The sequence below is a fragment of the Haematobia irritans genome, chromosome 2 (genome assembly GCF_050003625.1).
Source record: "Haematobia irritans isolate KBUSLIRL chromosome 2, ASM5000362v1, whole genome shotgun sequence".
Classification (NCBI taxonomy): domain Eukaryota; kingdom Metazoa; phylum Arthropoda; class Insecta; order Diptera; family Muscidae; genus Haematobia; species Haematobia irritans.
This window is the reverse complement of record NC_134398.1, coordinates 48205701-48277789: the sequence shown is the minus strand read 5'-3', so window position 1 is coordinate 48277789 and position 72089 is coordinate 48205701. Positions and strand designations below refer to the sequence as shown.

Genomic DNA, 72089 nt, shown 5'->3' with positions numbered 1-72089 from the left:
TTTCCTCTTTTTTTTTTTGGTGGTGGAAATTGAAGTGTGAAAAGGATTTGCAAATATTTAGTTTTTCATACAATGAATGACATTTTGTTTTTTACAGATAATCATAGCAGTTTAACCATTGATATATTTGAGCATTGCATTTTTTCTACAAATTTAGTTATGTATGCGATTTTCATGAGAGTCCAAGGACGATTGCTATTGACGTTACAAAAATTCGGATCAAATTTAGATATAGATTCCATAGACAATTGAAACAAGTACGAGGGCAGTTCGGAAACTTATTAGCCTAGCACAATAAGCGCGGTATAAACAGAAAAAAGTTAACTGTTTTGGAAACTTCCATCTCTGTAATGAACACATTTTAAATTTTGTTTCGATCTGGCAACTACTTCATATAGAAACAGGTGTTTAAACAAGTATATAAAGCAGGAAATTCGGCCGGGCCGAATTTTAAATACCCACCACCATGAATCAAGTATAATAGTTTACTATGAAAACTCTTCGTCGTAGTGGGTTACTTGATAATATATAGAATAGTAGGGGGTTTGATGACAAATCTTCTCCCAAACGAGCCAGCTCCCGAAGACAAACTTTAAAGATTCTACCTATGAAGACCAGATAAGATTCTGGATTTATGAGAACCAATTTTGTTTGAGTTTTAGAGAAAATATCGTGTATATGTTGAAATTACGCCTTGATTTAAAATCTTAAATCTGTAGATTTTCCGCATTTATTGAAATACGATGAGTAAAATCTGGAACTTCTACTTTCAGTTTGAAGCATTTTTCATGATCAGTGCGCCTGCCATACCCTGAAAGAAGTGTTTTCTTTTTTGAGAAACGTAATTTTAGACAAGCAAAGTTTTCTTTTGACACAAATGTTAGAGACAATCGTTGAATAAACGAAACACTTTATAAGAAAAAGAAATTTCGTTTGTCTAAAATGTTATTATAGGTTACTAGTTTCGGATAAAAACTACGTATTCTAGAATCCCAAGAAATAAAGCCAGGAGATCGGGGTATATGGGGCTATACCAAAACATGGACCGATAGGCACCATTTGCTACTCACATATTTGTGATCTTAAAATACCTCCAGATTTTTAATTTCAAAGAAATCGGCCAAAAAATATAGTCTCTACAAGCCCAAGAAGTAAAAATCGAGAGCAGCCTATATGGGGGTTATACCAAAAAATGGACCGATATACCTCAATTTCGGCAGTTTTATAATACCTCTAAAAATACCTCTAGTTTTCGAATTTCAGGCAAATCATGTAATAAATACAGTTTATTGTAGCTCAAGAATTTCAGGCAAAGCGGATGGTAAATATAGTTTCTAGAAGCCCAAGAAGCAAAATGGAAGATCGGTATATATGGGGGCTATACCAAAAAATGGACCGATGGGCACCATTTTCGGCACACCTTTTTATGGTCCCAAAAGAACTCTAGATTTTCAATTTCAGGAAAATCGGATAGAAAATATAGTTTCTAGAAGCCCTAGAAGCAAAATCGGGAAATCAGTCTTTATGGGGGCTATATCAAAACATGGACCGATGAGCACCATTTTCGGCACACCTTTTTATGGTCTTCAAATACCTCCAAATTTCCAATTTCAGGCAAATCGGATGGTAAATATAGTTTCTAGAAGCCCTAAAAGCAAATTCGGAATATCGGTCTATATGGGGGCTATACCCAAACATGGACCGATGAGCACCATTTTCGGCACACCTTTTTATGGTCCTCAAATACGTCTATATTTCCAATTTCAGGCAAATTGGATAAAAACTACGGTTTTTATAGGCCCAAGACTCCAAATCGGGAGGTTGGTTTATATGGGGGCTATATCAAAACATGGACCGATGCGGACCACTTTCGACACACCTCTGTATGGTCCCAAAATACCTTTAGATTTTCAATTTCATACATATCGGATAGAAAATACTGTTTCTAGACGTGTAAGAAGCAAAATCAGGAGATCGGTCTATATGGGGGCTATACCAAAACATGGACCGATATGAACCATTTTCGACACACCTCTTTATAGTCCCACAATACCTCTAGATTTCCAATTTCAGGCAAATCGGATGGTAAATATAGTTTCTAGACGCCCAAGAAGCAAAATCGGGAGATCGGTCTATATGGGGGCTATAACAAAACATGGACCGATGTGGACCATTTTCGACACACCTCTTTATGGTCCCAAAATACCTCTAGATTTCAAATTTCAGGCAAATCTGATAAAAACTACGGGTTTTATAGGCCCAAGACCCCAAATCAGGAGGTCGGTTTATATGGGGACTATATCAAAACTTGGACCGATATAGCCCATCTTCGAACTTGACCTGCCTTCAAACAAAAAACTAATCTGTGCCAAATTTCGGGACGATAGCGCCATTATTGAAGGCTGTAGCGTGATTACAACAGACAGACAGACAGACAGACAGACAGACAGACAGACGGACAGACGGACATGCTTATATCGTCTTAGAATTTCTCCCTGATCAAGAATATATATACTTCATATAGTCGGAAATCGATATTTCGATGTGTTACAAACGGAATGACAAACTTATTATACCCCGTCACCATTTTATGGTGGTGGGTATAAAAAGACGCATCCGCAATTTTTTTATACCCTGCTCCACACTGTGGAACAGGGTATTATAAGTTAGTGCATATGTTTGCAACACCCAGAAGGAGACGAGATAGACACATGGTGTCTTTGGCAAAAATGCTCAGGGTGGGCTCCTGAGTCGATATAGCGATGTATGTCTGTCCGTCTGTCCGTCTGTCCGTGAACACATTTTGTAATCAAAGTCTAGGTCGCAGTTTTAGTCCAATCGACTTCAAATTTGGCACAAGTATGTGTATTGGCTCAGAATAGATCCCTATTGATTTTGGAAGAAATCGGTTCAGATTTAGATATAGCTCCCATATATATATTTCGCCCGATATGGACTTTTATGGCCCCAGAAGTCAGAGTTTTACCCTAATTTGCCTAAAATTTTGCACAAGAAGAACAATTAGCAGTATAGTCAAGTGTGCCAAATTTTATTGAAATCGGTTCAGATTTAGATATAGCTCCCATATATATCTTTCGCCCGATATGGACTAATACGGTCCCAGAAGCCTGAGTTTTACCCCAATTTGGTTGAAATTTTGCACAGGGAGTAGAATTAGCATTGTAGCTATGCGCGCCAAATTTGGTTGAAATCGGTTCAGATTTAGATATAGCTCCCATATATAGCTTTCGCCCGATTTACACTCATATGACCACAGAGGCCAATTTTTTGCTCCGATTTAGTTAAAATTTTGCACAGGAAGTAAAATTAGCATTGTTGCTATGCGTGCCAAATTTGGTTGAAATCGGTTCAGATTTAGATATAGCTCCCATATATAGCTTTCGCCCGATTTACACTCATATGACCACAGAAGCCAATTTTTAACTCTGATTTAGTTGAAATTTTGCACAGGGAGTAAAATTAGCATTGTTGCTATGCGTGCCAAATTTGGTTAAAATCGGTTCAGATTTAGATATAGCTCCCATATATATGTTTTTCTGATTTCGACAAAAATGGTCAAAATACCAACATTTTCCTTGTAAAATCGCCACTGCTTAGTCGAAAAGTTGTAAAAATGACTCTAATTTTCCTAAACTTCTAATACATATATATCGAGCGATAAATCATAAATAAACTTTTTCGAAGTTTCCTTAAAATTGCTTCAGATTTAAACGTTTCCCATATTTATACCCTGCTCCACACTGTGGAACAGGGTATTATAAGTTAGTGCATATGTTTGCAACACCCAGAAGGAGACGAGATAGACACATGGTGTCTTTGGCAAAAATGCTAAGGGTGGGCTCCTGGGTCGATATAGCGATGTCCGTCTGTCCGTCTGTCCGTCTGTCCGTCTGTCCGTGAACACATTTTTGTAATCAAAGTCTAGGTCGCAGTTTTAGTCCAATCGACTTCAAATTTGGCACAAGTATGTGTTTTGGCTCAGAATAGATCCCTATTGATTTTGGAAGAAATCGGTTCAGATTTAGATATAGCTCCCATATATATCTTTCGCCCGATATGGATTAATACGGTCCCAGAAGCCAGAGTTTTACCCCAATTTGGTTGAAATTTTGCACTAGGAGTACAATTATTAGTGTAGTCAAGTGTGCCTAATTTTATTGAAATCGGTTCAAGTTTAGATATATCTCCCATATATAGCTTTCGCCCGATTTACACTCATATGGCCACAGAGGACAATTGTTTGGTCCGATTTAGTTGAAATTTTGCACAGGGAGTAGAATTAGCATTGTTGCTATGCGTGCCAAATTTGGTTGAAATCGGTTCAGATTTAGATATAGCTCCCATATATAGCTTTCGCCCGATTTACACTCATATGGCCACAGAGGACAATTGTTTGGTCCGATTTAGTTGAAATTTTGCACAGGGAGTAGAATTAGCATTGTTGCTATGCGTGCCAAATTTGGTTGAAATCGGTTCAGATTTAGATATAGCTCCCATATATAGCTTTCGCCCGATTTACACTCATATGACGATAGAGGCCAAATTTTTACTCCGATTTAGTTGAAATTTTGCACAGGGAGTAGAATTAGCATTGTTGCTATGCGTGCCAAATTTGGTTGAAATCGGTTCAGATTTAGCTATAGCTCCCATATATAGCTTTCGCCCGATTTACACTCATATGACCACAGAGGCCAATTTTTAACTCCGATTTAGTTGAAATTTTGCACAGGGAGTAGAATTAGCAGTATAGCTATGCGTGCCAAATTTGGTTGAAATCGGTTCAGATATAGATATAGCTCCCATATATATGTTTTTCTGATTTCGACAAAAATGGTCAAAATACCAACATTTTCCTTGTAAAATTGCCACTGCTTAGTCGAAAAGTTGTAAAAATGACTCTAATTTTCCTAGACTTCTAATACATATATATCGAGTGATAAATCATAAATAAACTTTTTCGAAGTTTCCTTAAAATTGCTTCCGATTTAAACGTTTCCCATATTTTTTTACTAACATTGTGTTCCACCCTTGTGCCTTAGCCGACTTAAATTTTGAGTCTATAGATTTTGTAGAAGTCTATCAAATTCTTCCAGATCGAGTGATATTTAAATGTACGTACAGTCGAAGCTCGGTTTTACGAACGATTTATTGTCAGGCCCTTTCGTTATTTAGAAAAATTCGTTAAATCGAACGGGAATTTAAAATGTTAACTTTTATTGTAAATCGTAGTTTTTTTTTACAATATGATAAAAATTTCATAAGCATTTGCAATTTCAATTTCATAAGTTTTACAGAGGCACTTAAAAAATAAACTGTTGAATTTGATATATCTAGAATAGGTAAGGGCCTATATACACCCATGTCAATATTCGCCATGATGTATGCCCGGTTTCAAGCTGGGCCAAGCAAATTTAGAGTTCATAGTAACATCCTAACATGTCCTATATGTTACACCATTGTTCACAGATTCCTGTGCCGCATAGATTAAATTCCCGGTAGTTTTTTTTTTCAACGGTAGTTTATCCCTCTCAGTAATGATGCTGACATTCATGTGCATTTCATAGTTTCTCCTCTGTTGTAGGAAGAAGGTTCCTGTTCATTGTGCTAAATATAGAATCGCGTAGCTCTCATTAATACGAGAGAAGTTCACCACATTTAGGCCGGTACTATGTTCATTCTTGCGAAAAAATTTTATGGAAACCATTATTTCGCACATAGAAAGCGGCGTTTTTTTAGGTAGCTTGGAGCGCTATTTTACAGGGAGCGATATTGGATTAAGTTGGTGGTTGTTGCTTGTTTTTAAAAAATAACATTTTATTTTTCCTTGGGCAATTGATCTGCTATTCCTTTGATCCTTTGTATAGTTTCGGAACAAAAATATGGTCCGTGTTTGATTTATAAACCCGCACAAATAGTTTTTAATAAATAAATTATTTCTTAATTCACATTGCAAATGGCGCCGTGCTATAAACGTCAGTTTTTCAACACGAAAAAACAAAGTATCACAAATGGAAAAAATTTCGCAAATTTTTCGCATTTTTTGGTTTTGTATGGAGTTTCAACGCGAAAACCGAACAGAGTGCCGGCCTTTTGGTATCACAATAGTCTTAGACTCCTTAGACTATTTTGTCCAAATAGAGATCCAACGGAAACTTGGTGCATACTGCCACTAACGAACCTATCACAGGACTATTAATAGTGCTCAAGTGCTAATTTATCGATTTCTATACTTTCTTGATTTTAAAATCTTATTAGATCAACAGAATCCAAAAGTGATTCCTTTCTGATGCGATTGGAATTGGGCTAAAAAAAATGGACCCTAAGAGTTTGTCCCAGACAGGTTCATGAGAACCTGTTCTCCCAGGTCATGTCCTTTGAAATGAGTTCAATTTACCTCGGCAAGCCTGTGTTACGGTGTTCGTTCCCTTCTGGTTCTGGTCCATCAACACAGTAGTCCTGTACCGGTTCTGGGGTAGATCGATTTCCCGTAGCGGAGATGCCACTCTATCTATCCTACCTACCTACCTAGGTATACGGCCATTGAATATGTGTTTCCAAACACTTGATTCGATCTAAATATCATGGGAATGCCGCACTTTGTGGACGTTTCCGAAGGACTTAAACCATTCTCATAATCGTCAAATATTGCTGATTTTTTCTTGTTTATTTTCTTAAGATTAGAAGAATTTTCGTTAAATCGAACGTAAATTTTGTTCAACCGTTCGTTATTTAGAATACTCAATGTTAAGAATTTGGACGTTCGTTAAATTGGATTTTCGCTAAATGGGGTATTTGTTAAACAGAGCTTCGACTGTATTTGGGACAAACCTTTATATATAGCCCCCAACACATTTGGCGGATATGATATGGTATCGAAAATTTAGATCTACAAAGTGGTGCAGGGTATAATATAGTCGGCCCCGCCCGACTTTAGACTTTCCTTACTTGTTTTTTACTAACATTGTGTTCCACCCTTGTGCCTTAGCCGACTTAAATTTTGAGTCTATAGATTTTGTAGAAGTCTATCAAATTCTTCCAGATCGAGTGATATTTAAATGTACGTATTTGGGACAAACCTTTATATATAGCCCCCAACACATTTGGCGGATATGATATGGTATCGAAAATTTAGATCTACAAAGTGGTGCAGGGTATAATATAGTCGGCCCCGCCCGACTTTAGACTTTCCTTACTTGTTTTACAATGGAAAAATTAAAAATGCGTGCTGTCCAGCGTTGCCAATTTAGCTTTTTTCCCGCTAGATTTGGCTTTTTTTGAAGACGTTTAGCGGGAAAAAAATGCATTTAGCTTTTAGCTTTTTTTCTGGCTTTTTTTCATGACCCTTTTAGCTATTTTTGGCTTTTTTTATTTTCGACATGTTTCTATTGAAATATGGATAAATCGGCGTTTTTATCTAAGCCTTGCTGCAAGTATAAGGGTTTCCACATATTTCAAAGCTCAGTTGAAACATTAATAATGAGTCCAGTCATTATGCGGGCATTTTTGTAGCAAATACACCTTGTTGTAAAGTTTTTTCATTATATACATAAAAGTTATCGTAAACTTTGAATCTACTATTACCATACTAATTTGTTAGATAAACTGTCAGTAAATTATTGGGAATATTATCATTTGACTCGTTTATCCTTTTTATGTTATTATAATATTCTAAAGTTATTACGATATTACTAAATTAAAATAGTAGATGTGAATAGCTTTGTGCACTGAAAAAATATTGTCGTCTCCTTAAAATACGAACGCGAATTTTGGTTATAATAGCATTTGTGAATTTCTTTTATATAAACTGTTTTCCTTGTCCAAAAGACGATAAAGTCGTTTTGTCCTTATAATTAAGTGATTCAACTTAAAAATGGGTATGTTTTCATGAAAGAAGGAAGAATTAATGAAATAGTCTTTAAATGTGAGGAGGTTGTGCATCTTAACCACAAACCAAAATAGCGTTCAAAGATAGAAGAAGTTTTTCAACACTTTATTTTAAAAACGTATATATACAATAATTTCTACTTGAAGTCGAGTCTGAATTTGGAAATTTAAGTTGGCGTTAGCACGTTTTTAAAGCACTTTGATAGCTCATGAAGAAATGGAAAATGTTTTTACTCGGAAATGTAAACTATAGGTATTTTCTACAATTTAAATAAAAGTAATGTATTTCGAATTTTTCACAATTTCAAATCCAAACTAAAATTTTATTTAAAAAAAAAAATGACAAATCATTTTTTTACCAAATCCAAAGCATGCTTAGATCATTTAATATTTTAAAATAACAAGTAAATAAAATAAAGGTGTTGGGAAGGTAGCTCCCACAAAACGAAGGACTTCCAGTAAAAAATTTGTGATAGTAATCAAAATGTATCGAATACGCAAACAGAGCTAATATGCCTTAGATATTGTTACAGTCTCACAGAAGTGGAAATAAAATGAAAATAATATGCATTGTAAGTGAAATAAAGCCTTTAAGTTTGTTAAATTTCAATCAAAAATGTGACTTTTGATACAAAAAAATTTAGCTTTTTTTCTAGCTATTTTTTAGCATTTTTTAGCTTTTTTTAGCTATTTTTTTGGGCAAATCTAGCGGTTTTTGGAGAAACAATTCTGGCAACGCTGGTTAGGTTAGGTTAGGTTATGTGGCAGCCCGATGTATCAGGCTCACTTAGACTATTCAGTCCATTGTGATACCACAGTGGTGAACTTCTCTCTTATCACTGAGTGCTGCCCGATTCCATGTTAAACTCAATGACAAGGGACCTCCTTTTTATAGCCGAGTCCGAACGGCGTTCCACATTCTAGTGAAACCACTTAGAGAAGCTTTGAAACCCTCAGAAATGTCACCAGCATTACTGAGGTGGGATAATCCACCGCTGAAAAACTTTTTGGTGTTCGGTCGTAGCAGGAATCGAACCCACGACCTTGTGTATGCAAGGCGGGCATGCTAACCATTGCACCACGGTGGCTCCCAACGCTGCAACGCTGGTGCTGTCATTAAATATTTACATAAAAAAGGTTTATCGGGACAAGAAATTCATAATGATATGGTGAATGTGTTAGGTGGTCGTACAAGCATTGAAGATGAACCACGTAGTGGACATCCCAAAAAAACAGCAACAACAACATAAATTGTAGCCAAAGTGCATGATATGGTAGTAAATGATCGACGAATAAAAGTGCGTGAAATTGCTAATATCATGGGCATCTCGGGAGCCACCGTGGTGCAATGGTTAGCATGCCCGTCTTGCATACACAATGTCGTGGGTTCGATTCCTGCTTCGACCGAACACCAAAAAGTTTTTCAGCGGTGGATTATCCCACCTCAGTAATGCTGGTGACATTTCTGCAATGTGGAACGCCGTTCGGACTCGGCTATAAAAATGAGGTCCCTTGTCATTGAACTTAACATGGAATCGGGCAGCACTCAGTGATAAGAGAGAAGTTCACCAATGTGGTATCACAATGAACTGAATAGTCTAAGTGAGCTTGATACATCGGACTGCCACCTAATCTAACCATGGGCATCTCAAATGATCCAGTCCATTTAATTTAGCATGAAGAACTACAGATGAAAAAGCTTTCTGCAAGATGGGTGCCGCATTTGTTAACATTCCATCAAAAACGCATAAGAATGAACATTTCTCAAGCTTGTTTGGATCGTTTTAAGCGAAATAAAATGGATTTTAGGCGACGTTTCATAACTGTTGATGAGACATGGATCCACCAATATACTCCAGAGACAAAAAAAACAATCCAAACAATGGACTGAAGCTGGAGGAAGTGCCCCAAAGAAGGCAAAAACAATTCAAACTGCTGGTAAGGTTGCAACGTTTTTTTTTTTTTTGGGACTTCAAAGGTATTTTATTGATTGACTATCTACAAAAGGGTAAAACAATAAATTCAGAGTACTATTGCAACCTTTTGGATCAATTAAATGTACAAATTCGTGAAAAACGTCCTGGCTTAACAGGTTGGCTGATAAGTCCCTGGTCTGACATAGATGGAGTCGCTAGTATTAAATGCATATTATTTTTATATAGTACCAACCTTCAAATGATTCGTGTCAAAATTTGACGTCTGTAAGTCAATTAGTTTGTGAGATAGAGCGTCTTTTGTGAAGCAACTTTTGTTATTGTGAAAAAAAATTGAAAAAATCGGAAATTCGTGTTTTGATAAAATACTGTTTTCTGTAGGGAAAAAATACGGTGGAAGCAAAAACTTGGCTTGATAATGAGTTTCCGGACTCTGCCCCAGGGAAATCAACAATAATTGATTGCTATGCAAAATTCAAGCGTGGTGAAATGAGCACGGAGGACGGTGAACTCAGTGGACGCCCGAAACAGGTGGTTACCGACGAAAACATCAAAAAAATCCACAAAATGATTTTGAATGACCGTAAAATGAAATTGATCGAGATAGCAGAGGCCTTAAAGATATCAAAGGAACGTGTTGGTCATTCATCAATATTTGGATATGCGGAAGCTCTGTGAAAAATGGGTGCAGCGCGAACTCACATTTGACCAAAAACAACAACGTGTTGATGATTCTGAGCGGTGTTTGCAGCTGTTAACTCGTAATACAACCGAGTTTTTCCATCGATATATGACAATGGATAAAACATGGCTCCATCACTACACTCCTGAGTCCAATCGACAGTCGGCTGAGTGGACAGCGACCGGTGAACCGTCTCCGAAGCGTGGAAAGACTCAAAAGTTCGCTGGCAAAGTAATGGCCTCTGTTTTTTGGGATGCGCATGGAATAATTTTTATCGATTATCTTGAGAAGAGAAAAACCATCAACAGTGAATATTATATGGCGTTATTGGAGCGTTTGAAGGTCGAAATCACGGCAAAACGGCCCCATATGAAGAAGAAAAAAGTGTTGTTCCACCAAGACAACGCACCGTGCCACAAGTCATTGAGAACGATGGCAAAAATTCATGAATTGGGCTTCGAATTGCTTCCCCACCCACCGTATTCTCCAGATCTAGCCCCTCAGCGACTTTTTCTTGTTCTCAGACCTCAAAAGGATGCTCGCAGGGAAAAAGTTTGGCTGCAATGAACAGGTGTCGCCGAAACTGAGGCAAAACCGAAGAAGTACTACCAAAATGGTATCAAAAAATTGGAAGGTCGTTATAATCGTTGTAACGCTCTTGAAGGGAACTATGTTGAACAATAAAATGGAATTTGGACAAAAAAATGTGTTTTTCTTTGTTAGACCGGGGACTTATCAGCCAACCTATTACAACACAAAAAATAATTTTTCATCAAGACAACGCACCAGCGCACAAGAGTGTTTTAACAATGGCTAAAATCAACGAATTAAAGTACGAGTTACTTGACCACCCACCGTATTCTCCCGATTTAGCTCCCAGTGAATTTTACTTGTTCCCAAATCTAAAACAAGTAAGGAATGTCTAAAGTCGGGCGGGGCCGACTATATTATACCCTGCACCACTTTGTAGATCTAAATTTTCGATACCATATCACATCCGTCAAATGTGTTGGGGGCTATATATAAAGGTTTGTCCCAAATACATACATTTAAATATCACTCGATTTGGACAGAATTTGATAGACTTCTACAAAATCTATAGACTCAAAATTTAAGTCGTCTAATGCACTAGGGTGGGACACAATGTTAGTAAAAAATATGGGAAACATTTAAATCTGAAGCAATTTTAAGGAAACTTCGCAAAAGTTTATTTATGATTTATCGCTCGATATATATGTATTAGAAGTTTAGGAAAATTAGAGTCATTTTTACAACTTTTCGACTAAGCAGTGGCGATTTTACAAGGAAAATGTTGGTATTTTGACCATTTTTGTCGAAATCAGAAAAACATATATATGGGAGCTATATCTAAATCTGAAACGATTTCAACCAAATTTTGCACGCATAGCAACAATGCTAATTCTACTCTCTGTGCAAAATTTCAACTAAATCGGAGTTAAAAATTGGCCTCTGTGGTCATATGAGTGTAAATCGGGCGAAAGCTATATATGGGAGATATATCCAAATCTGAACCGATTTCAACCAAATTTGGCACGCATAGTTACAATGCTACTTCTACTTCCTATGCAAAATTTCAACTAAATCGGAGCAAAAAATTGGCCTCTGTGGGCAAATGAGTGTAAATCGGGCGAAAGCTATATATGGGACCTATATCTAAATCTGAACCGATTTCAACCAAATTTGGCACGCATAGTAACAATGCTAATTCTACTCCCTGTGCAAAATTTCAACTAAATCGGAGTTAAAAATTGGCCTCTGTGGTCATATGAGTGTAAATCGGGCGAAAGCTATATATGGAGATATATCTAAATCTGAACCGATTTCAACCAAATTTGGCACACATAGCTACAATGCTAATTCTACTCCCTGTGCAAAATTTCAACTAAATCGGAGTTAAAAATTGGCCTCTGTGGTTATATGAATGTAAATCGGGCGAAAGCTTTATATGGGAGATATATCCAAATCTGAACCGATTTCAAGCAAATTTGGCACGCATAGTTACAATGCTAATTCTACTCCCTGTGCAACATTTCAACTAAATCGGAGTTAAAAATTGGCCTCTGTGGGCGAATGAGTGTAAATCGGCCTAAAGCTATGTATGGGAGCTATATCTAAATCTGAACCGATTTGGCTGATATTTTGCAAGTTTTTCGAGGCCCATAAAATATTCGGATGTACGGAATTTGAGGAAGATCGGTTGATATACACGCCAATTATGACCAGATCGGTGAAAAATATATATGGCAGCTATATCTAAATCTGAACCGATTTTTTCCAAAATCAATAGGGATCGTCTTTGAGCCGAAACAGGACCCTATACCAAATTTTAGGACAATCGGACTAAAACTGCGAGCTGTACTTTGCACACAAAAATACATCAACAGACAGACAGACGGACAGACAGACAGACAGACGGACAGACAGACAGACATCGCTAAATCGACTCAGAATTTAATTCCAAGCCGATCCGTATACTAAAAGGTTGGTCTATGATTACTCCTTCTTGGCGTTACATACAAATGCACAAACTTATTATACCCTGTACCACAGTAGTGGTGAAGGGTATAAAAATTCCTAGCTGGCAAGCGTTTTACCTCAAATGAAGATGCAATTACAGTTGTAAACCACTATTTTGAAGACCTTGAGGAAAACTATTTTAATCAAGGGATAGAATTGTTAGAAAAGCGTTGAACTAAGTGTATTGAAGTTTCAGGAGATTATATTGAAAAATAAAATTATTTTTGAAAAACTAACTATTCTCTTTCATTGATAGACTAAGAAGTTTCCGAACCGCCCTCGTAAATACAGTAAAAATTTGGGCGGGACCGACTATATCCTACCCTAAACCACCGCTAGTAAATTAGTAAACCTAAGCATATGTGGGGTATCATTAATATATGTCATGTCATAGTGCAAAATCAAGTAAAGCTCCTAATATCAGGCATTAATGTTCAGATTGAGATAAAGCTCCCATAAACATGTACGCCTTATCTTAAATAAAGGAATATGGTATATTTCCCAAACCTCTTTCAATGATACCCCAGAAATGCTTATGTTTACTAATTCAGTAGGGGTAGTTTACGGTATGATATAGTCGGCCCACCCGACTTTCTACTTTACTCACATGTTTTTGGTTATATCAGCTTAGCTATAGTGGCAGCCCTTATTTCAAGGTCGTTTAGACTATTCAGTACATTGTGATACCACTCGATTCTATATTTAGCTCAAGGACACAGGACCCCCGTTTATAACCGAGCCCGAAGGACGATATGGGATAACCTAACGTTGAAAACTTTTTTTTTTTTTTTATTTTTTTGATTTTATTGTTCAAAAGCAAAAAATAAAATCGAAAATGACATAAACATGAAAAATTTTGCCAAAATATCCCAGGCGCAAAAGTCCAATTAATTGAGATCCGGAAATTTTTGATGGCGGTAAAAATGAAGAGAGGTACCCCCTTTTTAAGCCATTCTTAATTGACGCGTGCTAAGTCCTGTTGGAATGCCCATGTGCTACGGCCGAAAAGTTTGTCTGCCCAGGGCTTCAATTCTGTCTTTAGATCATTTTCCGATAATGTTCGACATTTATTTTGACCCAATGGTTGATGAATATGAACGGTGAGAGACCATCGGCCGTTACTGCTGCCCAAGCCATTACCACCTGCTGGGCTAGAGATCTAGTGGCCAATCGAAGATGTATATTTTCAGGTGAACTCTTTGGCAAGTAAACCCTCTTTGGCAAGTTCGCACTAAACACGAAATCTCGCTATTTAGAACCAAAATCTCTTTACAAATTTCAAGTGTTCGGACTGGCAAAATAAGTAGATTTCGTAGATTTGAGGATTTAACAGCTGTTTGGAAATATATCAATACAAACACAAACCCGTATGTGCACACGCACACACACATTCATCTACAAGGAAAATTGGGACAGGGTTGCAAAAAGCGCATTTTTAGTACTAAAACCACAGTTGTACAAGACAGTATAGGGGATTTCGAAAGAGATTTTGTTGAAATCCTCTACGAGCCAGTTGATATTTGCCTATTGCAAATCTACTGAGATCTAGGAGGATTTCGGCCAAAATCCTCGTTTACGAGGATTTCGTGTCTAGTGCGAAAGTAGTATAAAACCGATTTTGATGAAATTTAGTTCACCGTGGTGGGTTTGAAAACACGACACTGTGTATTCTAACCATTGCTAACCACGTCTGGGGACGTGATATATTCAGCTCTGGGTACTCGATATGTTTAGCTCACGATATTTTCCAAAACTTTTCGAAACGCTTCTGGTTTTATTACCTTCTTATTTTCGTTCACTTCCGTGTCCTATTTATGAAAAATGTTTTTTTTTTCACAAAAATTTTAAAAACCATTTTATACATATTTACTTAAAAAAAACTTTTGGGAGTTTTTGGAAAAACTCTGGAACTTAAAAAAAAAACTTTTGGGAGTTTTTGGAAAAACTCTGGAACAATTTATGATATTTTTGTTTTTTAATATTTCGGGGGAAGATTCACAAATCACCTGGTTGTGGGAAACACTGTGTACCAGTCGTCATTTAGTGCTTAACTCTCTGTCTCTCTTATACGATCCAAGTACTTTCTCTATTGGTTCCTATACTCAATGTTGCCAGGTTGGGGGGTTTTCCCCCAAATTTAGAGGTTTTTTTCACGTTTAGGCGGATTTTTATACCCTCCACCATAGGATGGGGTGTATATTAACTTTGTCATTCCCTTGTTAACACATCGAAATATTGCTCTAAGACCCCATAAAGTATATATGTTATATATTCTAGGTCGTGGTGAAATTCTGAATCGATATAAGCATGTACGTCCGTCCGTCTGTTGAAATCACGCTAACTTCCGAACGAAACAAGCTATCGACTTGAAACTTGGTACAAGTATTTGTTATCGCAATAGGTATTGCACATGGGCCATATCGGTCCACTTTTACGTATAGCCCCCATATAAACGGACCCCCAGATTTGGCTTGCGGAGCCTGTAAGGGAAGCATATTTCATCCGATTTGACTGTAATTTGGTACGTAGTGTACGTCTCTAACAACCATGCAAAAATTGGTCCATATCGGTCTATAATTATATATACCCCCATATAAACGGACCCCAGATTTGGCTTGCGGAGGCTGTAAGGGAAGCATATTTCATCCGATTTGGCTGTAATTTTGTACGTGGTGTACGTATATGGTATTTAACAACCATGAAAAAATTGGTCTACATCGGTTCATAATTATATATAGCCCCTATATAAACCGATCCCCAGATTTGACTTCCGAAGCCTCTTGGAAGAGCAAACTTCATCTGATTCGGCTGAAATTTGGTACGTGGTGTTAGTATATTGTCTCTAGCAACCATGCAGGAATTGGTCCATAGCGGTCCATAATTATATATAGCCCCCGTATAAACCGATTCCCAGATTTGGCTTGCGGATCCTCAAAGAGAAGCAAAATTCATTCGATCTGGTTGAAATTTGGTACGTGATGTTAGTATATGGTATTTAGCAACCATGCCAAAATTGAGCTAACATATAAAGCGATCCCCTAATTACCGCGCAAAAGTCCATATCGGTTTGTAATTATTTGTAGACTTTCCTATAATTATTCCTTGTTTGCCTAATAAAGGGTGATACGGTCAAAATTCAATATAAACTTGACGTATTTCTTTCAATTTTGCATTTAAAAAACCTGAACACCCCTCATTTTGAAGGTGTGTGTGTGTAGAATGTTGCTCCTATTTTGATTTTGGAATTCACTCTTCAGTTGTCAAAATGCCGTCCAAGCAAGAAGAGCAGCGTATCAAAATTTTGCTCGCGCATCGCGAAAATCCGAGCTACTCGCACGCAAAGCTGGCAAAATCGCTAAAAGTTGCCAAATCAACCGTTACAAATGTAATTAAAGTGTTTGGGGAACGTTTGTCGACAGCCAGGAAGTCTGGATCGGGGGGAAATCGAAGACCGGAAGCCCCTGAGACGACAAAGAGAGTTGCCGGTAGTTTCAAACGAAACCCTAACCTCTCTCTCCGAGATGCCGCAAATAAGCTGGGTGTATCGTCTACAACCGTGCATCGAGCCAAAAAACGAGCCGGACTATCGACTTACAAGAAGGTAGTGACTCCAAATCGCGATGATAAACAAAATACGACGGCCAAAGCGCGATCCCCGACGATGCTGACGAAGTTTGACTGCGTGGTAATGGACGACGAAACCTACGTCAAAGCCGACTACAAGCAGCTTCCGGGACAGGAGTTTTATACGGCAAAAGGAAGGGGAAACGTAGCAGATATTTTCAAGCACATAAAACTGTCAAAGTTCGCAAGGAAATATCTGGTTTGGCAAGCCATCTGTACCTGTGGCTTGAAAAGCAGCATTTTCATAGCTTCCGGGACTGTCAACCAAGAAATTTACGTGAAAGAGTGTTTGAATAAACGTCTGCTGCCTTTCCTGAAGAAACACGGTTGTTCCGTACTGTTTTGGTCGGATTTGGCATCTTGCCATTACGGTAAAAAGGCCATGGAGTGGTACGCCGCCAACAACGTGCAGGTGGTTCCCAAGGACAAGAACCCTTCCAACACGCCAGAGTTCCGCCCAATTGAGAAATACTGGGCTATTGTCAAGCGGAACCTAAAGAAGACCAAAAAAACTGCTAAGGACGAGCAGCAGTTCAAGGCAAACTGGCTTTCTGCGGCGAAGAAGGTGGACAAGGTGGCTGTACAAAATCTGATGGCAGGTGTCAAGCGTGAGGCCCGGCAATTCGGATTTGGAAAAGCGAAAGCCTAACTGAATATTTTTCCTGAATTTTATGCTAATTGAAATTGAAAAATAAATTTTAATTTGATTTTTTAAATAAACGATTTCACCGATTTACACGCGTTTTCCCTTGACCAAATTTTGACCGTATCACCCTTTAAAATCTGGGGATAGGTTTGTATGGGAGCATAATTGTTACAGACCATAGATTAATACCACGTACCAAATTTCAACTCAGCAACGCAAATCTGGGGATATGAGAGCTAGAGGTATGCACGTGAGTAATATTTTGCTCACGCTCACGTACATTCACGACGGAAAAATCTTACTCACGCACGATATTTTTTGGTAGGACTCACGCACACTCACGAAAAGAAAATTTGTACGAAAAGAAAATTTGTAATTTTATGACCTTAGGTACGTGTTTGAAAACATGAGCATGAATGAAATCGAGAGCGTTTTTAAACTCTTAACATCCCAGCCAGGTGTCACGAAAATTGTAAATGAATTCATCTCGTAAGCGTTTTATGTCCGTGGGCGGGATTTTTTCGTAAGCATATTTTTCCGAAATTCGTTACTCACGCTCACACACGACTTTTGGTTTGTTGATCACGCAAACTCACGCCGTTGCCATCAGCTTGACTCACGACTCACGCGTGAGTCCCGAAATAATTTCGTGTCACGTGCACACCTCTAATGGGAGCTATACCTAAACGTGGCCCAATATACCCATTTGGAATAACCTCCGACCTAAATCAATAACAACTACTTGTACCAAGCGTCAACTCGATAGCTTTTTCCGTTCGAAATACACAAAATTGAGTCATTATCTCCACTTCCTTCCAAAAAACAAACACATCTAGTTCCAAACGTCTGACGATCATTGTTGTTGTACCCCCTGGGAATTGATGTACGAAACAAATAAAGGAAGATAAAAAGACAAAACAAACTACAAGGATTAGACATTTAACCTTCTACATCCTTCGAGGAAGCGAGCTGGATGAGCCCAGAGTGAAGTAGGTGTTAGGTCTGTCCTCAATTCGCGCAGACATTTTGAACTGACGGGTTCACAGGGGGGAGGCAACTGAAATAGCTCCGACCTCGTTCCTCTATTCAGCCGTCTCTCGTCATCGCTGATAGGTGGTGGTCTTCCAGCGAGCATAACGCTATACTGGTGAGAAGGTATTGTTTTCTGAACCACTGCTGTGCCCGGCCTCCAATACCGCCCTTATTATCGATTGTCGATGTTTTCTAAAATCCAGCCGGAAGGGCTTGGTTCTTTCAGATGGTGCCCTCTTAGATATGGCTTCTTTTGGATGGTGTACCCCTTTGCACTCAATCAGATGCTTGTGGGTGAGAAGATTCAGTGTTGCCGAGAGCGTCAGGAACATATATTGCAATAGATTCATAGGCCTTTTGAATCGTCTTCAAATCATTCGTCCAAATGATACCAGCCAATGCCTTTAGGATCTTGTTTCTACTACCAACGTTTTTAGAAACGCTTTCCATATTCTTTCCAAAGAGGAACAAATTATCAAACACCGTCTTGAGACACCGCTTGTTTATGCTTTCTGGCAAAAATGATTCTCCTCTAAATTCCACGTGAGAATGTCTTCTAGCCATGTATGGTAGTTCGCAAACATCTCTTAAAATTATTAGAAAAAGGTTTCCCTAATATCTCTTAGTAGGATGGTAAGGTCCATTGTATCGAACGCTTTATACACAGATCACAATGCTTATGTAAGCTGTAGACAATAAAATGAAATGAATAAAATGATATGAGTCTGTCAGACGAGCGGCTTAGAAATGATAGAGGATGATGGCTGATTGGATTCTGTTTGATTTTGGGTTCGTCTATGCTTGGTAGTTTATTAGATATTCGGTTCGCTGATGTTTGGTAGTTGATGATCAGAGACTGTTACATTCATTGATAGGTAGATAATTGGTTGTTGCCGAGTAGATCGGTTCGTTTATGATCCCAAAATTGTGCATTCGTCGATGTTCGATAGACGAGAAATTCGCTTCGTGGATGATCAATAGTTGATGAGAACTTCGTTTCGACTTCGATTTACTAATGGGGAATTCGGTTCGTAGATAATGAAATTGGATGTGAACGCCGATTCGTCGATGTTCGACAGTTGTTGAGAAATTCGGTTCATAGATGAGGATGACGGCTGATCGGATTCTGTTTGGTTTTGGGTTCGTCTATGTTTGGTAGTTTATTAGATATTCGGTTCGCTGATGATTGGTAGTTGATGATCAGAGACTGTTAGATTCATTGATAGGCAGATAATTGGTCGTTGCCGAGTAGTTCGGTTCGTTTATGATCCAAAAATTGCTCATTCGTCGATGTTCGATAGACGATGAGAAATTCGCTTCGTAGATGATCGATAGTTGATGAGAACATCGGTTCAACTTCGATTTACTAATGGGGAATTCGGTTCGTAGATAATGAAATTGGATGTGAACGCCGGTTCGTCGATGTTCGATAGTTGTTGAGAAATTCGGTTCATATCTTTGGTAGTTTATTAGATATTCGGTTCGCTGATGATTGGTAGTTGATGATCAGAGACTGTTAGATTCATTGATAGGCAGATAATTGGTCGTTGCCGAGTAGTTCGGTTCGTTTATGATCCAAAAATTGCTCATTCGTCGATGTTCGATAGACGATGAGAAATTCGCTTCGTAGATGATCGATAGTTGATGAGAACATCGGTTCAACTTCGATTTACTAATGGGGAATTCGGTTCGTAGATAATGAAATTGGATGTGAACGCCGGTTCGTCGATGTTCGATAGTTGTTAAGAAATTCGGTTCGTAGATGATCGTTAGTTTATGAGAATGTCGGTGATTGGATACTGTTTTATTCGTTAATGCGTAGACGATTTGTCATTTTTGTGATCGGGATGTTGTGTATTCGTAGATTTGTAGTTGATCGGGAACTGCTGATGAGATCTTCAGCTTTCAGAGAGTTACTACAATTTATTGTTGTTATTGTCTCGTAGATGATTTTTAGGCGCTGTCTGGTCTTTTTCCCGGTATCAGTATTACTGCGGTAGTACTCTTTTGTAGATGAATTGGAACTGCTGATGAGATCTTCAGCTTTCAGAGAGTTACTAAAGGGTGATTTGTTAAGAGCTTGATAACTTTTTTTTTAAAAAAAAACGCATAAAATTTCATGACATTTACTTTTTGAAGATAATTTCATTTAAATGTTGACCGCGGCTGCGTCTTAGGTGGTCCATTCGGAAAGTCCAATTTTTGGCAACTTTTTCGAGCATTTCGGCCGGAATAGCCCGAATTTCTTCGGAAATGTTGTCTTCCAAAGCTGGAATAGTTGCTGGCTTATTTCTGTAGACTTTAGACTTGACGTAGCCCCACAAAAAATAGTCTAAAGGCGTCAAATCGCATGATCTTGGTGGCCAACTAACCGGTCCATTTCTTGAGATGAATTGTTCTCCGAAGTTTTCCCTCAAAATGGCCATAGAATCGCGAGCTGTGTGGCATGTAGCGCCATCTTGTTGAAACCACATGTCAACCAAGTTCAGTTCTTCCATTTTTGGCAACAAAAAGTTTGTTAGCATCGAACGATAGCGATCGCCATTCACCGTAACGTTGCGTCCAACAGCATCTTTGAAAAAATACGGTCCAATGATTCCACCAGCGTACAAACCACACCAAACAGTGCATTTTTCGGGATGCATGGGCAGTTCTTGAACGGCTTCTGGTTGCTCTTCACTCCAAATGCGGCAATTTTGCTTATTTACGTAGCCATTCAACCAGAAATGAGCCTCATCGCTGAACAAAATTTGTCGATAAAAAATCGGATTTTCTGCCAACTTTTCTAGGGCCCATTCACTGAAAATTCGACGTTGTGGCTCGTTAGTAAGTCTATTCATGATGAAATGTCAAAGCATACTGAACATCTTTCTCTTTGACACCATGTCTGAAATCCCACGTGATCTGTCAAATACTAATGCATGAAAATCCTAACCTCAAAAGAATCACCCTTTATATAAAAGAACATTTGTTACTACAAAGTGGGTTCTAAATCCTATTTTTCTTACGTTTCATAAGGCCGGCAGAGAACTGAACTGGGTTACGCCGACGCAAACCGTATGATATTTGAGAGAAGCGCCGACAAAAACTGCATGACGTTATATAAATTTCCTCGTGACTGCCACCTACTGTCGTAGTTTCATTTGACAGTTTCGTTCTCTTGTTTTCTTAATACTCTCTGCTTATGCCATGAAAACTTTAAAGTTGTTTGGAGAAAACTAAGCCCAAATGTTTAAAATATTGTTCCATCCGTTATCTAAATATTGGGTCATTAATATAATCTACTTCCGGTTATAGTCTAATAAATAATAGGTTTATGTTCTGACTAGAGCTATACTAGCGCCATCTCATAATATTCATACGAACTTTTCTGGTTTATGTATTCGATAATTTCTCATTGGAAGCTGTTCTCATTTTCCAGTCCCACACTTTAAAGATAAACAAATTCCTCAAAATTTTGAAAACATAAAATATTTTTGAAATACATACCACATAATCCACATTTTAACAAGGAAAATGCATAAGGTTCGTGTATTTGATAAGGGAGTTGCGAGAACTGTTCCCGCTTTCCAAGGTCCATACTTCCACACTGTTACGTGCCACAATTTGTGGAAAATTATAACCAAGTTTCCACAAGCAGTTTACCTACACATTCTACTGCATTCCGTTAGCCGTTGTTATCGACTAAATATAGTTTGCTATACATGGCAAATCTGCATTATTGGCATGCAACAGAAATTGTTGCTAGAATGCATAGTGATTTTTTTGATTTTTAAATTGTCAGTCGTCGTCGCTCGACTTCTTTCTGTGATGCGTTCAAATTGAAAATTTTGCTCCAAATTTCTATTATGCGTCCCTTGCGATATTTCGAAATTACACTTACTGGCTACCAATATGATTATATGTAGGGTCGGTATACACTTCCAACGAAATGTCCGCTAAATTTTCATTAGAGGTGCATACCGGGCTATACCACCAAAATAGGTGCTATTATCGAAAATTCACTTTTTCCTTTCAAGTGTATGATGGAAATTTTTGCTTACGGAAAATTGTTGCTAAAGTTTGTTTTCTCAGATTTCTTGCGTCAATGGTCAGGGAATTGTGGGTAGCAAACATAGTTTTTAGTAGTATTTATTTCATCCATAATAAATACTTGGCAAAATTATATACCCAAACGAAATTCGTGGTAGAGGTGTTTACCGGGCTCACCATTCAAAATTTATTATATTTTTTTTTTTTGCGCAATTCCATTAGCCATCATTTTCGGTTATGTTTTAATAAGAAACACTCGGCGAATTGCTGGCATCTTCAGCACTGCCGACAAACGAGATTGCTGCTATTGCCTTCAGAAGCAGAGTGGCATATGCTATATTCTTTTCTGCCCGTTGAAATGATAGCAGTTTTTCAGATTGCATTTTAAAATTGCGCATTCTGTACAGACAAAATGAAGGCACAGTACTTTTTGCAGAAAGAAAAATAGCAATAGATATTTTGCACTTTTTGTTAACAACGACAGTAAACAATCTTACAGTGTGGCCGATCGATACGAATTGTCGGCGATGACTAAATAATCGAAAACTGTGTTATCGATCACATTAAGAAGCGCATTATCGATTATGCATAACGTATAGTGTGACCACTAACTTATAATGTGGCCAACATCTGGGATATGTTCAAAACGAGCACTGTCTTCCGGATAATCTTATAATCTGGACAGCACATTAGCAGAAGTTATCGACATTTAGATGTTCAAAACTATCGACAGTTTACAAGTTTTCTTTTGAATTGGCAACACCATCTTATCAGTATTCGCACTAAAATCATATCACCAATATTTATTTATATTTTTCATTTATAGAGCCATTCTAGCGGAAATTTCCTCTAGAGGAAATTTCCTTTGGGTGCCAATAACACAGTTTCCAATATATTTTTTAAGGTAGTCAAATGTAAACAATCGATAATCACCAGTGCTGCCACTAGTGACAAATTGAGTGAAGTAGATTTTGGAAAAAAGTGGAGTAGATTGAATAAAATTGAAGTAGCATACATTTTTGAAAACAAACAATCGAATTCATTTTATTATACCCTCCACCATAGGATGAGGGGTATATTAACTTTGTCATTCCGTTTGTAACACATCGAAATATTGCTCTAAGACCCCATAAAGTATATATATTCTGGGTCGTGGTGAAATTCTGAGTCGATCTGAGCATGTCCGTACGTCTATTGAAAAACGTTAACTTCCGAACGAAAGAAGCTATCGACTTGAAACTTGGCACAAGTAGTTGTTATTGATGTAGGTCGGATGGTATTGCAAATGGGCCATATCGGTGCACTTTTACGTATAGCCCCCATATAAACGGACCTCCAAATTTGGCTTGCGGGTACTCTAAGAGAAGCAAATTTCATCCGATCCAGCTAAAATTTGGTACATGGCTTCAGCATATAATCTCTAACAACCATGCAAAAATTGGTCCACATCGGTCCATAATTATAAAGGGTGATTTGTTAAGAGCTTGATAACTTTTTTAAAAAAAAAACGCATAAAATTTGCAAAATATCATCGGTTCTTTATTTGAAACGTTAGATTGGTCCATGACATTTACTTTTTGAAGATAATTTCATTTAAATGTTGACCGCGGCTGCGTCTTAGGTGGTCCATTCGGAAAGTCCAATTTTGGGCAACTTTTTCGAGCATTTCGGCCGGAATAGCCCGAATTTCTTCGGAAATGTTGTCTTCCAAAGCTGGAATAGTTGCTGGCTTATTTCTGTAGACTTTAGACTTGACGTAGCCCCACAAAAAATAGTCTAAAGGCGTCAAATCGCATGATCTTGGTGGCCAACTTACCGGTCCATTTCTTGAGATGAATTGTTCTCCGAAGTTTTCCCTCAAAATGGCCATAGAATCGCGAGCTGTGTGGCATGTAGCGCCATCTTGTTGAAACCACATGTCAACCAAGTTCAGTTCTTCCATTTTTGGCAACAAAAAGTTTGTTAGCATCGAACGATAGCGATCGCCATTCACCGTAACGTTGCGTCCAACAGCATCTTTGAAAAAATACGGTCCAATGATTCCACCAGCGTACAAACCACACCAAACAGTGCATTTTTCGGGATGCATGGGCAGTTCTTGAACGGCTTCTGGTTGCTCTTCACTCCAAATGCGGCAATTTTGCTTATTTACGTAGCCATTCAACCAGAAATGAGCCTCATCGCTGAACAAAATTTGTCGATAAACACATTTCGAACCGAAAACTGATTTTGGTAATAAAATTCAATGATTTGCAAGCGTTGCTCGTTAGTAAGTCTATTCATGATGAAATGTCAAAGCATACTGAGCATCTTTCTCTTTGACACCATGTCTGAAATCCCACGTGATCTGTCAAATACTAATGCATGAAAATCCTAACCTCAAAAGAATCACCCTTTATATAGCCCCCACATTAACTGATCCGCTGATTTGGGTTGCGGAGCCTCTAAGAGAACCAAATTTCATCCGATCCGGCTGAAATTTGGTACATGGTGTAAGTATATGGTCTATAACAACTATGCAAAAATTGGTCCACATTGGTTAATAATTCAATGATTAAAACCGCTATGTTAGGTTAGGTTAGGTTAGGTTAGGTGGCAGCCCGATGTATCAGGCTCACTTAGACTATTCAGTCCATTGTGATACCACATTGGTGAACTTCTCTCTTATCACTGAGTGCTGCCCGATTCCATGTTAAGCTCAATGACAAGGGACATCCTTTTTATAGCCGAGTCCGAACGGCGTTCCACATTGCAGTGAAACCACTTAAAGAAGCTTTGAAACCCTCAGAAATGTCACCAGCATTACTGAGGTGGGATAATCCACCCCTGAAAAACTGTTTGGTGTTCGGTCGAAGCAGGAATCGAACCCACGACCTTGTGTATGCAAGGCGGGCATGCTAACCATTGCACCACGGTGGCTCCCGTTATGTTCATCGTAATTAAAGGAATAGGAAAAACAATTAGGTAATATGGGGAAAAATTTTAAAATTTGAAGCAGAACAAAAAGTGAAGCAGATTTTTGGAAGAAGGAGTGACGAAGTAAATTTTGTGAAAATGAAGCAAAATACTTCGATTGAAGTAGTAGCGGCAGCACTGATAATCACGCCTCACACCATTTTTGTTAGCAAATATATAATAGCAATGCATTTCTTATAGGTAGCGGAAATTTCTGCTAGAGGTGCTTTCATGATTCACTAATGCGCTTTACAGACTATCAGTTATTCCGGACGGAATGTCGGTGTTTGTAAAGAATCTTACAGTGTGACGGATCGATACGACTTGTCGGCGGTAAATGTGTTATCGATCCCATAAACATGCAGCAGTATCGATTATGCCTTCGGACTTAACTTATAATGTGCACAATATATGGGATATGTTCGACACAAGCACTGTCGTCCGGAATAACTGATAGTCTGTAAAGCGCATAAAGCTCAGAAAATGAAGCCGACCTATTTTGTCGGTAAATCTCTTCGGTCGGTTTCATTCTCTTCTAATTTTTTCTTCAGTTAAAGGCCGGTATGTACCTCTTGCTGGTATGCACCTCAAAATTTTAAAATTAACCAGCAACAAAAATATCTTCAATTTACTTTTTCTTAACTGACTGTTAAGTTCAAACGGAGGTACATGAAAAACCCCGTTAAACAAGTAAACGTTTTACTGTAAAACCTTTATCATTTTCAGTGAGCGAGCAAACACGGTACTATTTACCACCACTCAAGCTTGCATAATATCACCTAAATGATTTTATTTAGGTTATCAAATAGTCGACCGAGCATATGGGAAAAAAAACTTCTGCCTAAATAGATGGCGCTAAAGCGGCATTGGAAGTGAGATAAATGGCTAAATACGAACAAAGACATATAATTCATATAGATGATATCCTGGGATGCAGACTTGGCTTTAAATATACGAAATTCCTATAAAAATAAAATTTCAACGAAATTTTCTATAAAAATAAAATTTTGAAATTTTTCGTAAAAATAATACATCGACGAAATTTTGTTAATATAAAAAAATTAAATAAAATATCTTTGAAATGTTACATAAAACCTAATAAATAGTTGTGTTAAAATGTTATATAAAAAACGCGTTTAAAAGAAACTTTCTATAAAAATAAAATTTTGACGAAATTCCTATAAAAATTATATTTGGACGAAATTTTATATAAAAATTAAATTTGAAACTTTTCTGTAAAAATAAACTTTCGAAATTTTTTTAAAAATAATATTTCAACGAAAACTTTTAATATAACAAAATTAAATAAAACTTCAAATATCGTTGAATTTTTCTATAAGAATAAAATTTTGAGGAAATTTTTTATAAAACTAAGAGTTCATCAAAATTTTCTAAAAAAAATAAAATTTTAATGGAATTTTCTATAAAAAAAATTTCGAAAAAATTTCTATAAAAATGAAATATCGTCGAAATTTTTCATAAAAATAAAATTTCGTTGAAATTTTTCTATACAAATAAAATTTCGTTGAAATTTTCTACAAAAAATGTATTTCGACCAAATTATCTTTAAAATAAAATTTCTTTGAAATGTTACATAAAAATAATTTTTTTTTTCGATATTTTCTATAAAAATAAAATTTCGTCAAAATTGTTTATAAACAAAACGAAAATTTTTATAGAAAAAAATGTCAACGAATTTTAAAAAAAAAAATCGTCAAAAAATATTGTCAAATTTTCTATAAAACTAAAATTTCGACCAAATTTTCTATAAAAGTAAAATTTCGACAAAATTTCCTATACAAATAAAATTTCGAAATTGTTTAACTTTTAACTTAACTTTTTATAGTTAAATTAAAAATTAAATTAAATAATTTTATTAAAATTTCCTATACGAAATTCCTATAAAACTAAAATTTCAAAGTTTTCGATTTCGATTTAAAAATAAAATTTTGACTTTTTTTTTAATAAATTTTTTAATATAAAAAAATTAAATAAAATATCTTTGAAATGTTACATAAAACTTATTAAATAGTTTTGTTAAAATTTTCTATAAAAATAACGTAAAATAAATATAAAATTTCGTAATTTTTTATAAAAATAATATTTCGACGAAAACTTTTAATATAAAAAAATTAAATAAAATTTCATTGAAATGTTACATAAAAATAGTATGTCGTAAAATTTTTCAATAAGAATAAAATTTGGAGGAAATTTTGTATAAAAATAAAAGTTCGTAAAAATTTTCTATAAAACTAAAATTTCTTCCAAATTTTCTATAAAAATAAAAGTTCGTCAAACTGTTCTTTAAAAATAAAACTCTGGTCGAAACTTTCTATAAAAATAAATTTTTGACGGAATTTTCTACAAAAATGAAATGAAATAAATTTTAAATTTCGTCGAAATTTTCTATACAAATAAAATGTCGACAAAATTTTCTACAAAAATAGTATTTCGATAAAAATTTCTCTAAAATAAAATTTCTTTGAGATGTTACATAAAAATAAAATTTCTTCGAAATTTTCTATAAAGATAAGATTTCGTCAAAATTTTCTATAAAAAACTAAACTTTTTATAGAAAAAAATCTCCACGAAATTTTCTATAGAAATGAGATTAAGACGAAATTTTCTATATAATAAAATTTAAAAAATCCATATAATAAAATTCAGATGAAATTTTCTATAAAAATAAACATTAAAGAAAATTTCTTTAAAAACATAATTTTGTCTAAATTTTCTATAAAAATAAAATCTCGTCGAAATTTTCTATAAAAATAGAATTTCGACGAAATTTTATATAAAAATGTAACATCTAGAAAATGTTCTATACACAAAATATATCAAAATTTTCCATAGTAACAAAATTTCGCCGAAATTTTCTATAGAAACAAAATTTCGTGATGAAATGTTGCATACAAATTATATATCGTCGAATTTTTCAATAAAAATAAAATTTGGACGACAATTTCTATAAAAATAAAATTTCTAGAATTTTTTTAAAATAAAATTACTTCGAAATTTTCTATAAAAATCAAATTTGGTCGAAACTTTCCACAAAAATAAAATGTTGTCGAAATTTTCTATACAAATAAAATTTCGACAAAATTTTCTACAAAAATAGTATTTTGACCAAATTTTCGTTAAAATAAAATTTCTTTGAAATATTACATAACAATAAAAATTTTTTCGAAATATTCTATAAAAATTTCGTAAAAATTTTCTATAAACAAAACGAATCTTTTTATAGAAAAAAATGGCCACGAAATTTTCTATAGAAATGAATTTTTTTTTTTTTTAATCGTCAAAAAATATTGTCAAAATCTTCTATAAAAACATTTCAAAGAAATTTTCTATAAAAATATAATTTTGACAACATTTCTATAAAAATAAAATTTCAAATTTTCTATAAAAATAAAATTTCAAATTTTCTATAAAAATAAAATTTTGACCAAATTTTCTATAAAAATAAAATTTCGAAAAATTTTCCTATACAAATAAAATTTCGAAATTGTTTAATTTAACTTTTTTATAGTTAAATGAAATTAAATAATTTTATTAAAATTCCCTATATGAAATTCCTTTAAAAATAAAATTTCAAAGTTTTCTATAAAATCAAAATTTCGATTTAAAAATAAAATTTTGAAAATGTGTTTAAATAAATTTTTTAATATAAAAAATTAAATAAAATGTCTTTGAAATGATACATAAAACTTATTAAATAGTTTTGTTAAAATTATCTATAAAAATAACGTAAAATAAATATAAAATATCGTAATTTTTTATAAAAATAATATTTCGACGAAAGCTTTTTGTTAAAATGCAAGGGGAGAATCGGGACGAAAGCTGCAAAATGCTTGGTGGTTAGGAGTTGCTTTGACCGATGTCTTGAGGGGAAGTGGACTGTAGTTGGTGATGGTCGTAGACGGCGAAGAACTTCAATGAAAAGAAGAGAGGATCAATGCTGGAAACCCTTGCCGGCATAATATCTCACGCAAAGATATTATGGACAAATAAGTGGGAAGTAAAAGAGAGTGAGAGTTAGGTTTTATGTTTGGTTTATTGGGATGATTTGTGTGCCCACCAAAGTAAGTCTTTGAAGTAAGTGTCAGTTAAAAGTTCATGTACCATCCACGAAACATTTTATAAATAATTTAATAATTCTCAATAGAGAACAGTGTTTTTACAACTATAAAATTCATGATAATTATTCAATTCAGTATCGTACAAAATATCTACAGCAAATAGTTTTTAAGTCTAAACTATTGTGTTTAGACACTTTAAAAAAAAAAATATTAAATAAAATTTCATTGAAATTTTACATAAAAATAGTATATCGTCTAATTTTTCAATAAGAATGAAATTTGGAGGAAATTTTGTATAAAAATAAATGTTCGTAAAAATTTTCTATAAAAATAAAATTTCTTCGAAATTTTCTATAAAAATAAAAGTTCGTCAAAATGTTCTTGAAAATAAAAATTTTTGGTGGAAATTTTCTATAAAAATAAATTTTTGACGGAATTTTATATAAAATAAAATTTCGAGTAATTTTCCATAAAAATAAAGTTTCGAGAAATGTTCTATAAAAATGAAATTTCGTCGATATTTTCCATAAATATAAAATTTCGTCGAAATTTTCTATACAAATAAAATTTCGACAAAATTTACTACAAAAATAGTATTTCGACAAAATTTTCTCTAAAATAAAATTTCTTTGAAATATGTAACATTAAATAAAAAACATTAAATAAAAAAAAAAAATAAAATTTCTTCGAAATTTTCTATAAAAATAACATTTCGTCAAAATTTTCTATAAAAAACGAAACTTTTTATAGAAAAAAATCTCCACGAAATTTTCTATAAAAATAAAATTAAAAAAATCTATATAGTAAAATTCAGACGAAATTTTCTGTAAAAATAAACATTAAACGAAATTTTCTGTAAAAATAAGATTTTGTCGAAATTTTCTATAAAAATAAAGTTTCGTCGAAATTTTCTATAAAAATGAAACATCTAGAAAATTTTCTGTACACCAAATATAACAGAATTTTCCACAGAAACAAAATGTTGCCGAAATTTTCTATAGAAACAAAATTTCGCAGAAATTTTCTATAGAAATTATGTTTTATTGAAATTTTACATAAAAATAATATATCATCGAAATTCTCAATAAAAATAAAATTTTGTGAAAATTTCCTATAAAAATAAAATTTTGTAAAAATTTCCTATAAAAATAAAATTTCTTCGAAATTTTCTATAAAAATAAAATTTAGTCAAAATTTCCTATAAAAATAAAATTTGGTCGAAACTTTCTATAAAAATAAAATTTTGACGGAATTTTCTATAAAAAAAATTTCGAGAAATTTTCCATAAAAATAAAATTTCGTCGAAATTGTCTATACAAATAAAATTTCGACAAAATTTTTTCTAAAATACAATTTCTTTGAAATATTACTTAAAAATAAAATTTCTTCGAAATTTTAAATAAAAATAACATTTCGTCAAAATTTTCTATAAAAAAACGATACTTTTTATAGAAAAAAATCTCCAGGAAATTTTCTATAGAAATGAAATTACGATGAAATTTTCTATAAAAATAAAATTTAAAAAATCTATATAATAAAATGCAGACGAAATTTTCTATAAAAATAAACATGAAGCGAAATTTTCTGTAAAAATAAGATTTTGTCGAAATTTTCTATAAAAATAAAATTTTGTCGAAATTTTCTATACAAAATAGAATTTCGACGAAATTTTATATAAAAAGGAAACATCCAGAAAATTTTCTATACACAAAATATAAAAAAAAATCCATAGAACAAAATTTCGCCGAAATTTTCTATGGAAACAAAATTTCGTAGAAATTTTCTATAGAAATTGTATTTCTTCGACATTTTCTATAAAAATAAAATTTTGTGAAAATTTCCTATAAAAATAAAATTTCTTCGAAATTTTCTATAACAATAAAATTTCGTCAAAATTTCCTATAAAAATAAAATTTGGTCGAAACTTTCTATAAAAAATAAAATTTTGACGGAATTTTCTATAAAAAAAATTTCGAGAAATTTTCCATAAAAATAAAATTTCGTCGAAATTGTCTATACAAATAAAATTTCGACAAAATTTTTTCTAAAATAAAATTTCTTTGAAATATTACATAAAAATAAAATTTCTTCGAAATTTTTTATAAAAATAACATTTCGTCAAAATTTTCTATAAAAAAACGATACTTTTTATAGAAAAAAATCTCCAGGAAATTTTCTATAGAAATAAAATTACGACGAAATTTTCTATAAAAATAAAATTTAAAAAATCTATATAATAAAATGCAGACGAAATTTTCTATAAAAATAAACATTAAGCGAAATTTTCTGTAAAAATAAGATTTTGTCAAAATTTTCTATAAAAATAAAATTTTGTCGAAATTTTCTATAAAAAATAGAATTTCGACGAAATTTTATATAAAAAGGAAACATCCAGAAAATCTTCTATACACAAAATATAAAAAAAAAATTCCATAGAACAAAATTTCGCCGAAATTTTCTATGGAAACAAAATTTCGTAGAAATTTTCTGTAGAAATTTTATTTCTTCGACATTTTCTTTAAAAATAAAATTTTGTGAAAATTTCCTATAAAAATAAAATTTCTTCGAAATTGTCTATAAAAATAAAATTTCGTCAAAATTTCCTATAAAAATAAAATTTGGTCGAAACTTTCTATAAAAATAAAATTTTGACGGAATTTTCTATAAAAAAAAATTTCGAGAAATTTTCCATAAAAATAAAATTTCGTCGAAATTGTCTATACAAATAAAATTTCGACAAAATTTTTTCTAAAATAAAATTTCTTTGAAATATTACATAAAAATAAAATTTCTTCGAAATTTTTTATAAAAATAACATTTCGTCAAAATTTTCTATAAAAAACGATACTTTTTATAGAAAAAAATCTCCAGGAAATTTTCTATAGAAATGAAATTACGACGAAATTTTCTATAAAAATAAAATTTAAAAAATCTATATAATAAAATGCAGACGAAATTTTCTATAAACATAAACATTAAACGAAATGTTCTTTAAAAATAAGATTTTGTCGAAATTTTCTATAAAAATAAAATTTTGTCGAAATTTTCTATAAAAAATAGAATTTCGACGAAATTTTATATAAAAAGGAAACATCCAGAAAATTTTCTATACACAAAATATAAAAATAAAATTCCATAGAACAAAATTTCGCCGAAATTTTCTATGGAAACAAAATTTCGTAGAAATTTTCTATAGAAATTATATTTCTTCGACATTTTCTATAAAAATAAAATTTCGATGAAATTTCCTGTAAAATAAAAATTCGGTAAAATTTTCTACAAAACATAAAGTTTTTTACGAAATTTTCTATAAAAATAACCATTTTTTTTAATAATAATAAAATTTACTTGAGGAATATTCTAGTGTTAATTGAATGTTTTCAATGTCCTTACTGTGCGAAATTTCCATGACTACGGTTACCATAGGATGCCAAGTTCTTTATTCACAAAATAAGCTGTCACATTTATATGGAAGGTTATACAGTACAACAGCTATTGAAGGAAGAAATTTGAAGGAAAATAAATATTCAAAGTAAATGTTGAATGAATTTGGAGTTGGTTTGTTTTCATGGCGGAGGTTTATGTGATTGGACAAATACTAAAAGCTGTTGATTTTCAAGAACCCCATATATTCTGCAAGTGGAGCTTACAAAGTGGTGAGTGGTAATATGCCACAGACACAAATTGTAAAGAAAATAATTTCAAATATTTTTGCGTCTCAGGTACTGCTTGGCGTATTGTACAAGGAGAAGCTCAGGGTCAAACTTTTGTCTCGGGCAATCGCTTGGAATCCTCATCAGACTTTTGTCAACCCTTGGATATACACTTGTCTACAGCTTCTGTTCAAGGTTGGCCCAAACTTCATTTGGAAATTCATGCGGTCAATGTTTTAAATAAAAGTTGGCCTGTCGGTTATGGTCAGGTGCATTTGCCCAGCAAACCAGGTCTTCATCGCTTGGAAGTATTAACCTGGAAAATAGCTCCTCGCTCTTGGTACGATAGTTTAAGAGAAAAATTTGGTGGCGGAGGTTTGGCTTTGTGCAAAGAAGATTTGATTTTTACAGGCTTGGAAAGGTGAGATTCCTGAGGCTCTGGAATTCTTAATAATAAAGTTGTTTTTGTTTCAGATATAAACTCCATACACGTTCTTCCGGCAAAGTTATTATTGATATAAATTTAATTTTTCGAAATTTTGCCAAATTTGGTATAGAATTTAAGTAGAGTGTGATCTCAAGAACTTTCCAAGATGACTCTTAGACTTTGGCTATTGTGTTGTATCACCATTTATACTTTTAGATCAGTGGATTCAGTTAAAATTGGTGTATCCAAGCATGTGGTAACTTCTACAACCTCGATGCCAAGTATAACAAGTACTTCTAGCCAGGAGCAGGTGGATGAGGAGACCTTAGAATCAGTAACAGAGCCTTATTCAACAACTTTAGTTAGTTCAACAACTCCAGAAATTCCACATACATCGTCAACATTAAAACCAACAAAAAGGACAACCACCACAACATTACCACCTGATGAAGAATGGCCAGAATTTCCACCCCGAAAGAAACCAACTACCCCTAAATCAACTACCATCAGCACCAAGAAACCTATGACAACCAGTAAAACGAAATGGAAAACCTCAACTACCACCACAGAAATGCCACAAACTACAAATATCTCTATGTCATCAACGGAATTTCTAAATACTTCCAAAGCAATTAGGGGACACCCTAATAAATATTGTTTTTGCGATATAACCTCTTATGGTTGTGATATAAATTGCTGTTGCGATCCAGACTGTTCTAATGAAGCTCTAAATGTGTTCAAATGCCTTAAGGAAATTTCCAATGACTATGAACTTCATGAGGGACGATTTGAAGATTTTAAATTTCAACATGGTTTACCATCGTGTGAGGTGAATGATGGTTGGCTTTGTGTCTTTAGAACGAATATACCAGCTAAGGAGAAAAAGGTAAGTGTGTGATTCAAAAAAAAAAGTACAAAAATATTATTTTTCAGCTTCCTTGGATTTTAGTTTTCTATAGAAACAAAAATTTTAAAAATTGTCTACAGAAATAAAATGACGATATTTTCTATAAAAATCAAATTTTGACGAAATTTTCTATAGAAATAAAAAATTTTAAATTTTTCAGAAATAACATTTCCACAAATATTTCTATAGAAATAAAATTTTGAAGAAATTTTCTATAAAAATAAAATTTCGACGAAATTTTCTTTCATAATAAATTTTCGAGGATGTTTCGTAAAAAATTCCTTAAAATTTTATATAAAACAAATTTTAGCCTAAGTTTTGTACAAAATTAATTTCGAAAAATTTTTCTGCAAAAGTAAAATTTCGACGAAATTTTCTATAAAAATAAAATTCGACGAAATTTTCTATGAAAATAAAATTTTGACGAAATTTTCTTTGAAAATAAAATTTCGACGGAATTATCTACGAAAATAAAATTTCGACAAAATTATCGTCAAAATTTTCTTTAAATACATTTCGCTTAAGTTTTCTATAAAAATAAAATTTCGATGAAATTTCCCACAAAAAAAGAAAATTTCGATGAAATTTCCTATAAACAAAAATTTTGACGAAATTTTTTATAAAATGAAATTTTAACGAAATTTTCTATAGAAAAAATCGATACAATTTTCTATAAAAATAAAATTTCGAAGAAATTTTCTAAAAAATAAAAATTTTCTATAAATTCGATAAAATTTTCTATTAAAAATAAGTTCGATAAAATTTTCTATAAAAATAAAATTTCGCCGAAATTTTCTGTAAAAATGACATTTCGACGACATTTTCTATAAAAATAAGTTCGATAAAGTTTTCTATAAAAATAAAATTTCGACGAAATTTTCTATACAAATAAAATTTCGAAGGAGTTTCCTAAAAAAATCGTTAAAATTTTATATAAAAAAATTTTAGCCTAAGTTTTGTACAAAAATAAAATTTCTACGAAATTTTCTGTAAAAATAATTTTCTATGAAAATAAAATTTCGACGACATTTTCTATAAAAATAAAATTTCGACAAACTTATCTATAAAAATAAAATTTAAACAAAATTATCTATAACAATAAAATGTCGACGAAATTTTTCTTTAAAGTGAAATTTCAAGGGATTTTTCAAACAAAATCGTCAAAATTTTCTTTAAATCTGTTTCGCTTAAGTTTTCTATAAAAATAAAATAAAATTTCGAGGAGATTTCGTAAAAAATTTCTTAATATTTTATATAAAACAAATTTTAGCCTGAGTAAAATTTCGAAGAAATTTTCTATGAAAATAAAATTTCGACGAAATTTTCTATGAAAATAAAATTCGACGAAATTTTCTATGAAAATAAAATTTCGACCAAATTTTATTTTTATAGAAAATTTATCTATAAAAATTCGACGAAATTATCTATAAAAATAAAACTTCGACGAAATTTTTTATAAAATAAAATTTCGGCAAAATTATCTATAAAAATAAAACTTCGACGAAATTTTTTATAAAATAAAATTTCGACAAAATTATCCTCAAAATTTTCTTCAAATAAATTTCGCTTAAGTTTTTTAACGAAATTTTCTATAAAAAAAATTGATAAAACTTTCTATAAAAATAAAATTTCGACGAAATTTTCTATAAAAATAAAATTTCGACGAAATTTTCTATGAAAATAAAATTTCGACGAAATTTTCTGTAAAAATAATATTTCGACAAAATTATCTATAAAAATAAAAATTCGACGAATTTTTTTATAAAATAAAATTTCGACAAAATTATCGTCAAAATTTTCTTTAAATAAATTTCCCTTAAGTTTTCTTTAAAAATAAAATTTCGGTGAAATTTTATATAAAAAAAATTCGACGAAATTTTTTATAAAATGAAATTTTAACGAAATTTTCTATAACAAAAAAATCGATAAAATTTGCTATAAAAATAAAATTTCGAAGAAATTTTCTATAAAAATAACATTTTGACGAAATTTTCTATAAAAATAAAGATTTGGCGAAATTTTCTATAAAAATAAATTCGATAAAATTTTCTGTAAAAATAAAATTTCGACGGAATTTTCTATAAAAATAACATTTCGACGAAATTTTCTATACAAATAAAATTTCGACGAAATTTTCTACAAAAATAAAATTTCGACGAAATTTTCTATAAAAATAAAATTTCGACGAAATTTTCAATATAAATAAAATTTTGACGAGATTTTCTAAAAAAATAAAATTTTGACGAAATTTTCTATAAAAATAAAATTTTGACGAAATTTTCTATAAAAATAGAATTTTGACGAAATTTTCTATAAGAATTTTATTCCGAAATCTTCTATAAATATAAAATTTCGAAGAAATTTTTTATACAAATAATATTTCGACGAAATTTTTTTTGAGAAACAAAATTTTGAATACATTTTCTATCGAAATAAAATAAAATAAAACAAATAAAACAACTTTTTGTATAGAAATAAAAATTTAAAAAATAAAATTTCGACGAAATTTTTTATAAAACTTAAACTTTGGCGAAATTTTCTATTATAATAACATTTCGACGAACTTTTCTATAAAAAGGCGAAAAAGGTAAGTGTGTGATTAAAAAAAATATATATAAAAATATTATTTGTAAATATTATTTTTAGGTTATTGAATTGTAACCTAAATATTTGAAATTTTGACTAAATTTTCTATAGAAATAAAATCAAGACGATGTTTTCTATAAAAATAAAATTTGGACGAAATAAATAAAATTTCGACGAAATGTTATACAAAAATAAAATTTCAACGAAATGTTCTATAAAAATAAACATTCAACGAAATTTTCTATAAAAAAATAAAATTTCAAGGGACTTACAAAAATCGTGACAAAATTCTAAAACTAAAATTTCGGCGAATTTAAAACTGAAATTTCGACAGATTTGTCAAAATCATCTATAAAAAAATTGCATAAGTTTTCTATATGAATAAAATGTTGACGAAATTTTCTATAGAAATAAACTTTTGACGACATAAAAATAAAATTTCGATTATATTTTCTATAAAAATAAAATTTTGACGACATAAAAATAAAATTGCGACGATAAAAATTTTCTATAGATATAAAATTTCGACGAAATTTTCTATAAAAATAAAATTTTGGCGAAAGTTTCTATTTAACTAAATTTACGACTACATTTTCTTTAAAACTAAAAACCAAAATCGTCAAAATTTTTTATTAAAAAAAATTGCCTAAGTTTTCTACACAATAACGATTCCACGAAATTTTCCAAAAAAATAAAATGTCGATGAAATGTTCTATAAAAATAAAATCACGAAGAAATTTCCTATAAAAATAACATTTCGACGAAATTTTTTATAAAAATAAAAGTTTGACAAATTTTTTGTATATAAATAAAAAAATTTCAACGCAATGTTCTATAAAATAAAATTTCAACGAAATTTTCTATAAAAAAGATTCAAGGGACTTACAAAAAAATCGTGACAAAATTCTAAAGCTAAAATTTCGGCGAATTTAAAACTGAAATTTCGAGAGATTTTTCTACAAAAAAAATCGTCAAAATTATCTATAAAAAATCCGTAAGTTTACTATATGAATAAAACGTTGACGAAATTTTCTATAGAAATAAACTTTTGACGATATAAAAAAAATTTCGACTATATTTTCTATAAAAATAAATTTTCTAGAGAAATTTTCTATAGGAATAAAATTTTGACGAAATGTTCTTTAAAACTAAAATTTTGAGGGACTTACAAAAAAAATCATCAAAATTTTCTATAAAAATTTGGCCCAAGTTTTCTATAGAAATAAAATTTTGACGAAATTTTCTACAGAAATAAAATTCTGATGAAATTTTCTATAGAAATAAACTTTTGACGACATAAAAATAAAATTGCGACGACGTTTTCTATAAAAATAACATTTTTATAAAAATTTTCTATAGATATAAAATTTTGACGAAGTTTTCTATAAAAATAAAATTTTGGCGAAAGTTTTTATTTAACTAAATTTACGACTACATTTTCTTTCTAAAAACCAAAATCGTCAAAATTTTTTATAAAAAAATTTTGCCTAAGTTTTCTACACAATAGCGATTCCACGAAATTTTCCATAAAAATAAAATTTCGATGAAATGTTCTATAAAAATAAAATCACGACGAAATTTTCTATAAAAATAACATTTCGACGAAATTTTTTATAAAAATATAAGTTTGACAAATTTTTTGTATATAAATAAAATTTTGATAAAATTTTTTATATGAAAACAAGTATATACGGCCGTAAGTTCGGCCAGGCCGAAGCTTATGTACCCTCCATCATGGATTGCGTAGAAACTTCTTCTAAACACTGCCATCCACAATCGAATTACTTAAGTTGCGGTAACGCTTGCCGATGGCAAGGTATCTTAAAACCTCCTAACACCATCTTCTAAATTGTATGTAAGTCCATACGTGGTATATATTAAATGAAAAAAGATCGATCCAATACGTATATAATTCAGTTTGACAAAATAGACATGAAATTTTGACAAAATTTTCTACAGAAATAAAATTTTAACAAAATTTTCTATAGAAATAAAATTTTCACAAAATTTTCTATAGAAATAAAAATTTTGACAAAATTTTCTATAGAAATACACTTTTGACAAAATATTCTATAGAAATAAAATCTTGGTAGATTATTTTTGGCTCGAGTGGCAACCATGATTATGAACCGAATAAAATTTGAACAAAATTTTCTATAGAAATAAAATTTTGACAAAATTTTCTATAGAAATAAAATTTTGACAAAATTTTCTATAGAAATAAAATTTTGATGAACCGAATAAAATTTTTACAAAATTTTCTCTAGAAATAAAATTTTGACAAAATTGTCTATAGAAATAAAATTTTGACAAAATTTTCTATATAAATAAAATTTTGGTAGATTATTTTTGGCTCTAGTGGCAACCATGATTATGAACCGATATGGACCACTTTTTGTGTGATTGGACCAATTTTGGTATGGTTGTTAGCGACCATATACTAACACCACGTTCCTAATTTGAACCGGATCGGATGAATTTTGCTCCTCCAAGAGGCTCCGGAGATCAAATCTGGAGAACGTTTTATATGGGGGCTATATATAATTATGGACCGATATGGACCAATTCTGGCACGGTTGTTAAAGATCATATACTAACACCATGTTCAAAATTACAACCGGATTGGATGAAATTTGCTTCTCTTGGAGACTTCGCAAGCCAAATCTGGGGATCGGCTTATATGGGGGCTATATATAATTATGAACCGATGTGGACCAATTTTTGCATGGTTATTAGAGACCATATAACAATATCATGTACCAAATTTCAGGCGGATCGGATGAAATTTGCTTCTCTTTGAGGCTCCGCAACCCAAATCTGGGGATCGGTTTATATGGGCGCTATATATAATTATGGACCGATGTGGACCAATTTTTGCACGGTTGTTAGAGACCATATACCAATACCATTTACCAAATTTCAGCCGGATCGGATGCAATTTGCTTCTCTTTGAGGCTCCGCAAACCAAATCTGGGGATCGGTTTATATGGGCGCTATATACAATTATGGACCGATGTGGACCAATTTTTGCATGGTTCTTAGAGATCATATACCAACATCATGTACCAAATTTCAGCCGGATCGGATGAAATTTGCTTCTCTTTGAGGCTCCGCAAGCCAAATCTGAGGGTACCTTTATATGGGGGCTATACGTAAAAGTGGACCGATATGGCCCATTTTCAATACCATCCGACCTACATCGATAAGAACTATTTGTGCCAAGTTTCAAGTCGATAGCTTGTTTCGTTCGGAAGTTTCAACAGACGGACGGACGTGATTTCAACAGACGGACGGACGGACGGACATGCTTAGATCGACTCAGAATTTCACCACGACCCACAATATATATACTTTATGGGGTCTTAGAGCAATATTTCGATGTGTTACAAACGGAATGACAAAGTGAATATACCCCCATCCTATGATGGAGGGTATAAAAAGTTAAGTCAAGTCGATAGCTTGTTTCGTTCGGAAGTTAGCGTGATTTCAACAGACGGACGGACGGACGGACATGCTTAGATCGACTCAGAATTTCACCACGACCCACAATATATATACTTTATGGGGTCTTAGAGCAATATTTCCATCCTATGATGGAGGGTATAAAAAGTTAATATACCCCCATCCTATGATGGAGGGTATAAAAAAAATCACAAATTTTTCTATAAAAATAAAGCTTCAACGATATTTTCAATAAAAATAAAAAAATATTCTAAATCTTCTATAAAAATAAAATGTGCACGAAATTTTCTATAAAAACAGTTGGCAATTAACTTTCATAAAAAACAGACGTAAACTCTCTATACATTTTTGATTATTCGTTAAACAATTGTAATATCGCCGTTGAAGACTAACGATGATAGTCGAAATATTGGATATTAAATTTAATAATTAATAAGAAAACCAATTTTTATTAAGAAAACCTCAAGCCAAAATAATAAAAAATAAAAATAAAATTTCGAGAAAATTTTCTATAAATATTTGAAGAAATGTTTATAGAAATAAAATGTTGCCGAAATTTTTTATAGGAAAAACATTTTCCACAAAATTTTCTATAGAAATCAAATTTCGACGAAATTTCCTATGAAAATAAAATTTCAAAGAAATTTCCTATGAAATTAGAAATTCGACAAAATTTCTAATTTCGACGAAAACGCCTTGTTAAGGTATTTAAAACAACAGTTCTAACGGTCCATCGAAAATGGTATTTTTCATAAAAACCGACAAACGGTGGTACAAAATAAACCAGCCTACCAATGCCAATTATGTTCTTGGACGAGTTTTGAGTGTTCAGTGGTAATATTAGAAATTATTAGCACGCATATTATAATGTTTGAGTATGAACTAGGTTATCAGATACAGATTTCGAACCTGTCTGTAAGGAACATATTCTATTCGCCTCTAAATTTCCTACAAACAATTCCTTAAAATTGTCTAATATTGATAATTTTGTTTTTAATTAATATCATCTCATTTGTAGATTCACCCAAACTTTTTCGACAATTCACGCTATTACCAATGGCCAAATTTGTTAAAAGACGATATTGAAACAATTAATACCCGGGAACTGTATGTATATGGAAACCCTTTAAAATTGATAAATATGGAAACCAATGAAATGCGGAATTTTGGTAAGTTAACATCAAATATTTTTTTCTTAATCTATGAAAATTAATTAGTACGTTAACTAATGGCCAATGAGGTTGTATATACTTTTGGACTGATATGGAACGATTTTTGCATGGTTATTAGTGGACATATACTAATATCACGTACTAAATTTCATGCGGATCGGAAGCAATTGACTCCTCCCAGAGGCTCCGCAATTCAAATCTGGGGATCAGTTTATATGGAAATTGTATATAATTATGGACCGATATGGACCAATTTTTGCATGGTTGTTAAAGAACATATACTAACATCGCGTACCGAGTTTCAACCGGATCGAACGATTTTGTCAGTTTCTGCAGTAATTCGTTCATTTGTGAAAGGTTAATTAGAGCGAATACAGACCGTCACGTTTACTGCACCATTTTGGCTTGGAGTGTCCCATCGGAATTATTCTTCAGTTTACTTTTGTTAATTCGTTAATAATTCTATGAATATTCCTGAGGATTGAAACTTCTCTGCACATATCATCGAATTCACTGTCTTGCTGACCTGACTGAAGTATTTTGAGTTTGCGACGTTTGTCACTTTTTTATGATATGAAGCGTTTGTGACGTTTACAAAAGTTCTCTGGGTGTATAACATATTTTTAATTATCGTAATTTTTTTAATTATCTTACCTCAACTTCTCTTTTCTCAGATTTACCATCATCCCTAAAACCACCCTATTGTCAAACCAAGGAGCCCATAAAATATCTTAAATCACAAAGAAGGACATGCCTCATTGCCAAAAACAAACAAATAAAAGAAATGCAAAATTATCTAAAGGAATTAAAGGCATCCCATAAACTTCTTCAGAAACCTACAATTTCAAATGAGATCTTTCATTCCAAAGAGTTGAACAATTATCTGGTCAATATAACATTGCATTGGTGTAATACAACAACAGAAAAATGCCAAAAATTCATAAAGTCTAAAGAGCATTTAAATGGATCAATTTTCAATAAAATTCAAATAAACATTTTTCACAACTTCACTAATATCCAAGGGGCCGATATCGCTATATGGTATGACAAAAAAGAAAATAATGAAGAAACCAATGCAGAATTCTGGTTACAATATGACATCAATTTTTGGAATAAAACTTTGGAGGTCTTAAAGGACAACGTGACAAATACCTATAAGGAATATCATAAAATTAGTTCAGGCCCTTTGGGTTACATTATTGGTAGACCTATAATATTTTCCAAATATGTAAAGGTCAATAAGTCATTACCTTTAACTGAAAAGAATCGTCAATTGAATTATTTTAATGACGACGATGATGAGAATAATAATGAAGACTTAAATACTTTGCCTGTATTTAAGAAGCAACAAGGTTTATGTAAACATCCTCCTCCAAGGAATACCAACGGAGCTATGGCTATGGAAACTATTAACTATGGCATTAATTTAGCCAAACAATGTAAACTTAAAATGGAAAATGTCTCAATTAACCCCAAGGATCCCATGAAAACTAACTACACTGCTATCTGTTTGCAATTACAGGACGCGATACATCATCAATTTTTTGGCTTTCATTTCAAATCGGAAGACATTTCCTTATATTATGTCTCTCAATTGGGAAGACCACAAAATGACTCAAACAAATGGATAAACTTAAATGTCTACAATGGCGATTTTGATCCTGTATATGGTCAATATCTAGAAAATACTGGAAATTTCATATGCCGTAATATTCTACTAAGTCTATCGTATGAGTTCCGCATGCGTAACATGGATGTGTATACCAGGAATGGTGACTTAGGACAAAATCAAAATGTCCTCAAATATGCAAATCTTATAATGGGCGAAAGACATGATTTGGAATTTTCTTCTGATGAAGATATTGAAGTTCCTTTAACTTTAACCATACGATTTTATGACATTAATGAAAAGGCTGCATCAGCTTCTAGTTGTCTATGTAGTTCTATACTAATGATTATTATAAGTTTTATACTAGCAGTTCATATTTAATCTATAATAGAGTTTGTAGATTGAAAATATTTATCAGTCATGCTAAAGCTTGAATATTTTAGAAAATAAAAATTACCAAAAATGCCGTTGTGTCTCAGTTAGAATGGTCAAAACCTTTGGATAAAAACTGATGAATCTGTTTATCTTGTATGTTTTCGTGAAAATCCCATTTTCGGTGGAGGCCACGACCAGAAAAGTACACTCTGAAAGAATCAACTCAGGTCAGATAATGAATCCCCTAGTCTGATTTTTGGCAGCTCTGAAATAAACTTTTGGCAAAATTTCTATGGAAATAAAATTTTGAGAAAATTTTCTATAGAACTAAAATTTTGACAAAATTTTCTAAAGTAATAAAACTTTGACAAAATTTGACTAAATTTACTATAGCAATAAAATTTTGACAAATTTTCCTATAGAAATAAAATTTTGACAAAATGTCTTATAGAAATAACATTTTGGCAAAATTTTGTTATAGAAATAAATTTTTGCAACACTTTTCTATAGATATAAAATTTTGACTAAATTTTCTATAGAAATAAAATTTTGCAAAAATTTTTTATAGAAATAAAATTTTCTATAGAAATAATTTTTTTACAAAAATTTCTGTAGAAATAAAATTACGACAAAATTTTCTATAGAAACAAATTTTGAAATTTTCTATAGAAATAAAATGTTGACAAAAATTTTCTGTAGAAATAAAATTTTGACAAAATTTTGTAATAGAAATACAATTTTGCAAAACTTTTCTATAGATATAAAATTTTGACTAAATTTTCTATAGAAATAAAATTTTGCAAACATTTTCTATAGTAATAAAATTTTTGCAAAATTTCCTATAGAAATAAAATTTTGCAAAAATTTTCTATAGAATAAAATTTTGACAAAATTTTCTATAGAAATAAAATTTTGCAAAAATTTTCTATAGAAATAAAATTTTGTAAAAATTTTTTATTATTATTATTATTAGTTTATTTAAAATCATAATAAATTATGAAAATAAATACAACAAGTATATACAGCAGTAAGTTCGGCCGGGCCGAATCTTAAATACCCACCACCATGAACCAGATATTAGGGTTTCCTTTGAAATTTCAGGAGGGCTAGAGGACTTGAGGACACTTCCCGAAGATAAATTTAAAGATTTCACCTATGAGGACTATATCAGATTCTGAATTTATAAGAACCATTTTTGCTTGAGTTTTAGAGGAATCATTAACATCTCTTGTAAGTGTGCAAGAAAAATATAAAATAACGTCTTGATTTGAAATCTTAAATCTGTAGAAGTAAAATCTGGAAATTTTACACTGAGTTTCAAACAATTTTCATGATCAGTATTTACAATTTCTGGCAAATTAGATAAAAACTACGGTTTCTAGAAACCCAAGGAGTTTAATCGGGAGATCGTTCTGATGGGGGTATACTAAAATATGGACCGATACTCACCGCTTTCGGCACACCTCTTTATGACCCGAAAATACCTATAGATTTCCAATTTCAGGCAAATAGGATAAAAACTTCGGATTCTAGAAGCCCAAGAAGTAAAATCGGGAAATCGGTCTATATGGGGGCTATACAAAAATATGGACCGATACTCACCATTCTCGGCACACCTCTTTATGGTCCTAAAATACCTCTAGATTTCCAATTTCATACAAATTGGATAAAAACTACGGTTTCTATAAGCCCAAGACCCCAAATCGGGAGATCGCTCTATATGGGGGCTATACCAAAATATGGACGGATACTCACAATTTTTGGCACACGTATTTGTGGTCCTACAATACCTCTAGATTTCCAATTTCAGGTAAATTGAATAAAAACTGCGGTTTCTATAAGCCCAAGAAGTAAAATCGGGAGATCGGTCTATATGGGGGCTATACCAAAACATGGACCGACACTCACCATTTTTGGCACACCTCTTTATGGTCATAAAATACCTCTAGATTTTCAATTTCGCGCAAATTGGATGAAAACTACGGTTTCTATAAGCGAAAGACCCCAAATCGGGAGGTCGGTTTATATGGGGGCTATACCAAACCATGGACCGACACTCACCATTTTTGGCACACCTCTTCAAGGTCCCAAAATACCTCTAGATTTTCAATTTCGCGCAAATTGGATGAAAAGTACGGTTTCTATAAGCGAAAGACCCCAAATCGGGAGGTCGGTTTATATGGGGGCTATACCAAAACATGGCCCGATACAGCCCATCTTCGAACTTGACCTGCGCGCAGACAAAAGACGATTCTGTGCCAAATTTCAGGACGATAGCTCCATTATTGAATGCTGTAGCGTGATTACAACAGACAGCCAGACAGACAGACAGACGGACAGACGGACATGCTTATATCGTCTTAGAATTTCTCCCTGATCAAGAATATATATACTTTATATAGTCGGAAATCGATATTTCGATGCGTTACAAACGGAATGACAAACTTATTATACCCCGTCACCATTCTATGGTGGTGGGTATAAAAAAACGAAAGTACTAACAACTAAGGTTTTCGACCTATAAAAATTTTTTATAGATATGAAATTTTGACAAAATTTTCTAAAGAAATAAAATTTTGTCTAAATTTTCTATAGAATAAAATTTTGACTAAATTTTCTATAGAAATAAAATTTTGCAAAAATTTTCTAAAGAAATAAAATTTTGCAAAAATTTTCTATAAAAATCAAATTTTGCAACAATTTTGTATAGAAATAACTTTTTTACAAAAAATTTTGTGGAAATAAAATTTTGCAAAAATTTTCTATAGAAATAAAATTTTGTAAAAATTTTTTATAGATATGAAATTTTGACTAAATTTTCTATAGAAATAAAAATTTTCAAAAATTTTCTATAGAATAAAATTTTGACTAAATTTTCTATAGAAATAAAATTTTGCAAAAATTTTCTATAGAAATAAAATTTTGCAAAAATTTTCTATAGAAATTAAATTTTGCAACAATTTTCTATAGAAATAATTTTTTTACAAAAATTTCTTAGAAATAAAATTATGACAAAATTTTCTATAGAAACAAAATTTTGAAATTTTCTATAGAAATAAAATGTTGACAAAAATTTTCTGTAGAAATAATTTTGACAACATTTTTTAATAGAAATAAAATTTTGCAAAACTTTTCTATAGATATAAAATTTTGACTAAATTTTCTATAGAAGTAAAATTATGCAAAAATTTTCTATAGAAATAAAATTTTGACAAAATTTTCTATAGAAATAAAATTTTCACTAAATTTTCTATAGAAATAAAATTTTCCAAAAATTTTCTATAGAAACAAAATTTTGACAAAATTTTCTATAGAAATAAAATTTTACTATAGAAATAAAATTTTGCAAAAATTTTCTATAGCAATAAAATTTTGTAAAAATTTTCTGTGGATATGAAATTTTGACTAAATTTTCTAAAGAAATAAAATTTTGCAAAAATTTTCTATAGAAATTGAATTTAGCAAAAATTGTTTATAGAAATAAAATTTTGCTAAAATTTTTTATAGATATAAAATTTTGACAAAATTTTCTATAGAAATAAAATTTTGCTAAAATGTGCTATAGAAATAAAATTTTGACAAAATTTTCTATAGAAACAAAATGTTGATAAAATTTGCTATAGAAATAAAATTTTCACAAAAATTTTCTGTAGAAATTAAATTTTGACAAAATTTTGTAATAGAAATAGAATTTTGCAAAAATTTTCTATAGAAATAAAATTTTGCTGTAGAAAAATTTTCTATTGAAATTAAATTTTGACAAAATTTTGTTTAGAAATAGAATTTTGCAAAAATTTTCTATAGAAATAAAATTTTGCAAAAATTTTCTATAGAAATAAAATTTTGACTATAGAAATGAAATTTTGCAAAAATTTTCTATAGAAATAAAATTTTGCTAAAATTTTCTATAGAAATAAAATTTTGCAAAAATTTTCTATAGAAATAAAATTTTGATAAAATTTTCTATAGAAATAAAATTTTGACAAAATTTTCTATAGAAATAAAATTTTGACAAAATTTTCTATAGAAATAAAATTTTGACAAAATTTTCTTAAAAAAATAAAATTTTGAAAAAAATTTCTACAGAAATAAAATTTTAGCAAAATTTTCTATAGAAATAAAATTTTGACCCAATTTCCTATTGAAATAAAATTTTGGCAAAATTTTCTATAGAAATAAAATTTTGACTCAATTTTCTATTGAAATATAATTTTGACAAAATTTTCTATTGAAATAAAATTTTGACAAAATTTTCTATTGAAATAAAATTTTGACAAAATTTTCTACAGAAATAAAATGTGAACAAAATTTTGTATATAAATAAAATTTTGACAAAATTTTCTAAAGAAATAAAATTTTGAAAAAATTTTCTACAGAAATAAAATTTTAGCAAAATTTTCTATAGAAATAAAATTTTGACCAATTTTCTATTGAAATAAAATTTTGGCAAAATTTTCCATAAAATAAAATTTTTACCCAATTTTCTATTGAAATAAAATTTTGACAAATTTTTCGATTGAAATAAAATTTTGACAAAGTTTTCGATAGAGATACAATTTTAATAAAATTTTCTATAGAAATAAAATTTTAACAAAATTTTTTATATACATAAAATTTTGACAAAGTTTTCTAAAAAAAATTAAATTTGAAAAAAATTTCTACAGAAATAAAAAAAATAAAAAAAATTTTCTATGGAAATAAAAGTTTGCAAAAATTTTTTATAGAAAAAAAGTTTTACAATTTTCTATAGAAATAAAATGTTGCAAAAATGTTTAGAGAACTAAAATTTCTATAGAAAAATTTTGCAAAAATGTTCTATAGAAATAAAATTTTGAAAAAAATTTCTATAGACATAAAATTTTGCAAAATAAGATTATTTGTTTGGTAGATTTTTAGTGACATTTTCTCTAATTTATGGTAGATTATTTCTTGCTCGAGTGGTAACTGCTCTAAATCCAAAGGGAAAATAGGCTCGGCAGCAAATTCTTTAAAAAATTTATTCTTAAAAAATCCTTCCCAGATTTGAGAGAATAGATTGAGGGCGATGGTCATTGATATTAAGGCCTGACTGTCCAATGTGTTATGAACTGATATTCTATAAAATAAGTTAATGGAATGAATCTATGGGAGCCATTGATGATGTGTATGAAAATACAATGTTCATGTTCTATCCTGTACATTTTGATAAACCATTATTATAACATAAAATATAATAAAAAACTTCATTTAATTGAGAATAATGCTCTCATCTATTGTAAATATATGGGAACATCAATAAAAGTTTATTTTTATTTTTAAATATATTAAATATGATTTTTGTTTTAAATATTACACTTGTCACGCTTGATTGGCTTTATAAAATATAGGAACATCAAACTAAGCATTAGGAACATTATCGTTATGTTTAATTAAAAGTTTTTTTTTACTGTTGTATAGCACTTTAACTTGGTTGAGAAGTTAACAACAGCAGAGTTTAGGCTTAAATCTTAATAGGAACTTCCGATACTTTGTTGTTGTTTTCTTTAGATATAAATAATATGTATATAAATGTATATCTATTATATACTAATAAATAGGAACTTGAATTGTTGTGATTTGTTTATAAATAATATAATCACGGCTGAAAATAAATTTAAAAAAAGAAATTGTCATTAAAACATAGAATATATAAAAATATTCATTTTACAACATACCTTTAACTGGTGCAAACTGCTTATATAATGTCTTCTTTCCATATAGAAACAGTCCAATTCATTTTCTATGTGAGGCTCCGATATACACCAACATATACGAAAATTATCCAAAATGATCAACATTTCAGAATCCAAATCGATATGCCATTGATTTTCATTTGCTTTCAATAGATCATTGAAATTCTTGGAATGATTGGCTATCATGTCAAAGTCTTGGGCTTTAACATCTTGCAAATGATAGGGTGAGAACAAAATACGTTCACAACCATCCTTAATGTTAATGACGGTCTCTTTTGTCCCATGACAATATCCCTGTTTATCCTTAAACGAATATTCCATAATGTATTGTGATAAAAAATCATAAGAGACTTTGTGTAGCTGTTGCAATTGTGAGGCGGCATAGAAGCCATCGACTAAACATAATTTTATTTTGATATTTTCTTTGTGATATGGCACAGTGAGCATTTGTAAACCTTTATCCATGGACTCAAAGGTACAATTGGTATAGGGTGTATTATGGGTGGCACAAAAATGGGATCGTTTTTCACTTATCAAATTATCCCAGACATGATTGAAGAGTTTCGATATTAGTGTTCTTTTCAATACAGAATCTGTATCCGATCTCGGTAGGGCTGTTATAATTAAAACTCCAACTTTTTGAAGTCTTTTTAGGGCGGTGGGTATTATATTGCTACTATCCATTAAGATATCGTAACATGGCAATGGTTGAAAATCATCACCAGATTTTGTATTTTGTCCATTCCATAGAATTTGATTATGAATTGGTGTCGTCAGTTTCTTTTTCGATTGTGTTTTTTCATATATATCATTTAGATCATATGTAGAGGTATGACCATCATCCCCTGTAAAAAAATAAATAAATATATTAATAAAACGTATTGGTAACAAAAATCGTGGAAAATGTAATTAAACTACAAAAAAAGAAAACAATTATATACAGCAGTAAGTTCGGCCGGGCCGAATCTTAAGTACCCACCACCATGAATCAAATATACTAGTTTACTTTGAAAACTCTTCGTCGTAGCGGGTTTTCTGATAATATATAGAATTTTAGGGGGTTTGATGACAAGTTTTCTCCCAAGCAGATCAGTTCAACCAGATTCTACCTCCCAGCAAAAAAAGCGTCGCCAAAAAGGTAATGAAAATGTTCTTTTTGGATCCGGAAGTGGTGCAAAATTGACGCAGAAGCAATGAATTTAACATGGGCTTGTCATAGAACGGAAGTTCTCCATTTCAACAGCCGTTGCACTGAATTTGCATCACTTCTTTAGGTGTGATCCGAATTCAATGTTTTGTATGTAAATTAAAAAATTCTGTGATATTTTGTCAAATAAATAATTTTTATATTTTTTTATAATTTGTAATGGATTCTAACGCTTGTCTGAAATGTTTGATTTCAAATATTTTCAAAAATTCACAATTTTCTCATATTGGATGTAGCATTTTTTTCGACAAAATTTTAATAATTTGTACCATTTTATAAATTCTTACTCTGTTTTTAACCTATTTGCAACAAAAATGTAATATTATACATTAAAAATATGAAAAAAAAACTTGTTATAAAAAATTGAATAAAAAGAACTTCCTGTGTAGTTAGAATAAAGAACATCATTGGGAGTACATCTTCTGGAAGTGCTTTTAAAGTTGTGCCTTTGGAAGAACTTCCAAATTTTTTTGCTGGGCTATGAAGACTAGATCAGATTCTGGATTTATGAGAACCAATTTTGTTTGAGTTTTAGAGAAATCATAAACATATCGTGTATCGCCTTCAATTGAAATCTTAAATCTGTAGATTTTTTCCGCCATTATTTAAATGAATTCGATGAGTAAAATCTGGAAATTTTACTTTCAGTTTCAAGCAATTTTCATGATCAGTGCGCCTGTATACCCTGAAAGAAGTGTTTTCTTTTCTGAGGAACGAAATTTTAGACAAGCATAGTTTTCTTTTGACACAAATTTTAGAGACAATCGTTGAATCGCTTATTAAAAATTCGGATTAGTTGGCTCTACACGAAAATACTTTATACGAAAGGGAAATTTCGTTTGTCTAAAATTTCATTCCGGAGGAAAATATTTTTTCTTTAGGTGTACCCTCAAGAAATCTATATCGATGCCTTACCAAACGGACCAGTAAAAATAAATGCGGTACAGCTTTTTGAGGGTCTAAAATTCCAGTATATTTACATTTTTGTGTAAATCGGATAAAAACTACGGTTTCTAGAAGCCCAAGGAGTTAAATCTGGAGATCGGTCTATGTGGAAGCTAAAACTAAAACTTGGGTCGACATACACCATAATCGGCTGACCTATTTGTAATCAGCCGGATTACAGAAGTCCTAGAAATAAATTCGGGAGTGAGGTCTATATGGGAGCTATACCAAAACATGGACCAATACTAACCACCTCTTAATGCTCCTCAAATACCTCTAGAATTCCACTTTCAGGCGAATTGGGTGAAAACTACGAATTCTAGAAGCCTAAGAAGTAAAATAGGGAGATCAGTGCATATAGGGGCTATACCAAAACAGATACGGCCCATTTTCGACACACCTCTTTATGGTCCAAAAATACCTCTAGATTTCTACACACCACTTTATTTTCGACACACCACTTTATGGTCCTCAAATACCTCTAGATTGTCAATTTCAGGCAAATCGGATAGAAAATACAGTTTCTAGACGCCCAAGAAGCAAACTCGGGAGATCGGTCTATATGAGGGCTAGGCCAAAACATGGACCGATGGGCACCATTTGCGACACACCTATTTGTGATCTTAAAATACCTCTAGATTTTCAATTTCGAGCAAATCGGCTAGAAAATATAGTCTGTAGACGCCCATGAAGTAAAATCCAGAGATCGGTCTATATGGGGGTTATACCAAAAAATGCACCGATACACCTTAATTTCGGCACACCTATTTGTGGTCCCAAAAATACCTCTAGATTTTCAATTTCAGGCAAATCGGGTAATAAATACAGTTTATAGAAGCCCAAGAATAAAAATCGGGAGATCGGTCTATATGGCGACTATACCAAAAACATGGTCCGATACGAACCATTTTCGACACACCTATTTGTGATATTAAACTACCTCTAGATTTTCAATTTCAGGCAAATCGGATAGAAAATACAGTTTCTAGACGCCCACGAAGCAAAATGGAGAGATCGCTCTGTATGGGGGCTATACCAAAACAATGACCGATACGGACCATTTTGGACACACCCAAAATACCTCTAGATTTTCAATTTCAGGCAAATCGGATAGTAAATACAGTTTCTAGAAGCCAAAGAAGCAAAATCGGGAGATCGGTCTATATGGGGGCTATACCAAAACATGGATCGATGGGCACCATTTTCGGCACACATTTTTTATGGTCCTCAAGACCTCTAGATTTTCAATTTCAGGCAAATTGGATAAAAACTATGGTTTTAATAAGCCCAAGTCCCCAAATCGGGAAGTCGGTTTATATGGGGACTATATCAAAACTTGGACCGATATAGCCCATCTTCGAATTTGACCTGCCTGCAAACAAAAAACGAAACGGTGCCAAGTTTCAGGACGATAGTGTCATTTTTGAAGGCTGTAGCGTGATTAAAACAGACAGACATACAGACGGACATGCTTATATCATCTTAGAATTTCTCTCTGATCAAGAATATATATTTTATATAGTCGGAAATCGATATTTCGATGTGTTACCCACGGAATGACAAACTTATTATACCCCCATCACCATTCTATGGTGATGGGTATAAAACTACAAATAAGGAAAGTCTCTAAAGTCAGGCGGGATTCACTATATTATACCTTGCACCATTCTTTCGATCTAAATTTTCTATGCCATCTCAAATCACATATACACATATATTTAAATACGAACTGATTTGGACAAACACTTCTACAAAGTCCTCAGACGTAAAATTTAAATCTACAAAATCCTCAGACGTAAAATTTAAATCGGTTAATGTCCTGCCGAGGTTAGGTTAGGTTAAGTTATGTGAGGTTAAAGTGGCATATCGATTAAGCTTCAGGCTCACTTAGACTATTCAGTCCATTGTGATACCACATTCACTAAAAGTACCTATTACATATGGGCACATCTAGTTTTAACCGCTGAACCTTCTCGATTATTTTCTTCTGTTGAACCAACCAGATTGTTCCAAAAACATTAGCAGACTGCTTAAGCTAACGTTTTCCTATGTCCTACGAAGGAACACAACTTTAGTAAATATGGAGAATAATAATATGGATATTTTTATATCCTAAACCACATAGTGATCTGCGTATTATAACTTTGTCCGTCTGTCCATGTATTTGTAGTTCGCAGGATTCCGCTCGCAATTATTAATAAGCGATTTTGATGAAATTTGGCGTATAGCGTTTTTTTTTTTTTTTTGGCACAGGGACGAATGACAAAAATTTGGCAAAAGTCGCATCAAATTTAGATTTAGCCCTCATATATATGTATCGCCCGATTTCGAAAAATGAGGTCAGATTGCGCTCATTTACTAACCGATCGGCGACAAATTTCCCAAAAAGTTATCTAATTTACCACCCTTGAAGTGTTCCAAATTTCATCGAAATCGGTTCAGATTTAGATATAGCTCCCATATATATGTATCGCCCGATTTTCACAAATTTTGCCATAAGTCCCTTATTTTTCAACTGATCTTGCTCAAGGTTGGCCAAATCTAATGTTCTATAGTATTTACTATATATGCAAAAAATCTTCGAAATCGCTTTAGATTTAACTATACCTCCCATATATATGTATCGCCCGATTTTTCCACATTTGGCCATAAAACCCTTATTTATTAACCGATCTTACTCAAAGTTGGTTTACTCTAATCTTCCATAATACTGACTAATCAGTACTAATCAGTTCGGATTTAAATATAGCTCCATATATATGCATTGCCCGATTTTCGAAAATTTGGTCATAATAGCCTTATTTATTAACCGATCTTACTCACAAAGTTAGCACAAAGTAACCTTTTCTGGTATCAAACAAACCTGCTCCCATATATATGTAGCGCCAGATTTTCAAAATTTTGCCTAACAATTTTAATTGTGACCATAGTGGCCTCATTTATTAACCGATCTTTGTGATAAAACTCCCATAAAAATGTACCTTTAATTTTCTTAAATATGGAAATACGCTTTATCTCCTAACCCTATTTAAATGACACTCAACATATGCTTATATGCCTTTTTATAGCCGATTATGAACGACATTCCACATTGCGTTGAAACGACTTAGAGAAGCTTTGAAACACTCGGAAATGTCGCAAGCACTCGGAAATGGTGTATGCAAGGTGGGCATGCTAACCATTGCACGATGATGGCTATATGAGCTATATTTAAATCTTAACCGATTTAAACAAAGTATAGCACTCATTGATACTCTACTCTGTGAGGAAATTTTCAAGTAAATAGCAATGAAACTTTGAATCGGGCGAAAGATATATATGGAAGCTACATCTAATCTGAATCGTTTCTGACAAAATTTTGCATGCATAGTTAGTATCTCTGGAAATTTGGACGAAAATCGTAGTAAAAATTTGGCCTGTGTTGTCAAATTTTGAGGACGATACGACTTAAAATGAGCGCTGTACTTTACACACAAAAATACATGAGCAGACTGACGGACACCGCTATATCGACTCAGAATTTAATTCAAAGACGATCGGTATACTTAACGGTGGGTCTCATAAAGGTCCTTCTTGACATTACATACAGATGGACAAACTTATTGTACACTGTACCTCAGTAATGGTGAAGGATAAAAAAAAATTTCACAATAATTTCCCATTTAACTTCATCGCCGCGGAATCATCACGGTATTGCAGTTAGCTGAAAATAGCACTAAAAAGAATAATCAAAACCTCCTACAAATGTTGCCTATATAATCTAATTTTCTCCACAAAAAAAGTTAACCATTCCAAATAGGCCTATAGATATCTCCAGTGACAAAACTTTATCGTGCCTTACATTAAGCATTAGTATCTAGTTGTCCTACTTACACACAATTTCCAATTTCGTCGTCTCTTCCGATACATTGGCCATTATCGGTTGTACATCTCTTGGCAGTTCGAATACATTCAATTTTGGGACATCAGTTTTCACATCGTAACATTTCGAGCAATGACATAAAGAACGTAACCATAAACTATTCAATTCATAATTACGGCCCAATTTATAATCATTTATTTCGATATAGCCATCGTCCAGGAATAGTGTAAAATCATTTGTATCCTCTCCAACACACGAAACGGAAGTGGTAGCACAAACACTAGGTGTCGACTCAATTGTATTGATGCTAGCATAAGAACAAGTTTGGCTAACTGGTGGCTCATCGAGACTTTTTGTTGATACGGTGGGCAATGGTGTTGTTGTAGTTGATACTATTGAAGAGTCTTTCATAGGTGGTCCTTTAACAATTTGCTGATTGAAACCCGACGCATGAGGTTTCAGTAATTCTATTTGTCTTTTATTGCTGTTTTCCTGTAGCCATATGATTTCTTCAGCTGTTAGTACAGCGGCTTTCTCAACATCACCCTGACGACATTTGTCTAAATCATCCAATGTCTGGAGATTTAAACTTGGGACAGCTGCTACATTTAAGGTCTTTGATTGAGGATTGACATAGTCCTCGACACGAAAGTGTCGACAGCATATCCAAAGAAGATTGAGACGATCATGGGGTAAGCTACTCAAGCGAGGGCTAGCAATGGCATCTAACCATTGTTGTAATCTATCGTGACGACGAGGAAATTTGTGGACCAAATTAAAACGTAATCCAGAACATTGTGGCAACGCACATTTGCGAAAGGGTCTGTGCCTGTTAAGAAAGAATAACAAAATTTGAGAATAATAAACCGGCTTGGTATTACGGGAGACGACCCATTAAAAACCATTTTAGGGGGTTGCAGTTTCATGAAATTTGGTACATGGATACAGGATTAGTCGAGAATTTGTGAGACACTTTTCCTTGGTAACAAGCAAGACGTTATAGTTTATTAGATTGTTTATATTCCATAAATGGACTGTATTGGATTTCGCATTATTGCAATAAACTTTTAAAGGTATTCCATCCGTATACCAAATTTCTCCGCAACCGAGACTGTATCATCATCAAACCTTACATCTTCTTTCCTCCGGTTTATGTTTTGCATTAATTTTCACTTTCACGAAAACCATAAAAACTTATATCGACGAGTTGTAGGGAAAAACTCGTAGAAAATAAAAAAAGCAAAACCCATAAGTGCAGAAAATCAATTTTCGGGTTGTTTGCTAATTTTGTTTGTTTTTATTTTTGACAGGTTTCGCAATTTTGTTGTTGCCGTGTTTATCTTTTTTTTATAGAATGACGTAGTGTTGCCAAGTAACCTACTGGAAATAGTTTGGCATTTTCTCTGTTATTGCAATCTAAACTGCACCGTACAAGCGTAGTGCGCAGCGTAACGAAAAAATGTTACACTATGTTCACACACGCATACACATGGCTGAATAAGGAGGTTGAATCACGATAACAAAAACAACAAATTTCAATATGTTGTTTACAATTTTAAGAAGTCAAAATCAGCTGATAAAAGAATCGTATGGCATTGGTAAAAGTGGCAATTATTTATTCTTTCAATTGTCCTGAAAAAATAATAAAATCCAGAGAAAAATAAAGGTTCAAATTTAATTGCGTCACCTATGAGTGATTGTGAAGTGGATAATTCATCCGAGGAACGCCGATATGAGACAAATAAGACTATAATACCCACCAAAGTTAAGAATGGAAGTCAGTCAAATGGATCTTCGCCATCTATTAACAAAAACAGTTTACGATGCAGTTTAAAAACTGATGTGCGTGGTATTTTGGGACTGGAATATGTTATCAAGATACTCAAGTCATTTTTGAACAATTCTCCAGCTATGAATGCGCGAGTTTGTTTGAGATGCATTTGCTATGCAGTGTCATTTGGAGAGCTGCAATCACCATAAACATATGATTTTGACATCTTAAAATTTTGTCGAAATAAAAAAAATTGTAATCATATGGGCCCATGATTTAACCTTCTTGTTCAGCCATGCGCATACACATCCAGATTTCTCCAAATCAGTGTTGCCAGGTTAGGGGGTTTCCCCCCAAATTTAGGGGGTTTTTCACGTTTAGGGGGATTTTTAGGGGTAAAATTTATTTGGAGTGATTTTTGGGGGGTAAAAAATTATTTCAAACCTTATAAAGTGGAGCAATTCTCAAGCAAATTCGGAACAATTCTAGCATGAGTTATGAGAAAAAAGATGCGGAAAGTCAACAAGAAGATCCTAAATACAAACAAGTATACACCCTGCCAGCATTTCAAAGTTCCATTTCAACCTCATCGTTACCACAGACTCGTAAATGTCACTTCAACCATCATGAAAAGGTACATCAAAAAGTACATGCAAGTAATTTGCCATCCCTACTGTTAAAAAAGCCATTTTTTTTGTGAAACGCCAAGCGCAACCAGCTTGTTATATTTTAATTAAATAAAAACGAAAATAAAGTTCTGAAAACATAGATTATACGCTTAAAATTGTGAAAGGTATATTGGTGAACAATTTGGTGATTTTCCAAATGGAATAAAGTGATTGTTTTTCAGATATTTTACAGACACGCTGCCTCCATGGAATAAAAACACTGGTTGATAGACGCAGCAACATGTAACTCTCTACTTGTAACTCAACATCATCATTAATACCAAAAATTTTGTTAAATGTAATGTGATAGTGGTATAAATGTTATATTTTTAAGAATTTGTAAATGTTTAATCAAATTAATAAATATCTAAACAAACGTGTTTTACTCGACCACAATGATTCTTTTACAACTATCTTAAAATGCACTTTTTCTGATTGTTTGGAGGGTCCCTTATTGGCGTCGTTCTAAATTGATCTATAAAGGCTCCTAATAATTGCACTCATGCGAAACATTTTTGTAGTAACTTGGCGTGGTACAACTTCTCAATAGTGACGGCGCTTTTCCGACGAGTTTTTGATGTCGTATATGATTGTTTTCGACGTAGTGCACAAAAAAAAAATTTTTCTGATTCAATCACCAAATTAATTGATCCAATTAATTTTTTAATTGAAATGTCTTCAATCACGAAAATGATAGTATCAATCACAGTTTTAATTGGGCATAGAAAAAATTCTTGATTAAAAAATTAATTGATTTTTTCAGCAAATTTCAATTAATTTTTTAATTGATTCAATTAAAAATTTAATTGATGTTGATTGCAAAACTCAATTAATTTATTAATTAAAAAAGGTAACTACCCTGCCAACATTTTTTGAATTTGGGGACTCTTTTGAGAATCCCCACTACGTCGAAAACAATCATATACGACATCAAAAACACGTCGGAAAAGCGACGTCACTATTAAGAAGTTGTACCACCCCAAGTTACTACAAAAATGTTTCGCATGAGTGCAATTATTAGGTGCCTTTATAGATCAATTTAGAACGACGCCAATAAGGGACCCTCCAAACAATCAGAAAAAGTGCATTTTAAGATAGTTGTAAAAGAATCATTGTGGTCGAGTAAAACACGTTTGTTTAGATATTTATTAATTTGATTAAACATTTACAAATTCTTAAAAATATAACATTTATACCACTATCACATTACATTTAACATAATTTTTGGCATTAATGATGATGTTGAGTTACAAGTAGCGAGTTACATGTTGCTGCGTCTATCAACCAGTGTTTTTATTCCATGGAGGCAGCGTGTCTGTAAAATATCTGAAAAACAATCACTTTATTCCATTTGGAAAATCACCAAATTGTTCACCAATATACCTTTCACAATTTTAAGCGTATAATCTATGTTTTCAGAACTTTATTTTCGTTTTTATTTAATTAAAATATAACAAGCTGGTTGCGCTTGGCGTTTCACAAAAAAAATGGCTTTTTTACAGTAGGGATGGCAAATTACTTGCATGTACTTTTTGATGTACCTTTTCATGATGATTGAAGTGACATTTACGAGTCTGTGGTAACGATGAGGTTGAAATGGAACTTTGAAATGCTGGCAGGGTATTTTTAATTACTTTCTGAATTGGCTTAGAGTTTTTATTTGGATTAACAAATGATTGTTTGAAATACAATTTTAATTAGTCTTCCGAATTAGATTAAAAAGTTAATTGTATCAATTAATTTTTTAATTACAAATTTTAAAATTTTCAATCATTGACTTAATTAACTTAATGTTTCTATCATGATTAAAATGTTAATTGTATCAATTAATTTATTAATTGAAAAAATTTTCAACTTCAATTAACTTTTTAATTGGAAATATTTTGGTGATATTTTTTTCTGTGTGGGGATTCTCAAAAGAGTCCCCAAATTCAAAAAATGTTGGCAGGGCAATAGCATTATTTTCGTTATCTTTTTTAAACTCTTCTGTTGAAAGGGCATTTTTAATATTTGACAAAATTAAAAACAATCGTATTTTAACTTAGCAGCTGAAAGCTTTTTAAGAGTAAGCCCGTTTTTTAAATTGATATACATATTGTATTATTACATCCAAGGCCGTAGCCAGGATTTTAATTCGGGGGGGGGGTTCAACTTTGAAAAAAATATTCATATAATCTCATGTGTAGAAAATTTTATTTATGCATAGGTATATATACAATATTTTTATAATATTAAATTGAGCCGACGGGCTTTTAGGGCAGCAAATAAATCAATGACTTCTTCAGTCGGCACATTTATTCGGCGATGAACCGACATTAATGCCAATCCTTTGAGTCTGCTCTCGCTAGTCGAATTTCTAAGATACGTCTTTAATCTCTTCTTTGTTGAAAATTAACGTTCGGATGAGCACGTAGTAAATGCAGGGATGGAAAATTCAGTACTATAGAACTTTTTTCAAACCTTTTTCACCCCGGTCAGTACCGTAGTACCCCCGCGAATGATTTAGTACCTTTTGTGTAGACATTTTTGAGTCGATATCAGATTTATGGTACAATAGCTTTGACAAAATATTTTAATATTTTGAGAAAGTCTTTATCAACCTTATTTGCTAATAGTCTTTTACAACTATGGCAAAACAGACATGTTCATGTGGGAAGAAAATCTCGATTTTGTAAAAGACATAGTCAAAAACAGGATTTTATTGAACTTCAAGAAAGTTTTAGTCGAAACAAGTACATACGGCCGTAAGTTCGGCCAAGCCGAAGCTTATGTACCCTCCACCATGGATTGCGTAGAAACTTTTACTGAAGACTGTCATCCACAATCGAATTACTTGGGTTGCGGTAACACTTGCCGATGGCAAAGTATCTTAAAACTTCCTAACACCGTCTTCTAAATTCCAAGGTAGTCCATACGTAGTATATATTAAACTAAAAAAGGCCGATTAAATACGTATATAATTAAGTTTAAAGTTTCTATAGAAATAAAATTTTGACAAAATAAAATTTTGACATTTTCTATAGAAGTAAAATTGGAAAAAATTTTCGATAGAAATAAAATTTGGAAAAAATTTTCTATAGAAATAAAATTTTGACAAAATTTTCTATAGAAAAAAATTTTTACAAAATTTTCTACAAAAATAAAATTTTGACAAAATTTTCTATAGAAATAACATTTTGACAAAATTTTCTATAGAAATAAAATTTTGACAAATTTTCTATAGAAATAAAATTTTTACAAAATTTTCTATAGAAAGAACATTTTGACAATGTTTTCCATAAAAATAAAATTTTGGTAGATTATTTTTGTATCGAGTGGCAAACCATGAATATGAACCGATATGGACCAATTTTTGTGTGATTGGGGATCGGCTATATATAACTATAGACCGATACGGACCAATTTTGGCATGGATATTAGCGGCCTTATACTAACACCACGTTATGGACCGATATGGACCAATTCTTGCGTGTTTGTTAGAGACGACATTCTAACACCATGTTCCAAATTTCAACCGGATCGGATGAATTTTGCTCCTCCAAGACGCTCCGTAGGACAAATCTGGGAATCGATTTATATGAGGCTATATATAATTATGGACCGATATGGACCAATTTTTGCATGGTCATAAGAGAACATATACCAACACCATGTACCAAATTTCAGCCGGATCGGATGAAATTTTTGTTTCTTAGAGGCTCCGCAAGCCAAATCAGGGGATCGGTTTATATGGGGGCTATATATAATTAAGGACCGATGTGGACCAATTTTTGCATGGTCATTAGAGAACATATACCAATACCATGTACCAAATTTCAGCCGGATCAGCTTCTTTTAGAGCAATCGCAAGCCAAATTTGGGGGTCCGTTTATATGGGGGCTATACGTAAAAGTGGACCGATATGGCCCATTTGCAATACCGTCCGACCTACATTAATAACAACTACTTGTGCCAAGTTTCAAGTCGATAGTTTGTTTCTTTCGGAAGTTAGCGTGATTTCAACAGACGGACGGACGGACATGCTCAGTTCGACTCAGAATTTCACCACGACCCAGAATATATATACTTTACGGGGTCTTAGAGCAATATTTCGATGTGTTACAAACGGAATGACAAAGTTAATATACCCCCATCCTATGGTGGAGGGTATAAAAAGAATGCGATTCTATATTATCGATTTTTTATTTCGGTAGAAAATTTTGTCAAAATTTTATTTTGACAAAATTTTATTTTTATAGAACATTTTGTCAAAATTTTATTTCAATTGAAAATTTTGTAAAAATTTTATTTCTATAGGAAATTTTTGCAAAATTTTATTTCTATAGAAAAAATTTTGCAAATTTGTTTTCTATAGAATTTTTTTGCAAAATTTTATTTCTATAGACAATTTTTGCAAAATTTTATGTATATAGAATTTTTTTGCAAAATTTTATTTCTATAGACAATTTTTGCAAAATTTTATTTATATAGAAAATTTTGTCAAAATTATATTTTCTTTAAAATACAGTTTCTTGACAATCTATATAGAATTTTTGCAAAATTTTATTTTTATAGAAAATTTTATCAAAATTTTATTTCAATTGAAAATTTTGTAAAAATTTTATTTCTATAGGAAATTTTTGCAAAATTTTATTTCTATAGAAAAAATTTTGCAACATTTTTTTCTTGTTGTTTTAATTAGTTGACCTTTAAACTTTTAATTATATTTGCTTAGTTCGGCTTGAGGTCATGTGAATAAAAACAGATGTTGTTGTTTTTTGAGTTGTATTTTTATATTTAAAATTTTCCAATATTTCGAGACATCTCCGATGCTCGTCTTCAGGGAAATTACTTTAAACAATGTGTTAAATGTTTTTTCTTCTTGTTTAAAGTAATTTCCCTGAAGACGAGCATCGGAGATGTCTCGAAATATTGGAAAATTCTAAATATAAAAATACAACTCAAAAAACAACAACATCTGTTTTTATTCACATGACCTCAAGCCGAACTAAGCAAATATAACATTTTTTTTTATAGAATTTTTTTGCAAAATTTTATTTCTATAGAAATTTTTTGCAAAATTTTATTTATATATATAAAAATTTTGTCAAAATTATATTTTCTTTAAAATTCAGTCTCTTGACAATCTATATAGAATTTTTGCAAAATTTTATTTTTATAGAAAATTTTGTCAAAATTTTATTTCAATTGAAAATTTTGTAAAAATTTTATTTTTATAGGAAATTTTTGCAAAATTTTATTTCTATAGAAAAAATTTTGCAATTTTTTTTCTATAGAATTTTTTTGCAAAATTTTATTTCTATAGAAAATTTTTGCAAAATTTTATTTATATAGAAAATTTTTCAAAATTTTATTTTCTTTAAAATTCAGTCTCTTGACAATAATCTTCCAGTGAAATTTTTGTTGAAATTTAGTAAAAAGTACCTTTCCGCTCAAAAAATACCTTTTTTGTACTTTCTTAAAAATTGTATTTTCCATCCCTGAGTAACTGGCAAAGTGACTAAAATTTTTAAAAGAATATGTACGTTTGGAAATATCTCTTTATTGCTTCCTTCGCTGAAATATGCAGGTTTTGCGCAAACACACATAAAAAGCAGAAATGCATTTTCCAAAAATGAAATTTGTGGTGCGAGAACAAAAACAATTTGTTTTTTTCGACCGTCGTTTGACGGGCTTTTCAACTAGTATTCTATGATTTGTGCTATTTTTATAGGTAAGCGTTTTTCAAAATAAAACCTCAGCTTTTCTTCAACATCTTCGATAAGATTTTTCTATGCAGCTAAAAATATATATTTATTTATATAAAAATATTCATTCATTTCGGGGGGGTTTGATCCCCCTCATCCCCCCCCTGAATACGGCCTTGATTACATCCATAGAAAAAATAATTTCCTCAGGGATGAAATTTTAAACAAACGAAAATCTCTTTTGTTTTAAAGTATTTTCTTAAATAGCAAATTTTATTTTTTATTTATTTCAAACGAAAAAAAAATAGCATCAAAAGAAAACTTAGTTTTTCTAAAATTTCGTTTCTCAGGAAAGAACTCTTCTTTCAGGATATATATTTGTGTTAAATTAAATTTTTAAAGTGTATCACTACAGGATTTTTTTTCACGTAATTTTGGGACCACTTTTTGTACTTTTATATTCTGAAATTTTTTGGGGGTTTTTGAAAAAAGCTTAGACCAATTTAGGGGTTTTTTCTTAAGATTTGGGGGGAAGAATCGAAAATCACCTGGCAACACTGCTCCAAATTCGAAAATCGCTCTTCATTGCGAAAAAAAAACTTATACTACGTTCTCTCTATGCATGCAATATCGATATTTAGAACTAAACTCTCTTTGCAAAACTCAAGCGTTCAAACTTGCAAAACATGGAGATTTTGATAATTTGTGGATTTAACAGCTGATTTTGATTCTAATACTACGTTCGCAAACCTCATAAACGAGGATTTTGGCAGAAATACTCCTAGATCTCAGTATATTTGCAATAGGCAACTATCAGCTGGCTTGTAGAGGATTTCAACAAAATCTCTTTCAAAATATCCTATACTGCCTTTTACAACTGTGGTTTTAGTACTAAAAATGCGCTTTTTGTAACCCTGTCCCAATTTTACTTGTAGATGAATGAGTGTGTGCGTGTACACATACGGGTTTGTGTTTGTATTGATATATTTACAAACAGCTGTTAAATCCCTAGATCTACGAAATCTCGTTATTTTGCCTGAGGGATCGGTTTATATGGGGGCTATATATGATTATGTTAAATATCATATACTACCACCACGTACCAAATTTAAACCAGATCGGATGAATTTTGCTTCTCCAAAAGGCACCGGAGATCAAATCTGGGGATTGTTTCTGTGATTGTTTCTAAACAGCTGATGACAGTGTTGCATATTTTTGGAGATGTCCTGGATAAACAAGTACTCTGTTTTCTTTTAGTCCTTCACAGCTTAGGGTATTCAGTGCTAAAAGAAACAAGTATATACAGAAGTAAGTTCGGCTGGGCCGAATCTTAAATACCCACCACCATGAATCAAATATAATAGTTTCCTTTGAAAACTCTTCGTCGTAGCGCGTTAGTTGATAATATAAAGAATTTCAGGGGGTTTGATGACAAATATTCTCCCCAGCAAATCAGTACGCTTCCCGAAGATAAATTTAAAGATTCTACCTATGAAGACTAGATCAGATTCTGCATTTAGAAGAATCATTTTTGTTTGAGTTTTAGAGAAATCGTGCATATAGTGCAAATGATGAAATAACGCCTTGATTTTAAATCTTAAATCTGTAGATTTTTACCATCATTATTTAAATAATTGCGAGTAGTAAAATCTGGAAATTGTAGTTTCAGCAATTTTCATGAGCAGTGTGCCTGCTATACACTGAAAGAAGAGTTTTCTTTTCTGAGGAACGAAATTTTAGACAAACAAAGTTTCTTTTTGACACACATTTTAGAGACAATCGTTGAATCGCTTATTAAAAATTCGGAATATTTGCTCTAAACGAAAATACTTTATACGAAAGGGGAATTTCGTTTGTCTAAAATATCATTCCGGAGGAAAATATTTTTTCTTTGGATGTAGCGTCAAGAAGAGAAATCGATCTATATCGATGCCCTACCAAATGTACCGGTAAAAATAAACGCTATACAGATTTTTGACGGTCTACAATACCAGTATATTAACATTTTCGAGCAAATCGGATAAAAACTACGGTTTCTACAAGCCCAATGAGTTAAATCGGGAGATCGGTCTATGGTATGTGTGGAGCCAAAACATGGTTCGACACACACCATATTCGGCTGACCTATTTATGGTCAACCGGACTCTAGAAGTCCTAGAAATAAATTCGGGAGGTAGGTCTATATAGGGGCTATACCAAAACGTGGACCAATACTCACCATTTTTTGGTGGTCCTAAAATACCTCTAGAGTTCCAATTTCAGGCAAATTGGATAAAAACTACGGATTTTAGAAGCCCAAGACGTAAAGTCGGGAGATCGGTCTATATGGGGGCTACACCAAAACATCGACCGATACACCCCATTTGCAACACACCTATTTGTGGTTCCATAATACCTCTAGATTTTCAATTTCAGGCAAATGGGACAGTATATAAAGTTTCTAGGCGCACAAGAAGTAAAATCGGGAGATCGGTCTATATGGGGGCTATACCAAAGGATGGACCAATATGCGCCATTTGCGCTACACCATCTTTTGGTATTAAAATATCTCTAAATTTCAAATTTCAGGTAAATCGGCTTGATAATACTGTTTGTAGAAGCCCAAGAAGTAAAATCGGGAGATCGGTTTATATAGGGGCTATACCAAAAGATGGACCCATACACCCAATTTTCAATTTCAGGAAAATGGGAACGTATATACAGTTTCTAGACGCTCAAGAAGTAAAATCGGGAGATCGGTCTATATGGGGGCTATACCAAAGGATGGACCAATATGCGCCATTTGCGCTACACCAATTTATGGTCCGAAAATACCTCTAGATTTTAAATTTCAGGCAAATCGGATAGTAAATACAGTTTCTAGAAGCCCAAGAAGTAAAATCGGGAGATCGGGGACTATATCGAAACATGGACTGAAAGGCACCATTTACGGCACACCTTTTTATGATCCTAGAATACTTCTAGATTTCAAATTTCAGGCAAATCGGAAAGTAAATACAGTTTCCAAAAGCCCAAGAAGTAAAATCGGGAGATCGGTCTATATGGGGGCTATACCAAAAGATGGACCAATACGCCCCATTTTTGCCACACTTATTTGTGGTCTTAGAATACCTTTAGATTTCAAATTTCAGGCAAATCGGAAAGTAAATACAAAAGCTCAAGAAGTAAAATCGGGAGATCGGTTTATATGGGGGCTATACCAAAAGATGGACCAATACGCCCCATTTTTGCCACACCTTTTTATGGTCCTAAAATACCTCTAGATTTCCAATTTCAGGCAAATTGGATACAAACTACGGTTTTATAAGCCCACGACCCCAAATCGGGAGATCGGTTTTATGGGGACTATATGAAAACTTGGACCGATATAGCCCATCTTCGAACTTGACCTACCTGCAAACAAAAACCGATTGTGTGCAAAATTTCAGGACGATAGCCCCATTATTGAAGGCTGTAGCGTGATTACAACAGACAGACAAACAGACGGACATGCTTATATCGTCTGGGAATTTCTCCCTGATCAAGAATATATATACTTTAGATAGTCGGAAATCGATATTTGGATGTGGTACAAACGCAATGACAAACTTATTATACCCCCGTCACCATTCTGCGGTGGTGGTTATAAAAACAGCCCTAATATCGTCGGCAAAATTCCTCTTTTCTTGTTTCCGACAGAATTTCGGTAGCGATAGGCGGTAGATAAATACAAGCTTTCCTAGTGTTTTGGTTGTTCAATACAGTGTTGCCAGGTTGGGGGTTTTCCCCCAAATGTAGGGTTTTTTTACACGTTTAGGGGGATTTTTAGGGGTAACATTTATTTGTGGGGATTTTTGGGGGTAAAAAAATATTTAAGATCTTATAAAGTGGAGCAATTCTCAACAAAATTTGGAACAATTCTGGCATGAATTTTGAGAAAAAAATAAGGGAAGTCAACCCATGTTCCTAAATACAAGCAAGTATGTTGATATGCACTGTGCAGCATATTATACTTTGGTTTTAAATATTTATTATTGTGTATATATCGAAGTATGCTTTTGATAATATGTATATTGTATAAAATAATTTTTTCTTTATCCTTTGTTCTGGTGCCTTTGAAATAAAAACTATTATTCGATATCACTGCGCGAATCTATTCTTTTAATAGGTTATGGGCCTGCGTACGTGAAATATCGGGATATTTAAATCGTTATAGTTTTTTTTTTTTTTTTTGAATACGCGTTAAATTAAATCGTTTACCATTGGCTGGTCGTAATAATGAATAATCCAAGCGTACAATTTCCAAAACTTTCGAATTCCAATTATCATAATTGGAAATTCAATATGGAGCTATTATTGCTGGAACGTGAACTTTGGGACATCATTGTTCAAGAACCACCAACTACGCCGGATGCAAAATGGCTTCTTCGCGATGGAAAGGCAAGAGCTACAATAGGTTTGGCTATAGAGGAATCTCAAAAGATTCATATCAAGAAGCTAAAGACAGCTAGGGAATATTGGATTACCCTAAAAACCCATCATGAGAAGGCAAGTCTTACAAATAAAGTTAGTTTACTTCGTCAACTTTCAACAAAGAGAATGAATCGTGGTCAAACAATGGAGGAACACATAACAGAATTCTTAAATATTGTGGATAAACTGAATGATTTAGGTGAGGAAATTGGGGAATACAAAGCTGTGGCATTTTTGCTAGGAAGTTTACCAGAGGACTACAATTCGTTGATATCTTCTCTGGAAATGCGCCAAGAGAATGAATTGACCGTCGATTTTGTTAAAGAAAAACTAATTCTGGAATTCAAACGCAAGTCTGGTGAAGAGCAAGCAAATGATGCCGCATTCAAGATTCAAAAGAAATTCAAACCCAAATGTTTTTCATGCGGCAAGCCCGGACATTTGAAAAAGGATTGTAATAAAAGAAAACCGAAAGAAAATCATGCAAACATTGCAATAAATGATAATAATCAAAACCTTTGCTTTGTGGCAAATACAGAAAAATCAAAATGTGATTGGTTTATAGATTCCGCTGCAACATGTCATATGTGTTGTGACGAAAGTTTCTTCAACAAGCTGGAAAAGGGTAAGAATGACTCAATTTATTTGGCGGATGGTACTGAGCTGAAATCTAGTGGAATCGGCGAATGTATTTTGGTATGTAAAAACAAAGAAATCCGTGTCACCAATGTGTTATTTGTTCCGGAACTGGATGGAAGCCTGTTGTCTATACGAAAATTGACAAGTGAAGGTTTCGAAGTTCTTTTCACTTCAAGTACATGTTCAATTTCGATGAATGGTAAAGTTCACGCTACAGCAAACTTGATGAGAAATTTATATGTACTCAATCAAAGCCAAAAGGGAAATAAAGTATGCCGGAACCAACTGGAATGCGTCCACATTTGGCATCGCCGTATGGGACACAGAAACGTTCAAGCTATCAGTAAGAGTCACAAAGAAGGATTGATTGCAGGAATGAATATCAAGAAATGTTCTTGTTCATCAGAATGTGAGGTATGTTTAAAATCCAAATTAACAAGAAAATCATTTCCAAAAGTATCTGAAACAAGAGCAAAGTGTTGCTTAGAACTGGTACACGCCGATTTGTGTGGTCCTATGCAAAATACAACCCCATCAGGAAATCGTTACTTTTTAACTTTAATTGACGACTATAGCCGTTATTGCCACATATATTTTTTGAAATCAAAAGATATGGCCTACGAAAAGATAAAAGAATTTATCGAGATGACGGAAACCCAATTTGGAAAACGATTGAAAGCCGTTAGAACTGACCGAGGTGGCGAATTTTGTAATAAGAAGATGGAACAATTTATGAAATCTAAGGGTATTAAACACCAACTTACTGCTCCATATACACCGGAGCAAAATGGGGTAGCAGAAAGGAAAAACCGGAGTTTAATGGAAATGGCCCGTTGTATGTTAAATGAAGCTAATATTGATAATAAATTCTGGGCAGAAGCTGTCAATACAGCGAATTATATCCAAAATAGACTACCATCTTCCTCTACCAAAACTACACCTTATGAGCTATGGTTTAGCAAAGTACCAGATGTAAGTCATATTCGAATATTTGGTTCAACAGCCTATGCACATATTAATAAACAAAAGAGAAGGAAGTTGGATAATGTCGCCGTGAAATGTAATTTAGTTGGCTACAGCGAAGAATCGAAAGCTTTCAGGCTTCTTAATGTAAATACCAATACAATAATTATCAGCAGGGATGTAGAATTCATAGAGCCAAAAATATCTGAAAATTTACCAAATGCAAATGAAATTATCAGGTTAGTTGATAACGCATTATTTGAATTTTCTACAGAGAATCATGAATCTGACACCACAAGTCGCGAAAATGTTGAAAATGATATAGAGACGGAATATTCAGAAGAATTTAACGGGTTTGAATCCGCAATAGAATTGAATTCATCATTTTCATCAAGTGATTCAAGTTTTTCCGAGAACGATATTCAAGGTAATACTGGATCAAGCCAAGTTGTCAGTACAAGAAAATCGTCAAGAAGCAACATAGGAGTACCTCCACAAAAATATGGATATAAAGTGAGTTTTGCTGAAGATCCGGTATCTTATAAACAAGCAATTACAAGAACCGATAATGATAAATGGTTGGAGGCGATGCGTGATGAAATGAAATCAATGCATGAAAACCAGACATGGGAACTTGTAGATATGCCTAGAGATTGCAGGCTGATTGGCACCAAATGGGTCTTCAAAATTAAGAAAACTGTTAACGGAGGCAAACGATACAAAGCTAGACTAGTAGCTAACGGATTTTCACAGAAATATGGTGAAGACTATGATGAAGTTTTTGCCCCGGTTGTGAAACAAGCTACATTTAAAACACTACTTGCAGTTGCAAGCTTCAAAAAGATGATTGTGAAGCACATTGACGTAAAGACGGCATTTTTAAATGGCGAGATAGATACCGATATTTACATTCGACAACCAGAAGGATTTGTAGAGCCGGGAAAAGGACATTTTGTCTGCAAATTGAAGAAGAGTATTTATGGACTCAAACAATCGGCTCGCTGTTGGAATCTTCACATTAATGATATTTTAATTAATGCGGGATTCAGAAGGGGGAAAGCCGATCCATGTCTTTATGTCAAAGGAGAGAATGATTTCATTGTCTATGTACTAATTTATGTTGATGACATAATAATAGCTAGTGTTAAAAATGAATCTATAAAGAACGTTAACAAAATTCTCAAAAAGAATTTTGAAATTACCGAAATGGGTGACTTGAAGTTATATTTGGGTATAGAAGTTCACCGCAACGATAATGGAATGTTTTACCTATCTCAAGAAGAATATATAAATAAGATCTTGTATGAATTCAAACTATCGGATGCAAAACCGTCAACAATTCCTCTCGATCCCGGGTATTTGAAGGATGTCGTTGAAGAAAAATTGTTAGTTGATAATCATCTTTATCGAAAAGCGATTGGTTCTTTGCTATATCTCTCTAACAATACGCGTCCAGACTTATCTGCCGCTGTCTCAATATTGTCTAGAAAGGTTAGCAATCCAACTCAACGAGATTGGACTGAATTCAAACGAATTTTCAGATACCTTAAAGGGACTATCGGCACAAAGTTATGTGTTGGCTCCATGACTTCATTAGATCTGAAAGGATACGCAGATGCTGATTGGGCTGGAGATGTTAAAGACAGGAAATCTACAAGCGGTTTTATTTTTAAACTGGGCGAAGCTACACTCAGTTATGCCAGTCGAAAACAAGAAAACGTGACTCTATCCTCAACTGAGGCCGAATTGGTGGCATTAGCCGAGGCATCTCAAGAAATGTTGTGGATACTTCAACTGTTATCCGAACTTGGAATTACCGCAAAGACTCCTGTATTATTTGAAGACAATCAAATCTGTCTCAAGATTATCCAAGAAGAAAAGATTAATCCAAGAAGCAAACATACTTTGTACGCGATTTATTTAAATCTAACAGAATACGATATGAGTATTGTTCAACTGAAAATATGTTAGCTGATATATTTACCAAACCATTGCAGAAAACTAAGATTTGTAAATTTAGAAATTTAATTGGAATTTCGAATTAAACTTTACATTATCAACTCTACTATAAATAGCGTATATTATGCCTCACATTGAGAAGGGGTGTTGATATGCACTGTGCAGCATATTATACTTTGGTTTTAAATATTTATTATTGTGTATATATCGAAGTATGCTTTTGATAATATGTATATTGTATAAAATATTTTTTTCTTTATCCTTTGTTCTGGTGCCTTTGAAATAAAAACTATTATTCGATATCACTGCGCGAATCTATTCTTTTAATAAAGTATGCAACGACATTCATTTTTAAACGCATCTGTTGAAGGGGCATTTTTAATATTTGATACAATTAAAAAGAAGGTTAGGTTAGGTTAGGTGGCAGCCCAGGATGTATTAGGCTCACTTAGACTATTCAGTCCGTTGTGATACCACATTGGTGAACTTCTCTCGTATCACTGCCCGATTCCATGTTAAGCTCAATGTAAAGGGACCTCCTTTTTATAGCCGAGTCCGAACGGCGTTCCACATTGCAGTGCAACCACTTTGAGAAGCTTTGAAACCC

The 72089-nt window shown here is 32.4% G+C and overlaps 2 protein-coding genes and 1 long non-coding RNA gene across 4 annotated transcripts; 1 reads left to right on the top strand and 2 right to left on the bottom strand.

Moving 5' to 3' along the window:
• Positions 1-32900: 32900 nt before the first annotated feature.
• LOC142224206 (B9 domain-containing protein 2-like) lies at positions 32901-43706 on the top strand. 2 transcript variants are annotated; one of them, XM_075293987.1, is made up of 4 exons: positions 33364-33501; positions 33555-34393; positions 41481-41631; positions 42309-43706. In XM_075293987.1, exons 2-4 carry the CDS (start codon positions 33674-33676, stop codon positions 43622-43624), a joined length of 2187 nt encoding a protein of 728 aa, XP_075150102.1. In that variant the 5' UTR covers positions 33364-33501; positions 33555-33673; the 3' UTR covers positions 43625-43706. The 2 variants fall into 2 exon arrangements, with proteins under 2 accessions (XP_075150103.1, XP_075150102.1); XM_075293988.1 differs by lacking the exons at positions 41481-41631; positions 42309-43706 and adding an exon at positions 32901-33083 and having other exon boundaries at positions 33150-33501; positions 33555-33780.
• Positions 43707-48843: 5137 nt separating this feature from the next.
• On the bottom strand, positions 48844-56675 carry LOC142224205 (trimethyllysine dioxygenase, mitochondrial-like). The gene is made up of 4 exons (XM_075293986.1): positions 56477-56675; positions 55355-56172; positions 49312-50174; positions 48844-49238 (listed from the first exon to the last, which is right to left on the bottom strand). Coding segments are annotated over exons 1-4 (1689 nt in total). The 5' UTR covers positions 56479-56675; the 3' UTR covers positions 48844-49232.
• Positions 56676-58869: 2194 nt separating this feature from the next.
• Positions 58870-59383, bottom strand: LOC142227695 (uncharacterized). The gene is made up of 2 exons (XR_012719985.1): positions 59166-59383; positions 58870-59108 (listed from the first exon to the last, which is right to left on the bottom strand). It is a non-coding gene; the product is annotated as an uncharacterized LOC142227695 (long non-coding RNA).
• Positions 59384-72089: the final 12706 nt, after the last annotated feature.

What these genes read in the sequence shown, in the direction of transcription:
- LOC142224206 (XM_075293987.1), top strand. Translation starts at nt 33,674, where the DNA reads ATGACTCTTAGACTTTGGCTATTGTGTTGTATCACCATTTATACTTTT. An exon ending in TACCAGCTAAGGAGAAAAAG is followed by an intron (nt 34,394 to 41,480) that starts GTAAGTGTGTGA and finishes TCTCATTTGTAG; the next exon opens with ATTCACCCAAACTTTTTCGA. An exon ending in CAATGAAATGCGGAATTTTG is followed by an intron (nt 41,632 to 42,308) that starts GTAAGTTAACAT and finishes CTCTTTTCTCAG; the next exon opens with ATTTACCATCATCCCTAAAA.
- LOC142224205 (XM_075293986.1), bottom strand. An exon ending in GACGAAATTGGAAATTGTGT is followed by an intron (nt 50,175 to 55,354) that starts GTAAGTAGGACA and finishes ATTTTTTTACAG; the next exon opens with GGGATGATGGTCATACCTCT.